Source organism: Pleurodeles waltl, chromosome 4_2 (genome assembly GCF_031143425.1).
Source record: "Pleurodeles waltl isolate 20211129_DDA chromosome 4_2, aPleWal1.hap1.20221129, whole genome shotgun sequence".
In the NCBI taxonomy this organism is placed as follows: domain Eukaryota; kingdom Metazoa; phylum Chordata; class Amphibia; order Caudata; family Salamandridae; genus Pleurodeles; species Pleurodeles waltl.
Genome location: NC_090443.1, coordinates 405,471,074 through 405,543,162, shown reverse-complemented (window position 1 = coordinate 405,543,162; position 72,089 = coordinate 405,471,074).

Below are 72,089 nucleotides of genomic sequence, written 5' to 3'. Positions count from 1 at the left end.
ATGTGCTGCAAGGATGGTGTCCAAAGGGCTTCAGCATGCCCATAATAGTATGTGTCAGCAGTGCTATGCATGTCCTACAGTGTTAGGTGTGTGTAATTTTTACATGTTCTGCTTACACTTGTCAAGTGCCTTTGTCAATGTGCATTCTCTCCTCTCTACCTAGATATCCTGCCATGAGAAGATTGAGACAACCACCAGTGTACCATTCACTAGTTGACCTTGCAACCCTGGAGGACAGGCATATCATCCAGACCTATTGTCTGAAGTGTCAGACCTTCAGGGATCAATGTATACAGTTCGAGCCTGATCTGTTACCAGCCATCCCCAATCCCTATAGCATCCCTCCCACAGTACAAGTCCTGTCAGTGCTACACGTTCTTGCCACAGGCTTCTTTCAGTATACAGTGGGCTGGGCTGCAGGGATGTCACAGCCCATGTTCAGTATTGTGCTGAAGGATGTACTGTGTGTTTGTTGAAACACCTGGACAGCTGCATCAGGTTCCCCCAACATGTGGTTTTGGCCTATGTGAAGGCAGACTTGTATGATATGGGACACCCACCTCATGTGATAGTGGCCATTGATGGCACCCATATAGCCCTGGTCCCTCCCAGTGCCAATGAACAAGTGCATAGGAACAAACAGAACTACCACTCCATAAATGTTCAGGTGGTGGTTCTGGAAGACCAGTACATCGCACAGGTCACAGCAAAGTTTCCAGGATCTGTGCATGACTCCCACATTTTGAGAAACAGCAATATCCCACACATGATGGAACAACTAAACACACAGAGGGTCTGACCCCTTGGTATGTATGCAAATGAAGGTGTTTCACTGTTATGGCACCTGTCTTCACATCCTTCCCTGTTGCTGTACCTGTATGTTCACTGGTCCTACATTTTGTAACACAGGTGACTCTGGCTATCCTAAACTTCTCTGGCTGTTGACACCAGTGAGGTACCCTCCCACAGATGGGAAACTGTGTTTCACTGAGGCCCACAGGAAGACGAGGCGTGTCATTGAAAGGACATTTGGCGTCCTGAAGGCCAGATTCAGGTGCCTGGACCTGTCTGGAGGTGCCCTCCTCTATTCGCCCGAAAAGGTGTGCCAGATAATATTAGACTGCTGCATGCTCCACAATCTAGCCCTGAGGCATCAGATACTATTGCTAGCTGATGAGGGTGAGGCAGCTGGGCCAGTGGCTGGTAATGCTGACATGGCAAGTGATCAGGAGGCAGAGGAGGAAGTTGCAGCTGACTGTAGGACTGAGCTCATCAATCTGTATTTCCAGTAACATACAGGTATGGTGAGTGTGGGTTTTCAGGTCATGTATATCCACATGAATTGCTGTGAATACTCCTCCTGAGTTGACTCATCCTTGGGGGTGTAATCTGATCCTACCCTTATATGCGTGTGTGTTGGGGGAGCTGACTGATTGTATGTAAGTTGCACAGTAAAAGTGTTTCAACTCTTACAAGTGAACTTACTGCAGTTTCCTACATTCACATTTCCACTGTACAAACCACTATTGATTCATGTTTGCTGCAACCTCCTGTTCTCATTTTATTCCACCCACTGACTGTGGTATTGAAATATGTGCCTCTGCTACTTATGGCTTGAGGCATTCATAGTCATTAGCCATTGCTACATTAATTCAGGATTGAGGGGTGTTTATGACAGATGGCACCTAAAGTGATGCACTGCTTATGAGGTATTCTACACTGGGCACGACATCTTTGAGCTTCATATGTGCTTTTTGTGGCTGAATGCCTTCCATCCTGATGGTACTATCTGTCATTGTCTTTTTGCAGGTTGGAATACTGACTTTGCTCTTGTGTGGCCCTGGATTTTTGACTCTCTGACACCTGTACTGAAACATTTCTGTTGTACTGTGTCTCCTGCTGAGGGTGCCTCCCTCTGCTGTTCTTTACACTGCCTGTTGGATGTAGGGGAATGACCACATCACAATTTGTAACCATTACATTTGTTGAACAGTTGTAAGGGACCTATGTCGTCAGCGTATGTTGTCATGGTGGTAGGCGGTCGCAGCCGGCGTGCAACTTCTCATTGGATAACGTTGGTGCCTATGGAGGACTGGGGCCAATAGCGATGACCATTGATAATGATGATCTTGTACGTGGCGGCCGTGACCGCCATTTTTTTCAGTCTTGGTCACTTGACTCCTGACACTGTTGCTAGGAAGACCTCCATGACCTGAGCTGCTGTGTACTGTCTCTGGGAGTCATCATGCCACGCCCTGCAGGTGATAGGGCCCCAGCCTTCACCCTAGAAGAGCTGGAGAAGCTTGTGGAAGGGGTCCTACCCCTGTATGAACAGCTGTATGGGGCACCAGAGGAGCAGGTGAGCCCAATGCCATAGTCTTGTGTGAAAGGGGTGCGTATGACGGTGAATGTGGTAAGTGTACCGGTGAGGGAGTACATGCAGGCAGAGTGCATAAAGTGAAGACTTGTGAGCCGAGAGGATGGGTCTGTGAGGACACTTGGTGAGTCAAATGGGTACAGGTCACTCCTGTTGGTATGGTGCCAGTGTACATGACTTTCTCCTTTTGTCTGTGTCATCCATGCAGGTAAACGCCCATCAGAAGAAAGGGATCTGGCATGCCATCACCAAGCAAGTGTGGATCTTGGGGGTCCACAGCCGGCAGAGCACCCATTGTCCCAAGCGGTAGGAGGACCTGAGACAATGGGCCCGGAAGACCACAGAGACCCAGCTGGGGATGTCCTCCCAACGACGGATGGGTACATGTCGGACCCTGACTGCCCTAATGGCCCGCATTTTGGGGGTGGCCTACTCTGAGGTGGATGGGCATTCGAGGAGGCACAGCACCCACAAGCGGGTGGGTACTGACTGTATCCTGGGACTTGGCTTTGGTTGAATGGGAGGAGCTGCCTCACTGTAGCTTATGTGACTATGTAGTCAATGCAACATGTATGTAGACTAGTGGGAATGGGTAGTAACTACCCAGGCTGAGTATAAGTTGTAGATGTATTTTTGATGGTTTACTGCTGTGTGGTGTGTGAGGGGCGTAGTCAACACTGTCATGGATACTTACCAGAGGACATGGACTGGTCAGCTGATGTCACTGTAGAGGCCTGATGTGTCTTGTTCAGTCAGCTGTACTTCCAATGTGTGATAGGGGTATGGAGAGATATGATGTGAAATCAGGGAGTCATCTGTACTTTATCCAGGGCATGATGTGCATGCAAACATGGCTTTGGTGGTGATCATGTGGATGACTGCAGTTGTGCTGACCTACTTGGATATAGATGTAGGTGTGAGGGTTGGCATACCGGGGTGGGTAATATGACATGTTGTGACATGATGTAAGAAATGTGTATTGCCACCTGAGATAGCCTAGCCAGGATGTGTAGTCTCACATATGTGCATGTTTACATGAGTTTATGTGAGGTATATGTTAACCCTTTCTCTCCCTACCTCTCTCTCTCCCTCCCTCTCTCTCTCTATTTGTGGGCATCAGCATCGGCAGGTGAAGGAGAAGGGGCACAGGCGAGTGGGGTGCTGCAGACCACGGGACCCAGGGTGCTGCTACCAGTGACAGCGAGGGACCAAGTGGCATGGAGGGCGAGGCGAGTGCCATGGGGGAGACTGGATCTTCCACGTCATCTTCAGAATCCTTCTCCAGTGGACACTCCCTGGCAGTGGCGGACCCATCTGGGACCACCCCTGAACCATCTTTGTCTGCCAGACCCCTTACTACCACTGCCTTCCCTGTAGCTCCCTGCCCAGTTGTCCGTACCCGCTCCCCCAAGAGGGTGAGAGTCTCCTTCACCATAGGCACCTCTGCCTCTGCCCCAGTCAGCCCTGCTGCCCACAGTGAGGAGGCTATTGACCTCCTGAGGTCCACCTCTGTGGTTCAGTCAATCACTGTGAATGCCATCCAGCGACTTGCAGCTCAGGTCCAGCAGAGCAATGCTTTCCTGGAGGCCATTCCCACTGTACTGGCTGGCCTACAGAGATCCTTTCAGGCTCTGGCCTCCTCATTGACAGAAGTCAGTCACCCTTTGACTATGTCCCCCCTCCACCTACCTCTTCCGAATCCCAAACCTCTTTTCCCAAACCCAGCCAAAGCACACAGACATACAAGCATATATCCACCAATACATCCAAGGGTAGCACAGACAAACAAAAGCATCACAAGACCCAGCACTGGCATGCACACAGACAACACCCACCTGCAGACACACCAACACTCACTAGCTGCTCAGACTCCCCATCTTCACAGACACTGCACCAGACACACTTGCAGCCACCACACCATCATTCACTGATCCAGCCACAGCTCCTATTTTACCCATAGTCATCACAATATCAGACCTGCAGACATTCACCCCAGTCACCACATCCACAGACACCACAACCACCTGCACACCCACATGCAGCACATCTTCCATAGCTGCAGACACCACCCCAACAGACAGCCACCCATCCAGCATGGCATCTCCCAGCACCTCCTCCCTCCTCCTCCCAAGACACATAAATGCCCACACTCACCCACCCAACAAACACCCAGCACCCACAAGCATTCCTCGCAGGCACATGCAGCCAAGACATCCACCAAGACACCTCATACAACCACTCCCTCTACCTCTACTCCCAAACCTTTTTTTCAGGACCGCCCCTGTGAGTCTAAGAATGTATTCCTCTCAGTTTTCCCTGTTCCCTACTCCTCTCCTACCCAGTGATGCCGCCAAACGATCTATCTCCCTCCGCAAGTCTAGCTCTTCCACTTCCATGTCCTCCCCTGCTATTATCCGTGCCTCCCTGTGAAGAAATCCACCCCTCCCAAGCCCAAGCCCAAAGAGACCCCTCCCAAACCCAAACCTAGAGACCGCCTCCTAAACCCAAGTCCAAACACCTCCCTCCACTCCCCTCTAAGCCCTGGGGTGCCTGCCTGCCTACCCTGTGGAGGTCATCTAGCAGTTGGAGTCATGTAAGGGCACACCGAAGTGCCATGTGTGTCTTGTGCACTTTGGACTGCCAATAGCCTTATATTTGTACATAGTTGATTATTTATTATCATATATTTATATTTATATTTATTATATCTGGGCCAACCAGTAGTTGGTTCAATGGTAGCATACTTGTCCTGCCTTTCTTTCCACATAGCTTTTTTGGTCTTGCCTGCTTTGGTTTGTGTGTGAGTGACGTGTGTGTTGGTTGTGCTAGTTGTTGTGTCTGGGCTGCATGTGTGGGTGTTGCCCTACCATGTGTCCCGCTATGGTGGCTGTGTGTTGTGTGTAGGATATGTTTGCGTTTGGAAAATGCATGTAAGTTGATAAATTGTGTATTGTTTGTGTTACCATGTGTTAACATGTGTAATGGTGCTGTTGTGTGCCCTTGTGTGGTTGTTATGTGTGCATGCGTGTATGTGGTGATGGGTATGTCTGAAGTGTTGTGTGTTGTGTTAGCGGGTATCACGTATGAATCATTATAGGGCTGTGTGATTGTGTATAATGGTTGTCTGGTGTTGTAACGTGTTGTTGTATGAGTGTACTTGCCATAGCATTTGTGTTGTTGCGGTTGTGATGTAGTTGTGTGAATCAGTGGTGTTGCGTATTTTTGTGTTGGCTGTGCCAGTGCTGTGTGTGTGCGGGTTGGTGTGTGTATTGTATTGTATGTGTGAGGTATGGGTGAGCGTGTGTGCGTATGGGTGTGTGGTTACGTGTGTGTGTCGCTGTCGTCTGCTGTCCCGGATGTGTATGTTGTGTGTGTGTACTTTGGGATTTCCCTGCAGTGTCAGGTAGGTGTGTGTTCTCACGGTTATTGTCGTTGTCACCGTCGCTGGTTCCACAGTCGTTGCGCACGCAGGAGTAGTGGGAGGACGTGCAGGTCAGGTTCCATGGCAGCTCCAGACGAGTATGGCTTCCTGAAGGTGAGTGTCTCCTTTTATAGAGTTGATTTCTACCTGGGTTTTTGTTGTGCTATGACGACAGCGGAAACCTTGGCGGTGTGCAGCCTTGTAATATGTCCTGCAGAAAGATGCTCTACGCCGGCCTGAAGGTGGCTACCACCGTCGATGGCGGCATGACCGCACTGGTGGTACAGGCAGTGATTTGGCTGTCTTCTGTTGGGAAGACCGCCATAGTCATAATTTGCCAGTCTTCTCCCCCGAGCCATCAGCGGAGTGGCCTGCTAAACTCGTAATGACCCCCTGAGTCTTGGGAGCAGTACAACAGTCCCAAGACATGATGGGCCAGGTCGTTACTGAGCTCCTGGAGATCAAGGAGGTGCAGAGGGAGCTCATGTTGAAAATACATAATCCCAATGATAAAGTGAGCTCCCTGACTGGGGTGATTTTTTATATCTACCTTTGTATGTGTAGGGCTTTTCCCATACGATCTGCCCCGTCTGTAGTCCTTCTACACTGAACCAAGTACACCACTGCCAGTTACAGACAGGGAGCCCCTGCTACAGGAAGAATATGCTCCTCCTACCTCAGTCCCTGCACTTGTGCCTCCCTCCCCATGATGGAACAGTCATCCGGACCACCAGGAGAGGATGGCAAGACCCCACACTACCACCTCCAAGAGACACAGATCCTAAAATCCTCCAGTATATGGACTATTTCAGGGACACATTCACCTTTTGTGAGGACAGTTGCATTTTTCACATTGGACTTCAAACTGCTTTTGATTCTACTACTATACTTTCATCCACCATTATAGACTTTTATTTTTTGTAAATTTTTCTCATTATTTGAAACACCTTTCTGTTCCTTTGTATCATGCAAATAAATGATTTGGACACAAATTACAAGACTGTTTTTGCATTTATTGTGGCATTTCATTTTTCATGTCTTCCTTCCACAATCATTTTGTCAAATCTTTTGAACAATTATTTGCAAAGGAAAATTAAAAATGACAAAGAGGTAAAGTGTTATCCAGTGTTACAAGGCAAACTCCAAATGTATTGGTAACACACATGTGAGGTAACAAATTTGAGATGAAATCAAAGCTAAGCTTCACAAACCATGCAGAGCCCCAATAGTCTGTGCCATTCAGGGGTGGACGCTCCACAAACTTCACACCATGGAAGAAAGGGAATATTGATTGGGATCAAATTTAATGAGCAAACTATCGTTAATGCATGATTTGAGTTGGAGCCATGCATCCTGCCCTCACAATAGGAATCCGTCTGCAGTATGTCAGTAACACAATTTGAGGCCACATGAGCATTACAAGACACTGTGGCCGTATCTGGTGCAATGACACAACCACCATTCAGTGGTACGCTAAAAAACGTTCTATCAACATCTACTTCTACTGAAGACAAATTGAAGATTTAGCCAATGTAAAAGAAGAACATTATGCTATGGCTTGACATACAAAAGTGGTTCGAGCAAGTTAAGTGGCAGATATTGCCTTCATGGCACCATCACACAGAAAACAGGTGTACAATCTCAAAAAACTTCCATTTAATCCCGGTGCAAATTATCTCTGTACAAGATCTGCCCATCGCAAGTGGGTGTCTGTCCCGGGATCAACACATGTTTACTTTGCTGTTAGACCTGACAGCTTTAGGGTGGTCTCCCTCAACTTTTTGCCTGCCTCCCTCCACTTTTGACACTGTTTTTGCTGGTTTTAGGACTCTGTCCACTTTACAGCTGCTAACCAGTGCTAAAGTGCATATTCTCTCTCCCTTAAAACATGGTGACATTGGCTTATACCCAAATGGCTTATTTAATTTACTTTTAAGTCCTTAGTAGATTAAATACCACTAGTGGGCCTGCAGCACTGATTATGCAACCCACATAAGTAGCCCCTTAACCATTCAGGCCTGCCATTGCAAGGCCTGTATGTGCAGTTTCACTGCCAATTCGACTTGCCATTTAAAAATACTTACCAAGCCTTAAACTCCCCTTTTTCTACATATAAGTCACCCATAAGGTAGGCCCTAGGTAACCCATAGGGCAGGGTGCTATGTAGAGAAAAGGCAGGACATGTACCTGTGTAGTTTATATGTCCTGGTAGTGTAAAACTCCTAAATTCGTTTTACACTTCAGTGAGGCCAGCTCCTTTCATAGGCTAGCATTAGGGTTACCCTCATATACTGTTTGAGTGGTAGATTCTGATCTGAAAGGAGTAACAAGGTTATATTTAGTATGGCCAGAATGGTAATACAAAATCCTGCTGACTGCTGAAGTTGGATTTAATATTACTATTTTAGAAATGCCACTTTTAGAAAGTGAGTATTTCTCTGCACTTAAATCTTCTGTGCCTTACAATCCATGTCTGGCTAGGTTAGTTGACAGCTCCCTTGTGCATTTCACTCGGACAACCCCAAACACAGGATGCTCAGTCACACCTGCATACATCTGCTTACTGGATGGGTCTTCCTGAGCTGGGAGGGTAGAGGGCCTGACACTTACATGTCAAAGGACAGTGGCCTGCCCTCACACAATGGACTGCCAAACCCCCTACTGGGACCCTGGCAGACAGGATGGAACTGAAAGGGGACCTTGTGCACTTCTAAGCCACTATTGGAAGTGTCCCCCTCTTCAAAGGCACATTTAGGTATTTAAACCGGGTCTCTGACCCTACCAACTCAGACACTTCTTGACAAGATACTTCCTGGGAAAGAAACTCTGAACCAGAACCTGCAACCTGCTAAGAGAAGCTTCCTGGCTGCCCAAAGGACTCACCTGACTGCTTGGATGTAAAGGATTACTGCCTTGCTATTGCCCTGCTGCCTTGCTGCCCTCAGGCTGTGCTGGGAAGTACTCTCCAAGGGCTTGGATTGAGCTTGCCTCTTGTTTCCTGAAGTCTCAGGGCCAAAAAGACTTCATCTCTGCAAAGAACTCCTTGTGCAGTGAAAATCAACGCACAGCCTGCTGGAATAGACGCACAGCCTGCCCTGCGATGAGAAAATCACTGCATCGCTGAACCGAAACGGTGTGGCCTGGCTTCCCGAGTAGAGATTGATTCAGGGCCAGTGTTGCGACCGGAACTTCAACCCATGGCCCACAAGATCGACGCATTGCTGAGCAAGAACGATGCAATCCGACTTCCTGCAAGAGGGATCGATGCAACGCCTGTTGTGCGACAGAAATTTCCACCCACCGCATCAACGCAGCTCCCCGGGGCACCCAAATACCCCGCAACCTGAAGAGGATCCAAGCCTGCACACTGGAAATTGATGCACAGCCCTTCCTGCGTGGAAAACCATTGATGCATCGTCTGTGTGCGCCCAGAGAAATGGACGCACACCTCCCCCTTTTCTACACATCTCCTCCTCTGTGGTCCTGTGCTTATAATTTAGTCGCAAACCAGGTACTTTGTGCTTGCAAGAGACACATTCCTTTTTTTTAAGAACTAAAGACTCTATTTATCATTACAAAAGTGATATCTCAACTTGTATTTATAAAATCTTCATCATTTTGACATTGATCTATTTAGATAAATATTCTATATTTTTCTAAACCTGTGTGGTGTATTTTTGTGGTGTTTGCGCTGTGTTATTGCATGAGTTATTGCACAAATACTTTTCACATTGCCTTCTAAGTTAAGCCTGACTGTTTAGTGCCAGGCTACCAGAGGGTAGGTACAGGATAATCTGGATTGCGTGTGACTTACCCTGATTAGAGAGAGGGTCCTTGCTTGGACAGGGGGTAACCTGACTACTAACCAAAGACGCCATTTCTAACATTTGCATTTTCCAAAAGCAGGATATCACTGTAGATGTCACAACTTTGAAAGGTCCAAATGAAGATGACATGGTGAAGCACCCTGAAACAGAATAAAAAGAGGTGATTACCAATTTCACATATTAAATTTGACTCAAATGACAAGCTAGGAACACACACACTACTTAGCACAAGCAAAGTTGATATATGTCCATAACCACAGTAGTCAATGTAGGGAAAGTCTGATCCACCAACATCTTTGCCTTGGACTTTCCTGAACTGACAATTCCTACCGAATTCCCACTGCAGACTGATATGTTCCCTATGTCACAAGTTGTTCTGACATTGGAGGTTATAATATGTAGAGGGAAACTTACACTCAGGTGAATTAGTCAATCACATCGCATCACTTCTTCATGTAGGTAAATTCCTTCTTTTTTACCACTGTCATCTTTAGTGGGCATTTCAATATCCTCACCTGGTGGCTTTTCGGGGTCTCCCTCCTCTGCTATTATTGGAATGGTCTGTCGCAGAGCGATGTTGTGGAGCATGCAGAAGGCAACCGTGACTTGGCACACCTTATCAGTTGAGTCTAGGAAGGCTCCACCAGTCTTATCGAGGCACCTAAACCTGGCCTTGAGGAGCCTGCAAGCCCACTCTACTGGCATGTGTGTTCTTCCATGGGCCTTATTGAAGTGGACTTCCCCTGGAGATGTTGGATTCCTCAGCAGCGCTAACATTCATGGTCTGTTAGGATAAGCTGAATCTCCTACATGGAAGCAAAATATCAATTGATTAATAATATATCAAGCCATTGTACCTTTCTTAACATGGATTCAAGCAAATTATACTCAAGTCATATTGTACTTACCAACAAACCAGGCCCTCTCTGGTCCAAGTTGTAACATCTTCAGGGGTACGGTGTTGTTCTGTAGTACAAATGAATCATGTGTTGACCCAGGAAAGGGGGCACACACACACTTGAGATGTATACATCTGGTTCTTCCGATTGCAGTAGACCTGTTCACTTGTGTGTGGTGGCACCAAGGCAGTATGAGTGCCATCTATTGCTCCAACCACTTGTGGTAGTCCAACCAAAGCTCAGAATTCTCCCTTCATGGTGGCCAAATCCTTTAGTCTTGGGAACTGGATGTAGCTGTTGATGTGTCTCGTCAAGGAAGCAAGGACTTCTTGTAGAACAGCGATGAAAGTCAGTTGGGACATGTCTCCACATACTGTCACAGTGTATTAAAAAGACCCAGTGGCCACAAAATGTAGTACTGTCATGAGTTGTACTATTGGTGCTACGGCTGTTGTATTCCTATTGTGAGGCAAGAGATCAGGCTCCAGCAGCTGACACAAATCCAGGATAGTTTGACTATTTAGCCAAAATGTATTAATAATATCCTTTTCCTCCGTGGTGGCAAGGTCTGAAAAGGGCCGGAAGAACTGAGGCAGTCTTCTGCAACCGATGCCTGGGTTCAAAGATCTGCATGTAAGGAAAAGAAAATATCAGCTTAAATGGTCACAGCATACTTTGATGATCAAAACACATCTTACGTCTTGGTAAGATTAGGAATGTCATGTAATACATGTACACACACTGTTATTGATTTTTTGGAACCTCAAAACTCATTTTCTTTTTTTAATTATGTTCCAATAATACATTTGAAATGTATTATTTCCACCTAATTTTTTCAATTTGTTTTTGAAATACTGTCAACCCAGTTATTAATTCCCCCACAGCACAATCAATCTCAAACACAGACACGGTCCACTTTTTATTGTTTCATATTTCGCCAAGAACAGTGTTGTTCGTATCTGACATTTGCATTGACACTAGCCTCCATTTTGGGTGCTGGTGACATATTACCAATTTGAAAATACACAGCTTCACACCCTAAAATGGTGAATGCCTGACTTTGCCATCAGGAGATTGGTTACCCGATGTGTGTCGGTGGAAGTTGACAGTGTAGCAGGTGGAACACTCCACCATAGACTCTGCCATAGGCTTACATGTGTGACAGCTACGCACAAAAAACAGTAGTTGTGTCTGTCTCTGTCACAGGTCACGCCCGCTGTGTACTTGGGCACGGGGTATTGAAAAAAGCTCACTGCCTCCTAACACTGCAGCCAACTGGGCATCCTTGTTTTTTGCTGCTGTTACCGACCTTTAGAGCCAGGATGGTGGGCAAAGCAGGTGACAGGACCCCTGCCTTTAGCACAGCCCTTTTTGTTCATGGGTAAAGTGTTGGGATTGGAGTGTAGGGAACTGAATGATTTAGCTGGGGACTGAATGTTGTTTGCATCTGTTAGAAATGTCTGTGAATGGAAATGTAAAGTCGCTTGATAGGAGAAGCTGTAATATTAGTCCATGTAACTCACAATTCCAGTTTCATAAGACAAACCGCAGGCCTCTTACTTCCAGTGACCAGTAGAGACTGTACCAGTAGTATGAGTGACAAAATACAGCCAATATCAAAGTGATAGTGAAATTAAGTGGAAGAAAATGTTTTACAGTTATGGGGTTGTCTGATACTCTCCTGTCAAGTGGGATTACAGCTTATATTGTGGAATAAGATGTTCTGGATGGTTTTATACATGTCATGGTGCCATATAAAGGGAACATTATTCCCTGTGCTGCAAGTTCAAATGCCACAGGCTCTGAATCATCCACACAAGTATGTCCCTTTCTGATACACACTTGTTTAAAGATTCCCCAAATCCTTGCTCTTGCTGACACACAGCTGCCCTTCCATAATGCCCTTAGTCACTGTTTGTGATGCAAACCATAGGTTCTGATTCTTAGGAGTTTAGGCATGGAGCCAATGTAGCTGTGCGTGAGGTTATGTGCAAGGATTGTACAGATTGTTTAGTCTTTAGTAACTCACAATTATTGTGAGTAATCAGGGTTGGGTCTCACAATAGAAAATATTTCAGAGCCCTGGCCTAGATGATGTTTTGGGCCTGAATTGGTAACATGAGGAGATAAGAAGTGTTGCAAGTACTCAAACAATCACTGATCACTATTTCCTATGAACCTCTAAATGTTTTAGTAAATGATGAAGTAACTGTTTGGTGAATGCATGTGAATGATGCAACAACATTGTGTCACACCACTTCAAACAAACCAAATCACTCAAAACTTCTCTTCTTGTTCTTAGCTATCATCCATACAGGTCAATGCCCATCAAAATTGGGAAATATGGAAGGCTATCGCTAAGAAGGTGCAGACCCTGGAGGTCCATAAGTGGTGCAGCCTGCTTTGTCAGAAGAGGTGGGAGGACCTGCAATGCTCAACATGGAAATCAGCAGAAGGCAAGCTCAGGAAGTCCTCCCAATGTCCCAAGCAGGTGCACTGCACCCTGACCCCCTAATGGCCCGTATCTTTGCGTGGCCTACCCGGCATTTGATGGGCAGTTGAGAGCCCAACAGCCGCATCAAGGTCGTGAGTTATTGTCTGTAGCTATTTTTGTTGTTTAATTTTTTTTTTAATTTCCAGCAATGTTGTATGGCATCAACATAACAGTTGACACACATCTAAAGCACATCAGGATTTCTGGAGGTGTAAGTTAATCAGACAGTGTCTGATTCTTTGTGTGGTGTATAGCTTTGTGCTAAAGGTTGTCACTAGATTCCTCATCACAAGCCAAGTAGTGTTTTGAGCAGACACATGGATGCATGCGAACTAAGGGATACCTGCATTTTTTCTATGACTTGAGGGACAGTTGAACCAAACATGCCCCATTTTAATATTGGGTCACGTGGGACGCTCCATCACAAATTTGAATAGGTAATATTACTGGTGACATGGCAAAATGGGCACTTATGATGCCATTGATTGTTCAGACTTAATGTTTGTAAGTTGGTGCTATGACAATATGATAATGAGCATCTGCTCCAAAATGACTAGACACTTATGTACAATGGCATCATTCCTTATCTGGAACATGCTTGAAACTTGTTTCTACAGCAAATTTCTAGTCAGTTCATGTGAACAGCGGCCGATTGCCATGATGCTTAGTCCTTGACATATGTGCATGTAGGCCACTCGTGTGACACAACATGAAATTGTATGCCTAACTGTACTGATTGCAACAGACAGGAATGTGTCCACATTGGTGAGAGAGCTACATGTCCGCCAAACAACATTTTGGTGTCCTTAGCGCTGTGCAGATGAGAAATCAATGATAGTTAGAAATGTTATACTTAAAGGGACATTTGCAGATTAAAGGTTACATCACATAGATGTTGTGGAATCCCATCTTGAGAAGTCAATTTCCAGCCAAACACATGGCTCTTTTGGCTAATGTGGATATATTTGAGCTTTGTAGTGTAGTGGGTTACAAAGGTTTCAAGGCCTATGTGTTTACTCATGCTGCTGAAGCCCTTTGTCAAGGAGGGGACTACAATTGTGTTAGAGACAAAGGCATACATGATATAGGAGCTAGTTGGGAATTTCTAGACTTTAAGCAAATGTTGTGTGATCAAAGTTCATGGCAAATTGTATTTGAGATACCCTCAAACTGTTGTCCTGTTGTATCTGTCTTTTCAGCATTGTCTGGGCAAGGCGAAGGTGACAGCTGCCACCTCGGCAGGGAGGAAGCTGGCCACTGTGGATCAGGTTTAGACACCACGGACACTGAGGGAGCCAGTGGCATGAAGGGTGAGGGTACTGGCACGGAGGCCACAAGGGACTCTACACCTTCTTGGGAGGCCTCCAATGAAGACCAGTGCATAGTGGTGATGGACCCTGGAGCTTCGGTGTACGCCACCCACATTCCAATCTCCACCCTTCCTCTTGCCCCCCCCGACTGTAGCTGCCCCACAAAAAGGATGGCATCACCTCTGCTGCAGGCACCCCTCACCCCACCCTGATGTCCCAGACTATGCTCAATCCTGAGGCTGTCAATGTTTCAAGGACTATCACTCTAGGCCAGATCACATTACTGAATACCATCCAGGGGCTGGCCGTCCAGAATACCCAAATGCTGGCTTACCTGCCTGGTATTCACTCTGCTCTGTCTGGCCTACAGCAGTCATTCCAGGGTCTGGCCTCCTCTTTGAGCGCAGCATCCCACCCTCCCGAACCTCGTGCCCAGACTCCCACCCCTTCCCAATTCGAAATCCCTCCATCCAGCCCTATCCCAGGTACACTCAAACATTTGCACGCACCCACCACAATGACCACAAGCAGCATATCCTCACACCGACATAGCAAGACACACAAACACACACATGCAGATACCACACACCCCACCACACCACATCTTCCATGACACAAACACACACAACTACCAGCACACCCACAGACTCCACACCCACCACTACATCAACAACCACACACACCACTAGCACACCCACAGTCAGCACTCTCACCACTACACCAACACCCACAGAAACCACCAGCACACCCGCAGACACCACAACAACACACACTACCTCCACAATACACATCCCCACACACTGAACACAAACATCCACATTCACCCACCCAACATACACCCAGTACAAAACACAAATCAAAACAAACAGCACATATGGCAGACCCTCAGGCACCCACACCTTCAACAAACACATGCATTAGACACTTCCACTCCCTCTACCTCCCAACCCGAACTCCCTGCCAATCACCCTATCCATTTTCCCAAGGAAGACCTTCTTTTTTCCCTGGCCCTGACCCCTTCCACATCGCAAACCACCCTCCCAAACGTCTTGTCCCCACTTACACATCTGAAACCACCTCTTCCATATCTCAAACGCACGCATCCCAAACCTACAGCTCTCAAACCCCAACCCACCCCCCAAACCCAAGGACCCCCTCCATTGTGACATCATTGAGGTGACTTCTCTCTGCCCCATTCATGCTCCTTACAGAGGAGGTTGATTTTGGCAGTGACATTGGGAGACAAGTTGTGGGCATTCAACCCATGCTGTAGACTGATTGTTTGGTTCTTTGCTGTATTCAAGATTTTCCTTCTGAGAGAGTGAGTGTAGGAGGCTGGACTGGCTTGTAGTGAGTACCAAGGGGTACTTGCACCTTGCACCAGGCCCAGTTATCCCTTATTAGTGTATAGGGTGTCTAGCAGCTTAGGCTGATAGATAATGGTAGCTTAGCAAAGCAGCTCAGGCTGAACTAGGAGACGTGTGAAGCTACTACAGTACCACTTAGTGTCATATGCACAATATCATAAGAAAACACAATACACAGTTATACTAAAAATAAAGGTACTTTATTTTTATGACAATATGCCAAAGTATCTTAGAGTGTACCCTCAGTGAGAGGATAGGAAATATACACAAGATATATATACACAATAGCAAAAATATGCAGTATAGTCTTAGAAAACAGTGCAAACAATGTATAATTACAATAGGATGCAATGGGGAAACATAGGGATAGGGGCAACACAAACCATATACTCCAGAAGTGGAATGCGAACCACGAATGGACCCCAAACCTATGTGACCTTGTAGAGGGTCGCTGGGACTATTAGAAAATAGTGAGAGTTAGCAAAATAACCCACCCCAAGACCCTGAAAAGTGAGTGCAAAGTGCACCAAAGTTCCCCTAAGGACAAAATAGTCGTGTTAGAGGGAGAATGCAAGGAAAACACAAATCAGCAATGCAACAACGATGGATTCCTGTCTGAGGGTACCTGTGGAACAAGGGGACCAAGTCCAAAAGTCACAAGCAGCTCGGAGATGGGCAGATGCCCAAGAAATGCCAGCGGTTGGTGCAAAGAAGCTCTTACTAGGCTGAAGAACTGTGAATACTGCAGGAACGACAAGGGCTAGAGACTTCCCCTTTGGAGGATGGATCCCCCACGCCTTGGAGAGTCGTGCAGAAGTGTTTTCCCGCCGGATGGACGCCAACAAGCCTTGCTACACGCAAATCGTGCGTTTGGCGTTTTTGGACGCTGCTGGGGCCCAGGAGGGACCAGGAGGTCGCAAATTGGACCTGCAGAGAGAGGGGACGTCGAGCAAGACAAAGAGCCCTCACTGAAGCAGGTAGCACCCGGAGAAGTGCCAGAAACAGGCACTACGAGGATGCGTGAAACGGTGCTCGCCGAAGTTGCACAAAGGAGTCCCACGTCGCCGGAGACCAACTTAGAAAGTCGTGCAATGCAGGTTAGAGTGCCGTGGACCCAGGCTTGGCTGTGCACACGGGATTTCCGCCGGAAGTGCACAGGGGCCGGAGAAGCTTGCAAAGTCGCGGTTCCCAGCAATGCAGCCCAGCGAGGTGAGGCAAGGACTTACCTCCACCAAACTTGGGCTGAAGAGTCACTGGACTGTGGGGGTCACTTGGACGGTGTCGCTGGATTCGAGGGACCTCGCTCGTCGTGCTGAGAGGAGACCCAAGGGACCGGTAATGCAGCTTTTTGGTGCCTGCGGTTGCAGGGGGAAGATTCCGTCGACCCACGGGAGATTTCTTCGGAGCTTCTGGTGCAGAGAGGAGGCAGACTACCCCCACAGCATGCACAAGCAGGAAAACAGTCGAGAAGGCGGCAGGATCAGCGTTACAGAGTTGCAGTAGTCGTCTTTACTACTATGTTGCAGGTTTGCAGGCTTCCAGCGCGGTCAGCGGTCGATTCCTTATCAGAAGGTGAAGAGGGAGATGCAGAGGAACTCGGCTGAGCTCATGCATTCGTTATCTGAAGTTTCCCCAGAGACAGAGACCCTAAATAGCCAGAAAAGAGGGTTTGGCTACCTAGGAGAGAGGAAAGGCTACTAACACCTGAAGGAGCCTATCACAAGGAATCTCTGACGTCACCTGGTGGCACTGGCCACTCAGAGCAGTCCAGTGTGCCAGCAGCACCTCTGTTTCCAAGATGGCAGAGGTCTGGAGCACACTGGAGGAGCTCTGGACACCTCCCAGGGGAGGTGCAGGTCAGGGGAGTGGTCACTCCCCTTTCCTTTGTCCAGTTTCGCGCCAGAGCAGGGGCTAAGGGGTCCCTGAACCGGTGTAGACTGGCTTATGCAGAATTGGGCACATCTGTGCCCAACAAAGCATTTCCAGAGGCTGGGGGAGGCTACTCCTCCCCTGCCTTCACACCATTTTCCAAAGGGAGAGGGTGTCACACCCTCTCTCAGAGGAAGTTCTTTGTTCTGCCATCCTGGGCCAGGCCTGGCTGGACCCCAGGAGGGCAGCTGCCTGTCTGAGGGGTTGGCAGCAGCAGCAGCTGCAGAGAAACCCCAGGAAGGGCAGTCTGGCAGTACCAGGGTCTGTGCTACAGACCACTGGGATCATGGAATTGTACCAACAATGCCAGGATGGCATAGAGGGGGCAATTCCATGATCATAGACATGTTACATGGCCATATTCGGAGTTACCATGGTGAAGCTACATATAGGTAGTGACCTATATGTAGTGCACGCGTGTAATGGTGTCCCCGCACTCACAAAGTTCAGTGAATTGGCTCTGAACAATGTGGGGGCACCTTGGCTAGTGCCAGGGTGCCCTCACACTAAGTAACTTTGCACCTAACCTTTACCAGGTAAAGGTTAGACATATAGGTGACTTATAAGTTACTTAAGTGCAGTGTAAAATGGCTGTGAAATAACGTGGACGTTATTTCACTCAGGCTGCAGTGGCAGGCCTGTGTAAGAATTGTCAGAGCTCCCTATGGGTGGCAAAAGAAATGCTGCAGCCCATAGGGATCTCCTGGAACCCCAATACCCTGGGTACCTCAGTACCATATACTAGGGAATTATAAGGGTGTTCCAGTAAGTCAATGTAAATTGGTAAAAATGGTCACTAGCCTGTCAGTGACAATTTGGAAAGAAATGAGAGAGCATAACCACTGAGGTTCTGATTAGCAGAGCCTCAGTGAGACAGTTAGTCACTACACAGGTAACACATTCAGGCACACTTATGAGCACTGGGGCCCTGGGTTACCAGGGTCCCAGTGACACATACAACTAAAACAACATATATACAGTGAAAAATGGGGGTAACATGCCAGGCAAGATGGTACTTTCCTACACAACCCCCCCCCCAAACGAAGGACAATAAGACTAGCCATTACCTGATGAGTCTTCATTGTCTAAGTGGAAATATCTGGAGAGTCCATCTGCATTGGAGTGGCTACTCCCAGGTCTATGTTCCACTGTATAGTCCATTCCCTGTAGGGATATGGACCACCTCAACAATTTAGGATTTTCACCTTTCATTTGTTTTAGCCAAAGTAGAGGTTTGTGGTCTGTCTGAACAATGAAGTGAGTGCCAAACAGGTATGGCCTCAACTTCTTCAGAGCCCAGACCACAGCAAAGGCCTCCCTCTCAATGGCAGACCAACGCTTTTCTCTAGGGGTCAACCTTCTACTAATAAAAGCAACAGGTTGATCCTGGCCCTCAGAATTAAGTTGTGATAGGACTGCCCCTACTCCTAATTCAGATGCATCAGTCTGGACATAGAATTTTTTAGAGTAACAAGGGCTTTTCAGGACAGGTGCAGAGCACATGGCCTGCTTCAGCTCCTCAAAAGCTTTCTGACAGTTTGCTGTCCATAATACCTTTTTAGGCATTTTCTTGGATGTGAGGTCATTAAGAGGGGCTGCAATGGAGCCATAGTTCTTAATGAACCTCCTGTAATACCCAGTGAGGCCTAGGAAGGCTCTCACCTGAGTCTGAGTGGTAGGGGGAACCCAATCAATAATAGTTTGGATTTTCCCCTGAAGTGGTGCAATCTGTTCCCCACCAACAAGGTGTCCCATATAAACCACCTTACCCTGCCCTATCTGGCACTTTGAAGCCTTGATAGTGAGGCCTGCCTTTTGCAGGGCCTCCAAAACTTTCCATAGGTGGACCAGGTGATCATCCCAGCTGGAGCTAAAGACAGCTATATCATCCAAATATGCTGCACTGAAAGCTTCCAGCCCTTGCAGGACAGTGTTCACCAACCTCTGAAAAGTGGCAGGTGCATTTTTCAAACCAAAAGGCATTACAATAAACTGGTAATGTCCTCCAATGGTAGAAAATGCAGTCTTAGGTTTAGCATCTTCTGACATTTTGATCTGCCAATACCCTGCAGTCAAATCAAAAGTGCTTAGATACTTGGCAGATGCCAGTGTATCTATTAGCTCATCTGCCCTGGGTATAGGGTGAGCATCAGTTTTGGTTACCAAGTTGAGACCTCTATAGTCTACACAAAACCTCATTTCCTTCTTTCCATCTTTAGAATTGGGTTTTGGTACCAGTACCACAGGAGAAGCCCATGGACTGTCAGAGTGCTCAACCACTCCTAGTTCCAACATCTTCTGAACTTCTTGCTTTATGCAGTCCCTGACATGGTCAGGCTGCCTATAGATCTTACTTTTGACAGGTAAACTGTCTCCAGTATCTATAGTGTGCTCACACCAAGAAGTGGTGCCTGGCACAATGGAGAAGAGTTCTGAAAATTGTCCTAGGAGATTTATGCAATTATCTTTCTGCTCAGCAGTAAGACAATCAGCCAAAACTACACCTTCCACAAGAGCATCTTGTTCTGTGGAAGAGAAGAGATCAGGTAGAGGATCACTGTCTTCTTCCTGTCCCTCATCTGTTGCCATGAGCAGGGTGAGATCAGCCCTGTCATAGTAGGGTTTCAGGCGGTTGACATGGAGCACCCTAAGGGGACTCCTGGCAGTGCCTAAGTCAACCAAGTAGGTGACTTCACCCTTCTTTTCAACAATTGTGTGGGGTCCACTCCATTTATCTTGGAGTGCTCTTGGGGCCACAGGCTCCAAGACCCACACTTTCTGCCCTGGTTGGTACTGAACCAAAACAGCCTTCTGATCATGCCATTGCTTCTGGAGCTCTTGGCTGGCCTGAAGGTTTTTACTGGCCTTTTTCATGTACTCAGCCATCCTTGATCTGAGGCCAAGTACATAATCCACAATATCCTGCTTAGGAGCTTTTAAAGGTTGTTCCCAACCCTCCTTTACAAGTGTGAGTGGACCCCTAACAGGGTGTCCAAAAAGAAGTTCAAAGGGGCTGAAGCCCACTCCTTTCTGGGGTACCTCCCTGTAGGCAAAAAGGAGGCATGGTAGAAGGATATCCCATCTCCTGCGGAGTTTTTCAGGGAGTCCCATAATCATGCCTTTGAGAGTTTTATTAAATCTCTCCACCAGTCCATTTGTTTGTGGATGATAGGGTGTTGTGAACTTGTAAGTTACACCACACTCCTTCCACATGGCCTTTAAGTATGCAGACATGAAATTGCTTCCTCTGTCTGATACTACTTCCTTTGGGAAGCCCACCCTGGAAAATATTCCCAGGAGGGCCTTTGCCACTGCAGGAGCTGTAGTGGTCCTTAAAGGAATAGCTTCAGGATATCTTGTGGCATGGTCCACTACCACCAAGATAAACCTATTGCCTGAAGCCGTAGGAGGGTCAAGGGGGCCAACTATGTCAACCCCTACCCTTTCAAAGGGAACCCCAACCACAGGCAGTGGGATAAGGGGTGCCTTTGGAGTGCCACCTGTCTTGCCACTGGCTTGACAGGTTTCACAGGACTTACAAAATTCTTTTGTGTCCTCAGACATCCTAGGCCAATGAAACAGTGGTACCAATCTGTCCCAAGTTTTCATTTGACCCAGGTGCCCAGCTAAGGGAATGTCATGTGCCAGTGTTAGGAGGAACTTTCTGTACTCCTGAGGAATCACTAATCTCCTGGCAGCTCCAGGTTTAGGATCCCTATGCTCAGTGTACAAGAGGTTGTCCTCCCAGTAAACTCTGTGTGAGTCACTGACATCCCCATTAGCCTGTTTGACAGCTTGCTGTCTGAGACCCTCTAATGTGGGACAGGTTTGCTGTGCCACACTCAGCTCCTCTCTGGCAGGCCCCCCTTCACCCAAAAGCTCAGCAGTGTCTGCTTCTAGCTCCTCTGGTGTAGGTTCTGCACAGGGAGGGAATTCTTCTTCCTCAGAAGTAGAATCCACTGTAGAGGGAGGGATAGTAGGAAGTGGTTTGCTTCTACTAGCCCTAGCTTTAGGGAGCACTTGGTCCATTGTTCCAGGATCCAAGCTTCCCTGTCCTTTTTGCTTTTTGGCCTGAGCCCTTGTCAAAGCAAAAATATGCCCTGGGATGCCCAGCATTGCTGCATGGGCCTCCAACTCCACATCTGACCAAGCTGATGTCTCCAAATCGTTCCCTAATAGACAGTCTACAGGTAAATCTGAAGCTACCACAACTTTCTTTGGACCAGATACCCCCCCCCAGTTGAGATTTACAACAGCCATGGGGTGGCTTTGTGTTATGTTGTGAGCATCGGTTACTTGGTACTGGTGTCCAAGTATGTGTTGTTCAGGGTGCACCAGTTTCTCAATCACCATTGTGACACTGGCACCTGTGTCCCTGTAGGCCTGGACCTCAACACCATTTATTAGGGTTAGTTGCTTGTACTTCTCCAAGTTATGGGGGCAAGCAACCAAAGTGGCTAAGTCAATAGCCCCTTCAGAGACTAAAGTAGCCTCTGTGGTCTCCCTAATCAGACCAACCCCAACTAAATTACCAAAAGTGAGCCCAGCTACTCCCTTGGATTGGCTATTAGTAGGTTTGCTCCCACCACCACTGCTATTAGTAGGGACACTAGGTGTAGCAGTAGGGGTTGTAGTGGTAGGAGCTGTGGTGCCTTTCTTTGGACAACTGGGATCTGTTGTCCAATGGCCTTTTATCTTACATAAATAGCACCATGGTTTCTTTTCCTTGTTCTGATTAAAGGAGGATTTGGGCCCACCACCCCCACCAGAGTGTTTTTGTGGGCCTGATGAAGACTCATTTTTAGATTTGTCCCCACCCTTGTCAGAAGACTTACCATCCTTCTTTTTGTTGCCATCTTTGTCACCCCCTGTATGAACTTTTCTGTTCACTCTTGTTCTGACCCATTTGTCTGCCTTCTTTCCCAATTCTTGGGGAGAGGTCAGATCAGAGTCCACCAAGTACTGGTGCAACAAATCAGACACACAATTATTAAGAATATGCTCTCTCAGGATCAAGTTATACAGGCTGTCATAATCAGTAACTTTACTGCCATGTAACCACCCCTCCAAGGCCTTCACTGCCTGGTCAATGAAATCAACCCAGTCTTGTGAAGACTCCTTTTTGGTATCTCTGAACTTTATCCTGTAATGTTCAGTGGTTAAGCCATAACCATCCAGGAGTGCATTCTTAAGAACTTGGAAATTGTTAGCATCATTTTCTTTTACAGTAAGGAGCCTATCCCTACCTTTTCCAGTAAATGATAGCCATAGGATAGCAGCCCACTGCTTTTGAGGGACATCCTGTACAACACAGGCCCTCTCAAGTGCAGCAAACCACTTGTTAATGTCATCCCCCTCCTTGTAAGGGGGAACTATCTTATGCAGATTCCTGGAATCATGCTCTTTTGCAGGATGACTATGGGGAATACTGCTGCTGCCACCATGGGTATCTAAACCCATTTTCTGTCTTTCCCTCTCTATTTCTAAAGACTGTCTATCCAAATCCAGCTGTTGCTTCTTGAGCTTCAGTCTGGTTTGTTCCACTCTCAATCTATTGAGCTCCCTTTCTAACAATCTGTCATCAGGGTGGGTGGGAGGGACATTTCTAGATACAGAGGTATGATGGGAATGAACAGAAGGAGACCTGTCCCTTACCAAGGGCACCCTAACAGCTTGGCTACCAGCATAATGTGAGAGCACATCATCAGTATGATGTGATTCAACCTCTGTACCAACTATGCTAGACTGTCTAGTAATGGGCAGGCTGAGAAGTTTCTTTCCTGAACCTTTTCCTGGGGGAGTCCCTGGATCAGATTGAGAACCATTAGCTACTTTTTCTACAGATTGGGCACTTATGGCCTTATCCTGTACTCTAAGCATATTAATTAACAGTTCTAAGGAAGGGTTCTTCCCTACTCTCAAACCTCTCTCTATGCAGAGACTCCTTGCTCCTTTCCAGCTAAGGTGATCATATGCAAGTTTGGACAGTTCAACTTTTTGGCCTGTGCCAGACATTTTTAGAGAGAGTTAAAGTGATAGACAAAGAGAAAAAAGTTTTCAGAACTTTTTGGAAAGACAGAAAAAAAACTTTTTAAACTTTTAAGAACTTTTTGAAAGTTTAGAAGTACTTTTCAGCACTTAGAAAAGAGTGAAAAGAGGAAATGCAAAACTTTTTGGCTATGTGTATATACACTGACCTTGTTTTGTATATTTTTCTCTTATGAAAAGTACAATGACAAGAGTGGTAAGTAGTCTCAAAGCACTTATCCCACCGCTGCACAACCAATGTAGGAGGCTGGACTGGCTTGTAGTGAGTACCAAGGGGTACTTGCACCTTGCACCAGGCCCAGTTATCCCTTATTAGTGTATAGGGTGTCTAGCAGCTTAGGCTGATAGATAATGGTAGCTTAGCAAAGCAGCTCAGGCTGAACTAGGAGACGTGTGAAGCTACTACAGTACCACTTAGTGTCATATGCACAATATCATAAGAAAACACAATACACAGTTATACTAAAAATAAAGGTACTTTATTTTTATGACAATATGCCAAAGTATCTTAGAGTGTACCCTCAGTGAGAGGATAGGAAATATACACAAGATATATATACACAATAGCAAAAATATGCAGTATAGTCTTAGAAAACAGTGCAAACAATGTATAATTACAATAGGATGCAATGGGGAAACATAGGGATAGGGGCAACACAAACCATATACTCCAGAAGTGGAATGCGAACCACGAATGGACCCCAAACCTATGTGACCTTGTAGAGGGTCGCTGGGACTATTAGAAAATAGTGAGAGTTAGCAAAATAACCCACCCCAAGACCCTGAAAAGTGAGTGCAAAGTGCACCAAAGTTCCCCTAAGGACAAAATAGTCGTGTTAGAGGGAGAATGCAAGGAAAACACAAATCAGCAATGCAACAACGATGGATTCCTGTCTGAGGGTACCTGTGGAACAAGGGGACCAAGTCCAAAAGTCACAAGCAGCTCGGAGATGGGCAGATGCCCAAGAAATGCCAGCGGTTGGTGCAAAGAAGCTCTTACTAGGCTGAAGAACTGTGAATACTGCAGGAACGACAAGGGCTAGAGACTTCCCCTTTGGAGGATGGATCCCCCACGCCTTGGAGAGTCGTGCAGAAGTGTTTTCCCGCCGGATGGATGCCAACAAGCCTTGCTACACGCAAATCGTGCGTTTGGCGTTTTTGGACGCTGCTGGGGCCCAGGAGGGACCAGGAGGTCGCAAATTGGACCTGCAGAGAGAGGGGACGTCGAGCAAGACAAAGAGCCCTCACTGAAGCAGGTAGCACCCGGAGAAGTGCCAGAAACAGGCACTACGAGGATGCGTGAAACGGTGCTCGCCGAAGTTGCACAAAGGAGTCCCACGTCGCCGGAGACCAACTTAGAAAGTCGTGCAATGCAGGTTAGAGTGCCGTGGACCCAGGCTTGGCTGTGCACACGGGATTTCTGCCGGAAGTGCACAGGGGCCGGAGAAGCTTGCAAAGTCGCGGTTCCCAGCAATGCAGCCCAGCGAGGTGAGGCAAGGACTTACCTCCACCAAACTTGGGCTGAAGAGTCACTGGACTGTGGGGGTCACTTGGACGGTGTCGCTGGATTCGAGGGACCTCGCTCGTCGTGCTGAGAGGAGACCCAAGGGACCGGTAATGCAGCTTTTTGGTGCCTGCGGTTGCAGGGGGAAGATTCCGTCGACCCACAGGAGATTTCTTCGGAGCTTCTGGTGCAGAGAGGAGGCAGACTACCCCCACAGCATGCACAAGCAGGAAAACAGTCGAGAAGGCAGCAGGATCAGCGTTACAGAGTTGCAGTAGTCGTCTTTGCTACTATGTTGCAGGTTTGCAGGCTTCCAGCGCGGTCAGCGGTCGATTCCTTATCAGAAGGTGAAGAGGGAGATGCAGAGGAACTCGGCTGAGCTCATGCATTCGTTATCTGAAGTTTCCCCAGAGACAGAGACCCTAAATAGCCAGAAAAGAGGGTTTGGCTACCTAGGAGAGAGGAAAGGCTACTAACACCTGAAGGAGCCTATCACAAGGAGTCTCTGACGTCACCTGGTGGCACTGGCCACTCAGAGCAGTCCAGTGTGCCAGCAGCACCTCTGTTTCCAAGATGGCAGAGGTCTGGAGCACACTGGAGGAGCTCTGGACACCTCCCAGGGGAGGTGCAGGTCAGGGGAGTGGTCACTCCCCTTTCCTTTGTCCAGTTTCGCGCCAGAGCAGGGGCTAAGGGGTCCCTGAACCGGTGTAGACTGGCTTATGCAGAATTGGGCACATCTGTGCCCAACAAAGCATTTCCAGAGGCTGGGGGAGGCTACTCCTCCCCTGCCTTCACACCATTTTCCAAAGGGAGAGGGTGTCACACCCTCTCTCAGAGGAAGTTCTTTGTTCTGCCATCCTGGGCCAGGCCTGGCTGGACCCCAGGAGGGCAGCTGCCTGTCTGAGGGGTTGGCAGCAGCAGCAGCTGCAGAGAAACCCCAGGAAGGGCAGTCTGGCAGTACCAGGGTCTGTGCTACAGACCACTGGGATCATGGAATTGTACCAACAATGCCAGGATGGCATAGAGGGGGCAATTCCATGATCATAGACATGTTACATGGCCATATTCGGAGTTACCATGGTGAAGCTACATATAGGTAGTGACCTATATGTAGTGCACGCGTGTAATGGTGTCCCCGCACTCACAAAGTTCAGTGAATTGGCTCTGAACAATGTGGGGGCACCTTGGCTAGTGCCAGGGTGCCCTCACACTAAGTAACTTTGCACCTAACCTTTACCAGGTAAAGGTTAGACATATAGGTGACTTATAAGCTACTTAAGTGCAGTGTAAAATGGCTGTGAAATAACGTGGACGTTATTTCACTCAGGCTGCAGTGGCAGGCCTGTGTAAGAATTGTCAGAGCTCCCTATGGGTGGCAAAAGAAATGCTGCAGCCCATAGGGATCTCCTGGAACCCCAATACCCTGGGTACCTCAGTACCATATACTAGGGAATTATAAGGGTGTTCCAGTAAGTCAATGTAAATTGGTAAAAATGGTCACTAGCCTGTCAGTGACAATTTGGAAAGAAATGAGAGAGCATAACCACTGAGGTTCTGATTAGCAGAGCCTCAGTGAGACAGTTAGTCACTACACAGGTAACACATTCAGGCACACTTATGAGCACTGGGGCCCTGGGTTACCAGGGTCCCAGTGACACATACAACTAAAACAACATATATACAGTGAAAAATGGGGGTAACATGCCAGGCAAGATGGTACTTTCCTACAGTGAGCTCATTACATAAGTAATTTTTATTTTAAGAATACCTTGGCCTAGCTTAATTTGATGATTGTTACTAAGGGGCATATTTATATACCCCTAGCGCCACCTTGCGCCACATTAGCATAATTATTTCTGACCTTAATGTGGCCCAATGAGGCCGAAATCCCTGCGCCGCATTTACAGAGTGGTGCAGTGCATGCATTGCACCACTCTGTAACCCTTTGCGCTACATTATGCCTGCGCCGGGTATAATGTATACAAAGGGGGCATTCCCCCATTGTGGGGGCAAATAAATGGCGCAAGGAAATCTATGAGATTTCCTTGCGCCATTTTTTATGCAAAGCAGGCATTAAAAGGGGGCTTCCATTATTTAGAATGGGCCCCTATGTACTCTGCAGCAGTAGAGACAATATTGTGGCGCTATTTGTGCAGAGTACATCAATAGAGTCATGAAAAAATGATGCTATTGCCCCCTACCCTGCGCCATGGTGCACCATATTTTAAATATGGCGCATACATGGTGGCGGTAGGGGGGCGCTAAGGAGCGCAGGGAAAGCGGTGCAGCACTCGGTGCAGTGCCACTTTCCATACATCTGCCCCAAAGTGTTTGCTGATAATTTTATTCCTGATAATGTGTGTGCCATGCACCTACTCTCATTTGTGACAGTGACCAGCACGGTTAGTAGATTTTTTGTTATTTTTTTAAATGCATAAATTTTTTAAATGCATACATCAATGCTGTACATTTGTAATGGGCATGTTTATTTTGGTGCAAGCATTTATCTTGTTACTGGAGACTTACACCAAAATGTGCTTCTGTTATTATGAGTGGAGAATGTATGTGTGCTTATTTTGACATGATGTGTAAATTATATGCACATATACATTACACAGGGAACCTGGCACTTTACAGTCAAGTGACATCTAATGTTTGTAATATATTGCACACACCAAGGGGACCTATGACCTTCATATTGTCACATAGGCTCTCATTATCCTAATTAGACTACTGGATTTTGGTGGCAGAATCACTTGTTTTCCGGGGGGCTGAGTCTGATCCCACACCAGGTGACATCAGTCGGCCTAATCCTGGTTTTGTTCTGGCTAAGTAGCAGTGCCTCATCTCTACCCGAGAGCAGGGATGATTGAGCAACCGAGCGCATGACACAAATGACCCCTCAGGAAAATTGTGGTCACTCAGACATTGTCCGGTTCTCTCAGTTACATTAATCTCACATATGCAAGGACAATCAGAGGCAGAGTATAGTTCAATAAGGTTTTACCGAAGCAACTGCATCTTAGATAATAAAGCATGTATTGCAATAACTAGGACGATGAAGCATGACAGGATTAAAATTGAGAGTAAAACATAAACATAACAATACCATGTTGTCACTATGGTTATTAAGAATAGTTCCTACCTAGAATATGTTAGAGCACAGCATGTTAAGCTCTAATTCTGCCCCTCAGGTTCCCCTGGGAAGTCATCACCCCTCATACCCGAGCAAGAGGCCTGGAGTCTACATAAGCAGCTGCAGCAACAGCAACGGCAGGTCTGGTATGACAGGGTTCATGACAGCAGGAAATAGGAAAAGTGTAAAATAGGTGAGTGTCGTCCTTTTATCCTTTGCAATCCACCAACTCAGGTGTGGAGGTTTAGCCACCACAGTTGAATCGTGGCACTATATAATGCCATTGACGCGGGTAGAGATTCTTGGTGATGTCGGCAGACCATTGGTGATCTTTCGCCTACGCTCCTGCTGACATCTAAATAGGGGCGGGTGGACCGTCATGGAGGTGGATGGGTTTTCAGGTGGAAAACCAATGGCGGGACCATTACGGCCAAAATTATAATCAGGCCCTACGACGTGAGAACTAATTTCATAACTCTTAATGATCCTGGCCAAGCAACTATTAACATATTGTGCTGGATGTTTGGCACTAGTTACACTAAAGCAAGCCCACTTGTTCATTGTACATACTGCTTTATTATTTACTGATTTTTAAAAGGATTTTCATGAACTGATAAGGCTTAATGGCGGCTAACCAATTAATTAAAAGGATGACAATTAATGACTCGAATGAAGATATGACAGGGAACTCATTCAGCCACTGGACCGTGCAGAGGGCACGGAACCACCATTAAACGTACCATAAAGCTTAACACTGTCCTGATAAATGATTTTTATCATAAAAAGTGAGGTCATCAGTAAGATTGTTTATTAGGGTGAGTGCCTGCTGCAGTCCTCTTTCGGAACCCAGCTAGGTTGCCTCAGTATTTCTTCTTTCTTTAGATATAAATAACACAAAACTGTGTAATATGATCGCCTATAAAAGCGATACTTCAGTGTGTGGTATACAGTTAGCAAACGTGTATATGGGAATAAAGTAAACATGTTTAGTCACGATGAATGTTCTGTGAATATGTTAGTATCCCAGGATCTAATTCAAAAACCCTGCGGCTATGAGGACGTGTGTTAAAAAATGTAATTATGCTTTTTAAACGGAGTGGTTACTCAAGAAGACTCACCTTTCCCTAATTAGCAAAGCATTGGCTGTAAATTGGTGAACAGGGGTTCTTAGATTTAATGAAATGCTCCTGCCCTCTGACCCTTCCTCTAACAGGCCTGTGCAGGCCTCTTGGCTGTCAAACTCACAGCAGCAGCTGCCTGCACACCGAATATTTACATTTTTATATTTCTATAAGAGAAGGGATGATGTATTGCCTGCCAAGATTATATTTTACTCCAGGGCTGAGCAACATCAAACCAAAGCAAACAACAAGAAACAATTCATTGTGGCATTAAACTAAAGTTAAAACTCACAGAGATGTCAGAGAGTGACACTGGAGCAAACGAAATACAGAGATAGCTTACTGCCACAGTAAAAGAAAGCAAGAAATGTACACCCATCTTACAGTGGCCTGGAAGCAACAGGAAATACAGACATAATTTTGTTAAATCTATAAATATATTGTAAGATTTAAAAAATGGTGATAGAGATCTGTCATTGTGGCATTGGAATATGTAAAGGGTATAGAACATATAGAGGCATTTCATTGTGACACGGGACGAGATGGAAACTATAGAGGTAGCTGTTTGTGATATCAAACCAATGAGTCGAGTCACTGCACTTTCATCTAGCATATTTTTCACAATATGTACCTACGAACGTTTAGTGCAATCTCACAAAACAGGAAAATATCTCACTGTGACATAAGGCCACTTTGAAATTACGTAGACATCTTGTTGTAACATCAATGTTGCAGCCAACCAGGTGACTGGGGTGTTTAGAGAGGTCCCAGGGCCCAGGGTCTCAATCAAATCAACATAAATTCCTCTGATGTAGGGGCCATCGACCCTTCCTTAATAACTATGTTATCTATTAAGCCTACCATGGTTTTGTCTAACCCATGGATTTGCTTCATGTTTCCTGAAACGTTCTTACAGGGTGACAGTTCTTGGCCTGGAACATCTCACGCTGGGTGTTAATTGGTGGCTTTTATTCCCGTTGCTGGGCTTCAGAGGACGGTCGCTTCTGGTCGAGGTTTATGGGTTACCTGGGGTGAACAGTGGTTTGCAGCCTTGTCGGGACTGAGTGATCTGTGCATGGCTGGGTAAGGAAAGGATGTTTGTGCTTCCCTTCCTGGGCCCAGTGCAATCATGTGCCTTCCCTGGCTGCGTGGACAGTCCCCACATTACCATGAAGGTGTTCCTCCTCGTCAGGTGTGCATGAAGATAGGGCACCATGGAGGGTGGTTGGAGAGGTTAGGGGGCATCACAATGGTTTTGGCGTGGGAATCGGGAGCTGGAAGGACACTGGGCAGTATTTTGGGATATGTGGTGAGACCACACACAAAGGAGTTATGGTTAGATCAAGGGTGCGTGACATGCCTATGGAAATGTGTCGACCCTGGGGTGTGGGGCTGACTCTTCTTTTTGTTCTGGACTTGAACTTGGTATTTTCAAGTGGGTGCCCCATGGGCTGTTGTGCCTCACTAACCTAATAGGTGTGCTATTGTTGGTCGGTAGAAGCGCATTTTGTCAGGATCAGAGGTCATGTGGATTTGGAGAGCAAGCTGCCGTGCTACCTGCAGAAGGCCCATGAGTGGAATGGTACCAAGCTACTCCATGACTGTTATATTCACACCAGGAGCACGCATCGCCTTACCTTGTTCTATTGTGAACATCTAACAAATGTGCTGGTAGTCACATACCATCCTGCATCCTAAGTGCACAAGGAAAACAGATGAATTCCCACCCCCAGAATGGGAACCCATCATTGAACGTTGCCTGCAAGTCCTAAAATGATGCACATCGCTTGCTGACAATGTTTCCTGTTTGTTCAGAAACCCGTTTAAAAGATGCTATCATGAATGACCCGATACTTTGCTTCTCTAAAATTACAGGTAGAAAAAGAAGAATGCGGCGAGCAGTTGGGGTGTTCCTGTCAGTTTCAACAGATCTTACTTTTACCAAAAATCTGTTCTATTTTAGTCTCCCTTCAAGTATGTGGCTGTAAGGGGGCACTTACCCTGAACAGCTCGTTCTTTGTAGCAATCATGTAAGGACCACCAGTATACCACCCCAAATTTCTTAATGAAATTCTGGGAGTGGTGTTGATCCTGCAAACAGCTGTAAACAATACAACTGTAAAAGTCAACCTCAAATTGTGCGTATGTAAACCACAAAACAAATGAGCAGATGATCTGATCAAAAAACATGGACACATTGAAGTTTGTACAAATATCAATGGTCCAACACATAGCCTCTGGTTTTCCTATATTATTCCCCACAAAGTGATAATACTCATTGCTGCACAGAATTACTTGCACACCTGGTGTGGGTAATTATGAGGACGTGGGAAATAAAGGGTATTGTAACTGGTCACTCACAATGAGGGTGTTTGAGTGGACAATGCTTTCTCCACTGCCGAGGACCTCTTTCACCACTCTCAAACTAATGAAAACAGAAGAAAACACAAAACTAGCCTCAAAAAATGGCATTTAGATTTACCAGAAGAATCAAGCTCTGCTGTCTGCTTGTAACAGTTATTGTCAAGAAATACAGCTGACATCATTAACCTGACTAACCCAACTCTCCCAAAACGGTTAGTTCCGAATTTAGGGCCATATGTACGAAAGCTTTTTCCCATAGACACAGAATGGGTAAAATCCTTTGGTACATCTGGCCCTTAATGTGTGCAGTTAGCATTGCTTTAACTTTATACAATTACTACATTTTGTGCTTTCTAAAACAACTACACTTGATAAACAAAATCTTTATTCACAAACACTTGTTCAATATTGTAACATTTAAGCGATTTCTAATTATTAACTGGCTTGTATATTGTAGGAAGTTGGCTCTGTATGTACTATTTCAAAGTAAGAAATAGCATGCAGAGTCCAAGGTTTCCCCTTAGAGGTAAGATAGTGGCAAAAAGAGATAATTCTAATGCTCTATTTTGTGGTAGTGTGGTCGAGCAGTAGGCTTATCAGAGGGTAGTGTTAAGCATTTGTTGTACACACACAGGCAATAAATGAGGAACACACACTCAAAGACAATTCCAGGCCAATAGGTTTTTATATAGAAAAATATATTTTCTTAGTTTATTTTAAGAACCACAGGTTCAAGATTTACAAACAATACTTTAAATGAAATGTATTTCACTCAGGTATCTTAGGAACTTTGAATCATCACAATAGCATGTACAGTTTTGGTAAAAATGGCAATAAGCTATTTTAAAATTGGACACAGTGCAAAATTCAACAGTTCCTGGGGGAGGTAAGCATTTGTTAGTTTCACAGGTAAGTAAAGCACTTACAGGGTTCAAAGTTGGGTCCAAGGTAACCCACCTTTGGGGGTTCAGGGCAGCCCCAAAGTTACCACACCAGCAGGTCAGGGCCGGTCAGGTGCAGAGGTCAAAGTGGTGCCCAAAACGCATATGCTTCAATGGAAATAGGGGTGCCCCGGTTCCAGTCTGCCAGCAGGTAAGTACCCGCGACTTCAGAGGCCAGACCAGGGGGGTTTTGTAGGGCACCGGGGGGGACACAAGTCAGCACAAAAAGTACACCCTCAGTGGCACAGGGGCGGCCGGGTGCAGAGTGCAAACAGGCGTCGGGTTTGCAATAGGTTTCAATGGGAGACCCAGGGGTCTCTTCAGCGATGCAAGCAGGCAAGGGGGGGGCTCCTCAGGGTAGCCACCACCTGGGCTAGGGAGAGAGCCTCCTGGGGGTCACTCCTGCACTGGAGTTCGGTTCCTTCAGGTCCTGGGGGCTGCGGGTGCAGTGTCTTTACCAGGCGTCGGGTTCCTTGAAGCAGGCATTCGCGGTCAGGGGGAGCCTCTGGATTCCCTCTGCAGGCGTCGCTGTGGGGGATCAGGGGGGTCAACTCTGGCTACTCACGGGGTCGCAGTCTCCGGGGAGTCATCCCTGTAGTGTTGATTTTCCGCAGGCCGAGCCGGGGGCATCAGGTGCAGAGTGGAAAGTCTCACGCTTCCGGCGGGAAACGTGTGGTCTTTAAAAGTTGCTTCTTTGTTGCAAAGTTGCAGTTTCTTTGGAACAGGGCCGTTGTCCTCGGGAGTTCTTGGTCCTTTTAGATGCAGGGTAGTCCTCTGAGGCTTCAGAGGTCGCTGGACCCTGGGGGACGCGTCGCTGTTGCAGTTTTTCTCGAAGTGGGGAGACAGTCCGGTAGGGCTGGGGCCAAAGCAGTTGGTGTCTCCGTCTTCTCTGCAGGGCTTCAGGTCAGCAGTCCTTCTTCGTCTTCAGGTTGCAGGAATCTCTCTTCCTAGGTTCTGAGGGCCCCTAAATACTTGATTTAGGGGTGTGTTTAGGTCTGGGGGGCTTAGTAGCCAATAGCTACTAGCCCTGAGGGTGGCTACACCCTCTTTGTGCCTCCTCCCTGACGGGAGGGGGGCACATCCCTAATCCTATTGGGGGAATCCTCCATCTGCAATATGGAGGATTTCTAAAAGTCAGAGTCACCTCAGCTCAGGACACCTTAGGGGTTGTCCAGACTGGCCAGTGACTCCTCCTTGTTTTTCTCATTATCTCCTCCGGCCTTGCCGCCAAAAGTGGGTCTGTGGCCAGAGGGGGCGGGCATCTCCACTAGCTGGGATGCCCTGTGGCGCTGTAACAAAGGGGGTGAGCCTTTGAGGCTCACCGCCAGGTGTTATAGTTCCTGCAGAGGGAGGTGAGAAGCAGCTCCACCCAGTACAGGCTTTGTTACTAGCCACAGAGTGACAAAGGCACTCTCCTCATGTGGCCAGCAACATGTCTGGTGTGTGGCAGGCTGGCAAAACTAGTCAGCCCACACTGGAAGTCGGGTATGTTTTCAGGGGGCATCTCTAAGATGCCCTCTGGGTGTATTTCACAATAAAATGTACACTGGCATCAGTGTGCATTTGTTGTGCTGAGAAGTTTGACACCCAACTTCCCAGTTTTCAGTGTAGCCATTATGGTGCTGTGGAGTTCGTGTATGACAGACTCCAAGGCCATATACTCTGCTGGCTACCCTGCACTTACAATGTCTAAGGTTTTGCTTAAACACTGTAGGGGCATAGTGCTCATGCACCTATGCCCTCACCTGTGGTATAGTGCACCCTGTCTTAGGGCTGTAAGGCCTGCTAGAGGGGTGACTTATCTATGCCATAGGCAGTGTGAGGTTGGCATGGCACTCTGAGGGGAGTGCCATGTCGACTTAGTCATTTTCTCCCCACCAGCACACACAAGCTGGCAAGCAGTGTGTCTGTGCTGAGTGAGGGGTCCCCAGGGTGGCATAAGACATGCTGCAGCCCTTAGAGACCTTCCCTGGCATCAGGGCCCTTGGTACCAAGGGTACCAGTTACAAGGGACTTACCTGGATGCCAGGTTGTGCCAATTGTGGAGACAAAGGTTCAGTTTTAGGGAAAGAACACTGGTGCTGGGGCCTGGTTAGCAGGCCTCAGCACAGTTTCAAATCATGACTTGGCATCAGCAAAGGCAAAAAGTCAGGGGGTAACCATGCCAAGGAGGCATTTCCTTACATATATGTTTTCACTCATTTATTAGGTTGAGCCTACTAGGTAGTGCATGCGCTGTCTGTTGCGAGTCATGTTGTGGTTTAGCAAGAACATAGAAAGGTTGGAAACCGCCTATTGCTTACCATTGGTTGGCTTTCATTGTCACTCTCATTTGCCTGCCTCTTGTTCCTATGTCAGATTGTCAATCTTGTGGTTGTCTCTCCCACAGATCCCTCTATCTTTACCGTTGCTTTGAATGGCTGGCATCTCTGCTTCCACTGCTAGCTTTTCAAGTGGTACTTTTTAGGTTGAGCTTGCAGGTAGTGCATGGCTCAAAGACTTTTGCAAAGTTAATAGCTCTCAAACAGGAGAGACCTATTGGCTTTACCAATACTTGCTTCTTTTGTTAGACGCTCTGTGAGAGTGCATGTTTAGAGTCGCTTCCCATGTGTACTTCTCTGTATCTGCCCTTCGTTTTCCTATCTGTTGCGCAAGGGTTTCTCTCCACCACAGTCCTTATTTAAGTTGCATGTGTGCTTTTCCCTCTTGTCTCCCTGCACTCTATGTGTCACATTCCACCCCACCCAATGTGTTGCTTTGGCAAACCTCCGGCTCCTCCAGTTGTTGATTTGCATGTACCCCCTCCCAGTGTTGCTGCCCGTCCGCTTTATAAAAAAAAACCTTGCACGTTTATTTTTATTTTTCTTTATCGTTACAGACTTGTGTCATTTTGTAGGAGTGCGCATGCATGGTGCATGGTGCTTGCTGCTACAAAATGAGGTGGCACTTATGCAGCTTAAGGAATGATTTAAGAAAAGTGACGCTGCATCCAATGCAGCGCCACTTTTCTTGCACCTCTTAGTGCCCCCAAACGCCACCATGTGTGCGCTGTTTTTAAGATAGGGTGCACCATGGCAGTAGTTAGGGAATTAGCATAAAAAAAAATTATGCTAGTTTGGCGCTTCTCAGGATTAGCGTAAAAAATGTTGACGCTAACCCTGCAAATCACATTGAGGCCCATTATTATAAATAATGGTGTGCCTCCTTTTAATGCGTGCTCTGTGCAGACCCTCAAACTGCCACAAAAAATGGTGTAAAGAAATCTTTTAGTTTTCTTTGCGCCATTTGTTTGGCCCCCCTAATGAGGGAACGCACCCCTTGCACACATTATGCCTGCCGCAGGCATAATGTGGCTTAAGGGGTTAAAAAATGATGCAATACATGCATTTTGCCACTTTGTAAATCTGGCACAGTGATTTTGGCCTCGTTGGGCCACATTAGCAACAACAAAAAATACGCTAATGTGGTGCACTAAGGCACCAGGCCCTCTTAAATCTGGGCAATACTTTTTTATTAAAAAAAAATAAACTTTAGCCATGATGCACAGCATTGAGGATATTGCACACTGTCACTAAAAGCCATTGGCAAAGCCAACGGGTCACAAAGGCGAGAAGTATTGGCTTTGCCAATGCGTGTTGCAATTAGTAAGAAACTTAAGAATGGCGCCATAGAAAGTCAAATACATTTAAAGCTGTCCAGACAAGCAATTGGTTTAGCAAGCTGCTGTCCTTCTATTTTTCCAGTAAGTTCTCTCACACAATATCACAAATATATTAAAACAAAATGGAAATTATATATACAGTGTAGAATTACTCTCTACCATTATTCCATCATGGTCTTTCTATGATAAAGGTCTGTGAGTCCCTTGAATCTTTCGATTCTTAAGACACCTGTTTTGCATGTTTCTTCTGTGATACTTGTGTGATACAGAGCCAGCAATTGAGAGGCACCCCCTTGTTTCCTTTTTATTGCATATCCACATTCCTTCACTTGTGTTTGAGAACTATTATCAAATAATATTTTTTGATTCAAGGAAAGAAATAGACTTCTAAAAAGGCGGTCGAATTGTGAACTCTAGCTTCAGTCACCTATTTCACAAAAAATGTACTGGGAGGTTCGATACTTCCATATAAATGAGAGGCGCAATTTGGGGTCAATCCATAATCGAAACTGAGAAATATTGAGAAAATACAGACAGAAAACAAATGATAATTGCAAATATCTAAGCATGCTACATTCAAATATTATTGAAATAAGTACGTTCGTATTGCCATATGTTATAAATGGAGTCTCCAGTTGGCAGTCGGTTTGCACCCTGCCCAAGTAGGGACCCTGACTGTAGTCAGGATAAGGGAGATACTCGCTCAGATAACCCCTGATCACCCTCTTGGTAGCTTGGCACAAGCAGTCAGGCTTATCTCAGAAGTAATGTGTAAAGCATTTGCACATAATACACAGTAATACAGTGAAAACACTACAAAAGGACACCACACCAGTTTTAGAAAAATAGCCAATATTTATCTGTGTAAAACAAGAACAAAGTGATAAAAATCCAACACACAGTATTTAAGATATGAATTTTGTAAGATTTATCTTAAAAATACAGTTCCTTGAAGTCGATAGCTCCACCTGGGGCTATCACGGCGTTGTGATAAAAAAAAACAACAGTTCAGGCCGGCCGCGGCGTTGCGGGCCACCTACGGTGTCAGGAAGACCCGCAAACAGTACCTTGGATTTGTAGGGCGTTGTGATCCTCGTGGTGAGCTCCGGAGAGTGGTGTTGCTGATGTTGCGGTGTCGGTTCCAGAGTTGGTGCTGGAGTCATTGGGCCCTTGAAGTCACACACCTTGCGGATCGAACTCCGGGCTGATGAAGTCAGGTGTGCCGGCGTTGATGGTGTCTGGGCTGCGGTGCGAAGCGGGACAATGCGACGTGCAGTGCCCACAGGTCACGGTGCAGGCAGCGTCTCGGTGACGGCATCCAGCAGCGTCGGTGAGACCAGGGCTGCGGTGTGAAGCGGGGCGGTGCAATGTGTGGTATTTACAGGTCACGGTGCAGGGAGCCTCATGGTCGTTGCCGAAGCGCTGTCATTGGTAGGCCCAAGCCAGTGGTGCAGGATGGTATGGTGCTACGTGACCCTCACGAGCGGTGTCCACAGGCCACGGTCGATGGTACTAGCGTTGGTGGACTGGGGCTGCGGTGCGGGACAGGATGGTGCTTCGTTCTCCTCACAAGTGGTGTCCACAGGCCACGGTGCAGGCAGCGGCGCCGGCGTCAGCAGGAGTGTCAATCATCGGGGAAGCCCAGGCTGAGGTGTGAGCAGGCGATGCCGGAGTGCAGGGCCCACAGGTGGCGGTGCGAGCAGCGGCTCAGTAAAGTCATCCGATGACGGCGTCGGTGAGACCAGTGTCGTAGTGCGAAACAGGGCAATGCAACTCCGTGCGGCGTCGGCAGGTCATGGTGCAAGCCAGCAGTGTCGTTGGCGGTGTTGCAGTGGTTTCTCCTCTTGAATAGCACAAAACACACAGTTCCCAGTGCTGCCGGTGGAGGAAACTGAAGTCTTTGGTGTCCCTGAGATTTCCAACAGGAGGAAAGCTCTACTCCAAGCCCTTGGAGAACTTTCTCAAGCAGGACACACAGCAAAGTTCACCCTTTGCACTCTCTTCAGGCAGAAGCAGCAACTGCAGGCCAGTCCAGCAAAGCAACACAGCAAAGGGACAGTACTCCTCCTCCAGCTCCTCAGCTCTTCTCCTTGGCAGCAGTTCCTCTTGATTCCAGAAAGATTCTAAAAGTCTGGGGTTTTGGGTCTTCTTCTTATACCCTGTTCTAACTTTGAAGTTGGCAAACTCCCAAAGCAAAGTCTCAAGTGCTTGCAAGATCCTTCCTTGTCCAGGCCAGTCCCCAGATGCACACCAGGGGTTCGGAGACTGGATTGTATAAGGGCAGGCACAGTCCTTTCAGGTGTGAATGACCACTCCTCCCTCCCCTCTAGCTCAGATCACTCATTAGGAAATGCAGGCTACACCCCGCCCTCTTTTGTGCCACTGTCTAGAGAGCTGCAAAACAGCCCAACTGTCAAACTGACCCAGACAGACAATACACAAACAGGCAGTCACAGAATGGTTTAAGCAAGAAAATGACTACTTTCTAAAAGTGGCATTTTCAAACAGACAATTTAAAAACCAACTTCACTAAAAGATGTATTTTTAAATTGTGAGTTCAGAGACCCTGACCTCCACATGTTTATCTGCTCTCAAAGGGAATCTGCGCTTTAAGGATTTGGCAGTATTTCACTGTTAGGACATATAAAGCACACTAGTATATGTCCTACCTTAAACATACACTGCACCCTGCCCCTGGGGCTAATTATGGCCTACCCGAGGGGGGTCCAACATGTAGTAAAAGGGAAGGTGGGCACACTTGCCAAGTCGAATTGGCAGCTTAAAACTGCACACACAGACACTGCAGTGGCAGGTCTGAGCCATGTTTACAGGGCTACTAGTGTGGGTGGCACAACCAGTGCTGCAGGCCGACTAGTAGCATTTGATTTACAGGCCCTGGGCATCTCCAGAGCACTTTACTAGGGACTTACCAATAAATCGTATATGCCAATCATGGATAAACCAATCCACAGTACAATTTACCTAGGGAGTACTTGCACTTTAGCACTGATAGGCAATGGTAAAGTCTGCAGAGACAATAAACCAGCAAAAACATACCTGAAGAACTAGGAGGAAGAAGGCAAAAAGTTTGGGGATAACCCTGCAAAAAGTGCCATTTCCAAAACCATAAGTTACAAAGTTTTTGACAGATTAATGACTTTGGAATTGTATTATTTGTTTACGTCCAGAAGTTGTATTAAGGTAAAAAATGGAACAGGAATCACTCTTGCTTTCAATTATTCCCACTTGCTAAAATACAGCAAATACAAATCTACATTGTTACTTCAAGTTATTGGAAGGTACGAAATAAACAATTTACTTTCTAATTATAAACAATAAAAATTATAAGTTACATTTAGCATTTCATATTTTTATTTTGTTGGGGATAGAGACGAATGGTTGCATACAGTCAAACCACGATAGTGGTGCACATAACTCAGCCGACATTGTGCAATTAGAATTCTCTTCTCTCTGCCATGGGTCTCTATGGGAAGAATGTTTTTTGGGTGACTACCCCTTGTAGCCGGACATTGGGCAATATGTACAAAACTATTTTGCGGTTGTGATTGGTTTGCCAACACAAAAAAGCATTTTGGTATGTATAAATCCCAAATTGCGATTCGGTAATACATTACAGAATCACAATTGGAAATTGCAAATACATAATGATTGAAAGGGGTGTGTTTAGGCTTCTTCCTCCATTTGGCACCAAATTTGGGTCGCAAAACACCTCGAAGTGGGCGGTAACCAATTCGCAAATGGGATGAGGTCTCTATGGGAGCTGAGAATGTTAAAAGAAATATTTTTTAAGAACAAGCAGTGGTCCAATGGACCACTGTCTGTGCTTTAAAAATGAAGCAAGGTTTGATTTCCTTTTTTGAGATGCACCCCGTTTTCCTTTAATAAAAACAGGCTGCATTTACAAAAAAAGACTGCTTTAATGAAAAGCTGAATCCAGCAGGCTACCATGCCTGTGCTGGTCATTATTCCCAAGGGTCACAAACTATGATCTACTACATTAGTATTCGTGAGGTAGGTAAATTTGCAACCCACTAGGAATTGCTATTCCTACTTTTTGTACACTGGCCCTATTTAATTTAAATGGTGGATTGGTAGCTCCCAGTGTAAGAGTGTCCTCACTCATCCCTGCATCGCCTGCCTTCTACATTCTCTGTTTAGTATAAATATATAGTTAACATCTATAAAAGGTTTAGGAGAAGTTCACAAAGGGGACCTGCTCCAGAGGGAAGGTATTCCAAATAAGAAATTCTTAATCATCTTCGGCTCAAAATGAACACTGAGTCCAAATTAAGCCTGTAAAAATGACCACTGAAGGGATTGATGGTCACCCAAACAAGCCATCTAAGCCAGCCCTCTGATTGCCAGTTTTTCATGACCAGCTCCCCAGAACAAAGATTAGAGCCAATCTCTAGAAAGTTGAAGAGCTGCACCAACCAGCATTAGTTGAACCTGCATGTTTACTAAACATTGAGCTGGAATTTTTCCCAAAGCTGGAATTAAGCATGTAGTCAACTTTAGAGGGGCCTGGTTCTTCTGATTGTTTCTATGAGGACCTGTGTGGGAGAAGTCCCTGCTCAGGAGATAGCAAAAAACAGGAATCAACCCAGACTGAGCAGAAACCCTCCAAAAATAGTTTCAGTGAAGATGGAGAGCTGACCAACAGCCACCTGCAGGTAAGCAGACTTCAGGAGTCCAGCTGAGTGTACACAACTACACTGATATATAACTTTTTCTTAAACAGAGGACCCCTGCATTTCCACAAGCAGCACCCCATTGCTTCCAGCTTTTATGGCCTCAGTCACTGACTTTTTAACCAAACTGGACCAATGTGCTGGAAGAGGTGTTCTAGAACCAAACTTAAGTTCTTCTTTACACTATTGAACTGTGCTGAGGTCTGGCATCTGGCTGGTCCTTGATACACTGAAGAGCGAGCATGTAGGTAGGTCTGCAGGGCCAGATTGTAACTTTGGACCTATCAGGGACTGGATTACGATTTTTGTCTTTTAGTTAGACACACTCTTCTCACCTCCAAAATAGACTCCATAGGATCCCAGAATATTTGTATTCATGTGCTTATGGCACCAAATATACATTATTTGGTTTGTTGAGTCCCAGAAAAATACTTTTTGTAGCCCTTATGGTTCTGGTGATATAATTGTTGAATTAATGATTGATCCCTTGTCCTAAACCAAATGGTGATCCAACAGGGCATGCAGATGCTCCTGATCCAATATATGCCTCCTCCAGTTGGAAAGCTTGACAGTAATTGACCAGCATCAAAGAACTGTTTGGACCTCAACTGGTCTGCCTTCAGTTTTGCCCCTTTATGGATATTGACTATCAAACCTAAATTGCTCCACTAGCTTGACACAGTGATGAGGCACATTTTGGTAGGGGAGATTGAGTTATGTGGACTATTTTTGCTGAATACTAAGGCCCAGATTTACGGAAACGTGGTGCAGTGCTTAAGTTCATCTTGCTGTGCTGCACTGCGTCACTTGCGAAGGGCAGAAATGCACCACATTTAAGGTGTATGGTGCATTCCTGTCCTTTCCCCCTGTGGTGGCTCACAATCGGCTGCCTAGCTCCAGTGCAGGCACATTTGTATCATTATGCAAGGTTGCAAGCATTGCATGCAGGGACACCTTCCTGCACAAAAACAATCCTGGAGGCTTTTTCATTTTTAGGTCGAGCGTAAGCATACAACTTCCTGTATACTTTAAGTATACTTCTTCTATGGGCTTAAAGCCATTTCATTTGTTTCTTTCAATGTCATTTAAAAATCTTTGCTTGCTGGTGGTCAGTCATGCCTCTTTGTCCCTCATTTTTCTCTTTCGAAGCAGGGACCAACTACTGTATAATTATGCTTTGTCGTGTTTATCTGTTGTTTGGGGGACTTTTTTTTTCTTGGTTTCCGTCTCATGTTCGGTGAAACTTCCCTTTTCATTTGCAGAGCATTCCTGCTCTCAGCTTAGCTTCGCTGCAACACTGTTTCTGTAAGCAGGGCTATAAATCAGCCTGTTGCAGCATTCGTCCCGCCCACCTCCTCCTTTTTGAAAACTCCAAAAAGATCTTTGTTCTCTTTCATGTGCCACCTGAACTCAATAGCTCAAGCCCTTCATCCTGGACTGGCAGCTCCCTCCCCTGCCATTCTCGCACAGATCTGCTGATGCCCCTCATTCCAGACCGGCAGCGCCCTCTGCTGTTCAAGTCCTGTTAGCGGCAGCGAGGGGTTGCAGCATTACCGATCGCAAGGCTGTGAACGTTGGAAGAGGCTGGGTTGTCCATAACTACATTGTCGGGTTTTGAGAGAGCACACAAAAGTTTAGGTATAAATGATAGTACATTGCAAAACCCAGCATTATAGGAAAGAAGTGTTCATCTTTATTAAAGTTGCTGAATACTGTTTGATTGTTGGGAGCAGGTGGGTTTTGGTGATCCATCCTCTTCTGACCAACAAAGGGAAGGGTGAAGTGATTGCCAATCTACTATTTACACAGACTTAATCTTTCGGCTGTGCATGGTTTAATCAACTTCCGGCCTCAGTAATCCCCCAAGCTGCTTTAGCTTTGGGGGAAGGAGCTGCCCTTGTTGCCCCCAAATCCCAATCCTGTTCCCAACAGGCTGGGACTAATGGCATAGAAATTTTACTCTTGCTACAGAGATATTAAACTGGCAAATTCCACACCCTTTCGATCCCTGACCTCTCTGCTGCGACTCCCAGGAAGCCCACCCATTCTAGGGGTGATACTTTCATCTGTCACATGGAGATGGGCCGCTCTGGAAGGAAAGAGGGAGCTTTGTCAAAAGGCTGGTGACCTGAAGACTGAAGGGCCTAGGGCTGACATTACTACAGGCAGCTGAAAGACTAGTAGCGTTAGAACTGAGGCCCAGGCATTAAAACATTTCAGGTTCTAGGAAAGCTGTTTTTCTTTGTGTATCTATTGTTTCCTCCCATACACTGAAGCTGTTTACTCTTTTTCCTCTCTCCCCTGCCCTTGTATCTGCTGTTCCTATCATATCTCAAATGCCTGTCCCGTTAATGCTCTTCAGGCTTCTCTACATGTGTGCTTGTTTTGTATTTCCTTCTGTCCTCGCAGATGCTGTTGTTGGAGTGTAGTTTTATAATCAGAAATTAACATGAAATGTTTGCAAATTAATGTATAATGATGCCGCATAGAAAATGTATTGCTGTGCTTTTACTAAACGCGTGTTTGAAATGTGCCCACGGGGAGTGGCCACCAATGTATACGATGATAAATGAAATTGACTAATAATGAATTATTGATGTACTAATGTGTGGTTCTGTACTAGTATTAAGAATTACATGTTAAGATTTTGCTAAAATTAATTACTAGGCCATAGTTAGCATGAGTCGGGGCCTAGCTGCCGGTCTCATATTAAATGTGTTTTTAACGTGCAATGTGCTGACTTACTGAAGGACATGTAGCCGTACTTTTCCAGAAGCTATAAGATGTGTGTAACCGTAGTAAATTCTTTCTCATGAGACCCGACTTGCTCAAGGAGACATTCTTGTCGAAGGCAACAGTGTAAACTTGCAACAGGTACAAGGTCGCCTGAACTGGTAAAGACAATAGGACTACTGACTGAGCCTGCGAGAATAAAAGTTTGTACCTGACATTCTACCGGTTGGAGACCTCAATTACAGGAGCCAATGAACTATGTGAGAACTGTTCTAAAGTGAAAATCCTAATGAGGTGAGAAGCCAATTATTGATTGGAGATAATGATGCAACAAAATTTGCCCAATTGGAAATTAGTGGACTGTACCACAAGATTAATATAACCCCGTGTCACAAGGAAAAAACAGCCATTACGCGCCATTCTTTGCTAGTACCTAGCCACTTTGTCACTCTGTCTTTAAAGACTCTGCTGTTTGACTCATCAAACCATCCTTACCCTTGCCTTGCCCGTTTCATACTTTTCCTCCTTATGAGGGAAGTGTTCCTTATTACTTGTCCTGCTGAACTTTGCTGAGTTTCCTGGCTGATGGTGAATCAACTGATGTCCTGAGGACGAAGACTGACTCTGTGTGCTGACCCATAACGGAGGGTAACTATATAATAATGAAATTGTAATTGTCTGTTTACCTTTTCTTTCTAGGTACCAACTGCTTTTCTTTTGATAGATACCATAGTTAGTAATTTTCTAAATTTATGTTGCTAAATTGTTTTGCATGAAGCCCAACATGCCAATGCTAATTCGAGTTAGTTAAGGGGTTCACTAAACGGTCGCAAATAGACAAATGACTGAATCTATGCTTTGTTGAATAATGCGCTAATGATACCCTGCTAAAGTTAATCCATGTTGACGTCATGCTTTGTTCTAATGCTCATGATTTTTGCTTTGATGAAATCTTATTCGAGTTGCCATATTGTGACATTGTTGATGTGTTTTCTGGTATTGAGACTAATAAACTTGCTAGTAGTGTGTAATCAATAGGGAATAAATATCATAAATCTTACTAAAACTCTGTGTGGTTATTCATGGCTGAAAGATCATGGTGTGTTCTGATTCTTATTAATGTCATTGATTAATGTGATTGATTTGCTATTGTGAATATTGATGAGGATATTGATCTATTGATTGATATGTTGATCAGCTATCTCGTCCTAAGGTGTCTCCAATCAGGGTCAAAAGATTAATCAGCCTAAAACGAGTCCCAGATTAAGTAAATTATCTAGAGTGGGACGCGTTAGCAGTTCTGGTAGCAGAGGACAGGTTAGGCCCTTTGGGGCCCTCGGACGAGGGACCATTGTTTTAGAATTGTTTTGAAATAATGCAAATTGGAGAGATGATGTGCCCCTAAGTCCCAAATGACTTTCCCGGAATCTCTGAGCTTGCTGAAGTGAGTTGAGTATGTTCTTGGCGTTCTAGTGATGGTATGAGTGCAGTAGGGTTTGTGCTTGCACAGCTTATACATATCGCAGGTGAATTGTGAAGGTTTGTGAGAATTTAGGCCAGGTAATGTGTTAGAAGGAGTGGGCGTACTCCGTAGTTTGAGAGTAGGGAAGTCGGCGAACTTCATGTGAATGTGACGCTTTGTGCTCAAAAATTGTCCACGTGGTTGTTGGTGATGTACGGACCCGGCGTGGTCTAAGACTCCGGAGTATATTGATAAGTGTAGGAGACACTTGGTTTATGTTGTAATTTGCACGGTTTAATAGGTCAATCGGGCGTGGTTGACGAGTCAAGTTTGAGTCAAAGTGTATGAGTGAAACCTTCGATGGAGATTTGGTAAGTTCTAAAGTGCACTAGGACGAGCCATTGACAAGTCGAGAGTAGAATTTGCGGGTCGAATTCTGCTTGCGAGTGCGGGATCTGAGAAAGAGAGAGTAGCGGCTGAGGCTTCAAGTGAAATCTCTGTAAAGTTCCGAAGCGATTGTGTTACCCTTCCTGTAGAAAACCGGCAAATTTGAGTTTGTTGTTAAGGTGCTCGCAATATATTGCATTAGTTTTGTGTGGATCTAGAGTGAGAAGACAAGCCGCAAGACTTTGTCAGCCGCAGTGTGTGTGAGTGTGACGTCATTGGAGCCGTGCTGGGATAGGTCTGCTAGTAAGAAGGGTCGCGCACGGATTGGATGCTGTCCGTGAGAGGCAATTGGTTGAGAAGGTAGGCGAAGAGTGTTCTGGGAACTAAAGTCACTTCCTGATTAGATACTACACAAAATAAAAGACGCAAAAATTAGTTTTTTCAAGGCTTTAAAGAGTGCTTTGAGGGGAGATTTGTACATTACAGCGAGTGTGGGGAAGCCTACACCACCAGAGGATACTCCGGCTTATGCCGTAATGGAGGAGAAGGGAGTTGCGTCATGTCTTTGGCTAAAGCAATGGTGCAAATTAACAGAAAAGGATGGGTGTTTGGCATTTCCAGAGAATGGAACCTTTAACATAGGTGTTCTAGAGAATCTGCGGAAAGCGTTAAATGAGCAAAAGCCACCTCAGAGACCAGCTCAGTCTGAGGCGTTAGCGATTTGGGAATTAATGGCCATACAACAGAGGCAACAGAAATTTGAGAGGAGAATGAGGAAAGCTGAGAAGACTCTAGCGGAGGCTAGATGGAATAGCGAGACCAGGATGTGCAGAAGGGAAATAATAGACGGAGTTAGGATGTTTCTGGCAATAACTCAAGAGGCCGAAACACAGGGGAGAAAGGCCATTTGTAAAACAGACAAAGGCTCTAGTAAGCAACAGGAGACTCAGAAGTCTTGGGTTGCTGCAGATGATTCCAATGATGATGAGTTTCTCAATCAGTTGTTACATGATCGACCACCACCATATGCCATAAATGACAATAGATTGAGTACTAGTGCAGGTACTGTAAGTTCGGCGCAGAATCAGGAGATCACGAATACAGCACAGGCAAATAATGTTACCACGTCAGCTCCGATACAGAATGGTGTTAGTGTATCCACTGTACCCGAGATGCAAATACAGTTGCAGCCACCACAAGTTCAGAGGCTCTATCCTGATGTCCCAGTATTAGAGACGACTCCGAATTTGATGGTGCCACCTGATCCAGCATACACAAGATCAAAGTTAGTACAGATTGAGCCAACTCCACATTTGCTGCCCCAGCCGCAGCAACAGGTGGTTCCGAATTATACTTCGGTCACAGGGCCGCAGTCAGTTACAGCACCTATAATGAATCAAGCTATGGGAGTCAATGCCCCACCGGGATTGGGAAATGAACAGACACCAGCTGCTATATCTTTGCCAATCACTGTTGGTCCGCCGGTACCGCTGTATGCGCAGGCGAAGCCTAGTGTGTGTGACCAGGGAGTAATGACTCAAGAGGTGATAAGAGGAGGGTTCACAGGAAGCTCCCAAGGGATGACACCGGGAGAACAGGCAGCGGAGAGGTCTAGATCCTTGTTGGACTTCAGTCCAATTGGGGTTCCATTAGAAACCATGAGACAACCAGGCTTGGGTCTACTGACTCCACAGGTATTGAGACGTCACAGACTCCAATGGTGCCAGCTATCTTGTTGCAAGGCTTGACAGCGCAACAATTGAATGAACTGTTAGACAAGCTTAACACTCCACAGACCACTCCTGCGACAACAGAGTGGTCAGAAAGAGAGGAATACCTGAATTTTGTGAGGTTGGGGGTGGAAGCAGCTGAGCTAGTTGAAGGGAGCATGGGAGTGAACAGATTGGAATCATACACTGAAGCAGAATTAAGATATCTGTGCCCGAAAATAACCAAAGAAGTGAGTAAGGTGCACCAGAGGTTAGCGAACTTGGCAGACAAATACGGCATAGACTTAGACAATACTAAGCACCTGAAGAGGAGTTATAGGTTAGACTTAGATTTTGATCACATGAGGTCTAGTGGAATGAAGGCACACCTTAAAGAAATATTACAGAGTGCTCAAGTTTGGGGGAGCATTAGAGAAGTGGGAAGGCAGATGGGTGAAGAAGAGATAAGAGGAAAAGTGATTGCCTGGAACAGCAGCAGGCGAAAGCTGTGCCAGATACAGGAACAATAAAGATGTTACTGATAAGGGAAACAGCTGGAGGGGTTCTAGTTCATGGTCTAGAGGTGACATTTTGTCATTCACAAATGATTATACCAGGTTGAGGGAAAAGCCAATAGAGTGGTATCAGCAAACGGATAGGTTTGTGAAGCTTGCAAAATGTCTTTGGGAAGACTTGGATACACTGTTTGAGATTATAGTTCCAGCAGATTTGTGGCTTGAGTGCAAGATGAGTGTGGATTGCCCGACAGCGGAACCGCCAAGGGACAGGGCTACAGGAGCACGGTCTCCTGAGGTGATGAAGTACTACTATAAGGTGATTGAGTTCTTGAAGCAGAAAGCGTCGCCGAAAGTCACTGATTGGCAGAAAATTGATCGAACGGCACAAGAAGGCAAAGAGTCGATACATGCTTACTATGAGAGGTTGTTAAAGGCGTTCAAACACTACAGTGGCACAGAAGTCATAGAACCGAAAGATGTGAATCACCTTGTGTTCAGGTTTGTTGAAGGATTAAGAGCAGAGATTAGTCAGATGATTAATAATCATTTAATCTGTTGGCAAGCGAAGCCGATTGATGAGGTGTTGCAGTATGCAAAATACTGTAGTGATGAGATTGAGTTGAAGCAGAGCAAGCTGAAGGAGAAGGTGATGGTGATGCAAATCAAGGCAGCTCAAGCAGGGATGCAGGGGAATGGAGTACAGCAGATGGTGCAGCAACCGCAAGGAAACGGAATGTTTCAGCCGCAACCGAGAGGCAGAGGTCGGGGAGGTTTTGTGAACCGTGGTCCAGACTTAAATACTGTTGTGGTTCAAAATGACGTGCAAGGGATGAAAAAGATGTCCCCATGCCATGCGTGAGGGGGCGTGGGACACTGGAAGCGGGAATGTCCGATGATGGTGCAGGACGGTGTTGTTCAACAAAGCAATGATGTTGGTGCATTTCAAAATGGGAGGGGTCCAAGTATGAAGGGTCCAAATCCGAACTTTCAGAATAACCTGGTTCAGATGCAGGGTCTCCAGCCCATGCAACAAATGCAAATGCTGCGTGTTCAACCAGGGCAGGTGCAGCAAGTACAACAGCAGATTCCCATGGTACCTAGACAGCAAATGCAGTTGCCTTTAGCTCCAATGGGACAGCAACAGGTGATGCTTCCTCAACATGTCACAGGTCAAACACTGAGTCAAAATAATGCAGTACAACAGTTCCCATTGCGTGGTGAGAATGGAATAAACGATGAATGGTCAGATGACTGTTCGAATAGTGAGGAGTGCAGGCTTGCAGCGTCCCTAGAAGTAGATCAGAGGGGTCCTTATGTGCTGGGGAAGGTGATGGGTCACAAGGTTTCATTTCTGGTTGATACCGGAGCTACACGCTCTCCAGTCAGAAGTGCAGAGGTTCCGAAGTTGCCTCTTTCAGGGCGCACAATAAAGGTGGTAGGAGTAGCTAATCAGCTCCTGACTAATCCAATTACAGATCCGGTCCAGGTTGAGATTGGTACCTTTCAGGGATTGCACAGGTTTGTGGTCTGTGATTCAAGTCTGTGTCCCCACTGGGGAGAGACTTGCTGTGTAAGACGAGGTGTTCGATCACCTGTTCCAATGAGGGAATTGAGGTGCAGACAAACAGTGATGATGAAGGGGATGATGGTCAGATCTCAGAACCAGAGACGGAAACCACAGATGAGGAGTACCCTTTGATAAGCTTTTTCCCGATGTTCACAGTGACCGATTTGCCAACCGAATTACAGGGAACAGTGACAGAGAAGGTGTGGGACTTGACAGGAAAGGAAGTGGGACTGATAAAAGGAGAAGAAACCAGTCAAAGTAGATGTGAAGCCGAATGCTGTATTTCCACAGGTACCACAGTACCACATGGCACAAGATGTCCTTATACAGGTGACACAGATAATTGCGGACTTTGTGAAGCAAGGGGTCCTGAAAGAAGTGATGAGCAGCCTATGTAATTCACCAATAATGGAATTGAGAAATCCTTGTGGGAAAGTTCGAATTGTCCAAGATCTGAGGAAAATTAATGAGATAGTGGTAAAATGCTGCCCCATAGTGCCAAATCCAGCCGTGATCATGTTCCAGGTTCCATGTGATGCAGAGTGGTTCACAGTCATGGACTTGTCAAGCGTTCTTTTCTGTGCCTCTTCATGAGGATAGCCAATTTCTTTTCAGTTTTAAATTCTTGAACAAGGTTTACAGTTGGTGACGAATTCCTCAAGGGTTTTCAGAATCACCCTCCATCTTCAATCAGATATTGAAGAAGGATTTGGAATCATTAGAATTGCCTTTTAATTCGACTCTAGTACAGTACATTGATGATTTGTTGATTGCATCCAAGATGAAAGATGACTGCAGGTATGATACTATTGCCTTACTGAATCATTTGGGAAAGAACGGACATAAAGGTTGTCATTACAACCCTGGCGGTAAAAGCCGCTTACCGCCATGCAGAAGACCGCCAATACCCCGCCGCGGCTGCGGAATTCCGCCACAGCTATTATGACCCACATCTCTGAATCCGCCGAAATTCAGACACCCACACAACTCCGCTACACCAAAGGTCAGTGTTAAACTGGCAAAAAAAATACCTCCACTGTCACGCCAACAGAAATACGCCCACACTATCACGACACACGAATCCACGCGGCGGTCTTTCAACCGCGGTATTCCATTGGCGGTACACACCGCCGCGCTCAAAATACACACACATATACAAAACACCGCCACATTGGACATTTCGAAATACACACACCTGATACACATACAAACACCACTCCCACACACCCAACACAATATAAAACACACACCCACATCACCCACAAACCCCTACGACCAAAAATACAGAAAGAAGGCCAGATAGACAGAGAGCACAGCAACTGAGAACCCCACCACACAGAGGCACACAACACCTTTACTCATACAACATTACACGCACAAAACACCACACACCACTACACATCAACACACACATCAACACTTACACCACCCCACACATCACCCACACCACCCCATGTCACGCCAAAGACATCCCCGGTTTACCGAGGAGGAGCTCAGGGTCATGGTGGAGGAAATCCTACGGGTAGAGCCACAGCTATTTGGCTCACAGGTGCAGCACACATCCATAGCCAGGAAGATGGAGCTATGGCAAAGAATCGTGGACAGGGTCAACGCTGTGGGACAGCATCCAAGAAATCGGAAGGACATCAGGAAGAGATGGAATGACCTACGGGGGAAGGTGCGTTCAGTGTTCTCCAGGCACAACATCGCGGTACAGCGGACTGGCGGCGGACCCCCATCTCCTCCCCCACAACTAACAACATGGGAGGAGCAAGTCTTGACCATCATGCATCCAGAGGGCCTTGGAGGAGTCAGTGGAGGAATGGACACTGGTAAGTCAAATCTCAACTATCATATCCCCCACCCTACATGCATGCCATCACACCCCCCCTACCCTCACACCCTCCCCTAACACTCACACTCCTCACTAATGTCCTAATAACACAATCCACTCATCCCAACACCAAGCCCTGCATGACACAACTAAGCATGGTCACCCCTCACCAAAGCATGGTCACTGCACATACCCAGAACAATCCCCTAACCATCATCACACAAACCCACACACAGGAATTCTTGCACTGGGGTACACAAACACCCACCCATTGCACACCATTACACACACACATGCAATAATCATGCTCTTATATGCCTGCAGGACCACTAAGGAACGTCACCACACCGGAGGGTCCAGACAACTCCACTCCACCCACAGAAGAGGCCCACAGTGATGACAGCAGCTCTGCCCTACTGGATCCTGATGACCAGCCCGGACCAACGTGGGCCTCGGGACAGACGGTTCCTCTTGCACAGGCACAGCCCAACACTGACTTTCCACCCTCTGGTAACACCAGCACAGCACCCACCCAGCGGGCCCATTCCTCCGTCCCCAGGACACGTTAATCAGCGGTGTGTCCACCACTACAGTGAACCCAGGATAACCCACCACCCCAACAACAACAGGGACCTGGGGGCAGTGGTAGTGGGCACACGGTCCAGGGGACAGAGGCACAGGAACACAGGGGAACTGGGAGGGCTGCTGTGCGACAGGGGGCGGACAGGCCAAGGGAACCCACTCTCCACGAGGCCCTCTCCTCCATCATGGGAGCATACCACCACTCCCAGGAGACGATGGCGACGGTCCTGGACAAGTTTCAGGAGACCCAGCGCCTGCAGGAGGAGCAGTATTTGGGGTTCAGAGAGGAGCTCAGAACCATCAGCTCCGCCCTGGGCACCATCATAGGGGTGCTGAAGGACATACAAAAGACCATGAGGGACACCGTGGCACTCCAAGGGGCCCCTGACACTAGCCAGGGCGATGAACTGCCCACCACCTCCGCCGGCGCTAGTGGACAGGACGCCCCGCCACAGGACCACCACACCAGCACCCCACCCCCTGCAGACGGAGAACCACCCCGCAAGCGGTCCCTGAGATCCAGGAACAGGATAGAGCAAGATGGCAAGACCCCCGCCAGGAAATGAGACCACCCTGATTGTCCTCCCACTGTCCCACTTTGTTACCCTGTACATACTGAAACTGTCCCAGCTCCAATTCCTATGCCCATATGGGCAGTACACCTATGAGACTAATAGACTGGACTCTGCCATGGACATTCCTTCACCGTCCCCCATCACCATATTACTACCCCCCTCCATATTTGGGCACTTAAATAAACACCCTTGAACCACAAAACAATCTGGAGTCAGTCTGTGATTTGGTAAATATGTATAATCAATGACAGTGTCAAAATGCGTTCCCAATTGTAAAGCCAACATACCTATGTCACACATCACAAGTCCTTGAAGGATGCAGGCAGATGACACACGTTGGTAACCACACCTGTGAAACCGTAATGGAAAGGTAAAACTCAGTGACCAAATACTGCTATGAAATGACAGAGAGGATAGTGGTAGAAGTGTGAAAGTGAATGTAATGGTAAAAAGAAAACTGTTCTCACATGTGTGTCACTGGAAATATTGCTGTATGACTGACTCCCTGTTGTCTATGTCTTCTTTCTCAGTGTCCTCCTCATCACTGTCCACAGGCTCCACAGGCTCCACAGGCTCCACAGCTGCCACAACCCCGTCATCTGGACCATCCTCCTGCAGAAAAGGCACCCGGCGTCGCAAAGCAAGATTGTGAAGCATCGAGCAGGCGATAATGATCTGGTACACCTTCTTCGGTGAGTAGAATAGGGAACCACCTGTCATATGGAGGCACCTGAACCTGGCATTCAGGAGGCCGAAGGTGTGTTCGATCACCCTCCTAGTCCGCCCATGGGCCTCATTGTAGCATTCCTCTGCCCTGGTCCTAGGATTCCTCACTGGGGTCAATAGCCAGGACAGGTTGGGGTAACCAGAGTCCCCTAATAGCCACACACGGTGCCTCTGGAGTTGACCCATCATATAAGGGATGCTGCTATTCCGCAGGATGTAGGCGTCATGCACTGAGCCAGGGAACATAGCATTTACCTGCAAGATGTACTGGTCTGCCAAACATACCATCTGTACATTCATCGAATGATAACTCTTCCTGTTCCTGTACACCTGTTCACTCCTGTGGGGGGGACCAAAGCTACATGGGTCCCATCAATAGCACCTATGATGTTGGGGATATGTCCAAGGGCATAGAAGTCACCTTTAACAGTAGCCAAATCCTCCACGTGAGGGAAAACGATGTAGCTCCTTACGTGTTTCAGCAGGGCAGACAAAACTCTGGACAACACATTGGAAAACATAGGCTGGGACATCCCTGATACCATGGCCACTGTTGCCTGAAAAGACCCACTTGCAAGGAAATGGAGCACTGACAGCACCTGCACGTCAGGGGGGATTCCTGTGGGATGGCGGATTGGTGACATCAGGTCTGGCTCCAACTGGGTACATAGTTCCTGGATAGTGGCACGGTCAAACCTGTAGGTGATGATCAAATGTCGCTCCTCCATTGTCAACAGGTCCACCAGCGGTCGGTACACCGGAGGATTCCGCCATCTTCTCAAATGTCCCAGCTGACGGTGCCTAGGAAGGACAACAGCGACCACAGACTCAACAAAATCCCAGGTATGTACCCACCGATACACAGAACACGACACCAAAGACAAAAATCTTCCTGTATGTGTGTCGAGTGTAGCCCTAGGTATGTGTGACGCAGTAGTAAATGAAGGCATGTGGGCCCCTGAAATGGCGGGTGCCTGACCTCTAAACTGGGACAATGGGGTGTGAGGTAACTGCACTGGCGTTGTACACCGTCGCGGTAGGCGGTCGTAGACCGCGGCGCAATGCTGCATTGGTTAACATTGGACCCTATGGGTCCCAGGAGCCAATGATGAATTGCGCCGGCGGTGATGATACGCACCGCCGTGGACGTGACCGCCGCGGACGTTACCGCCATTTTCTATCTGTTCAGTCACTCGATACCTGATCTTCGACAGGAGAGGACCTTCACTGCAAGTGCTGCTGTGACCTCAGTCTGGAAGAGACAATAGCTGCTGCGTCTGGGGAAAGGGCCCCTGCCTTCACTGCTCAGGAGTTGGAGAAGCTCGTAGACGGGGTCCTCCCCCAGTACACGCTACTCTACGGTCCTCCAGACCAACAGGTAAGTACACAGGGAGTACGTTGTATGGGCTATGCCTGTGTGGAGAGGGCTGGTTGTCAGAGGGAAGGGGGCAGAGTTCAGGGAACATGAATGAGTGTGAATGCATGTGCCACATGGCAAGGGCAGGGATGTGGGCCACTCACTTTGACGGCGCAGTCGGTAATGACTTCTCTTCTTCCCCTGTGCATGTCATGTAGGTCAGCGCCCACCAGAAGAAGGACATTTGGCGTGCCATCGCCAAGGACGTGCGGACCCAGGGGGTCCACCAGAGACGGGGCACCCACTGCCGTAAAAGATGGGAGGACATTCGCCGCTGGAGCAAGAAGACGGCGGAGGCTCAGCTGGGGATGGCCTCCCAACGTGGGAGGAGTGCCCGTCGCACCATAACCCCCCTGATGTTCCGGATCCTGGCGGTGGCCTACCCGGAGTTGGATGGGCGCTTGAGGGCATCACAGCAGAAACAAGGGGGTGAGTACACCCTCATTCTGGGGACTTTGCACGCAGTTGAGGGGTCTGGGTGGGGGAGGAGGGCTGTGGGTTTCCCTAGGCCAGGGCGACTTCCGTTGGCAAGGTCCCTCCGTAAGGCAGGCCATGTGCCACTCCACCCCACCTCAGTAGAGTGCCAAGTACAGGTATACATGCACCTGTGGCATCCATGTGTGCAGATGTCCACCGTAGTGATGTAGGGCAGATCCCAGGAATTGCAGCTGTAGAGGCCTATAGCGCGGCGTAGTGCAGGGGGCTGCTGTGTCTGTATTGTCCGCCAACGGTAGCGGTAAGCCATGCACTCAACCTCTTTTTCTTCTGTCCCCCTCCCCCTTTCTGTGCTCTCCCTGTTCTTTTGTGCATCAGCATCATCAGGCGGAGGTACAGTGGCACCGGAGCACGAGGGAGCTGCATCCCACATGGCCATGGAGGGCCACACCACGGACTCAGAATGCACCAGTGGGACGGAGGGCGAGGGGAGCTTAACGTCGGTCACCGGATCACCGAACAGCGACATGGACTCGTCCGCCGATGGGAGCTCCCTTGTGGTGGCGGCACCATCTGTGCCCACCACTTCTACAGGTACAGCCGCCACCTCCCCTACCAGCACCACCCTCCCAGCAGCCCCTCAGCGTTCACCCCGTGCCCGCTCACCCAGGAGGGTGGGCATCACCTTCGCCCCAGGCACCTCAGCCCCTCCCCCTGTCACCCCTGCTGCCCTCAGTGAGGAGGCCATTGACCTCCTCAGGTCACTCACTGTTGGGCAGTCTACCATTGTGAATGCCATCCAGGGTGTAGAAAGGGAGTTGCAACACGGCAATGCATTCCTGGAGGGCATTCATTCTGGTCAGGCTGCACTTCATCGAACCCTGCAATCTCTGGCCTCAGCACTGATGGCAGCCATTGTCCCTGTGTCTAGCCTCCCCCCTCCAACTTCCTCCACCCAGACCCGATCCCCTGTACCCCAGCCTATCCCAAGCACACCATCAGACAAGCATGCATACACCTCAACACACAAAAGTAGCTCAGGCAAACATAGGCACCACAAATCCCACAGGCACTCACACAAGCATCACCCACAAACAGACACAGCAACATCCACTGCCTCCACTGTGTCCCCCTCCTCGTCGTCTCACTCCTCCCTCCCAGTCTCGTCTACACTCTCACCTGCATGCAGTACATCTACAGGCACTAGGACTCGCACCAGAACACCCAGCACCACACCCCGCTCACCTGCACTCACCACCCCCACTACCATTTACACATCCCCTGTGTCTTCTCCCAGTGTGTCTGTGACGCCCCCTCCCAAAGTACACAAACGCGGGCACCCACACACCCAACATCCATCCGCCTCACGACAGCCTCCAGTACCTGCACCTGCACCTAAAACACCTAAAGTGACACCTCCTACAACCACCTCCTCTTCCTCCACTCCCAGACCCCCTCCAGCTACCCATCCCAGTGTTCGTCAGAAACTTTCCCTCAGCAACGTTGACCTCTTTGCCCCCACCCCCACCCCCACCCCTCCAATTCATAAGCCACGTAGTAGCGCCTCAGCCAAAAAGACTCCTGTACCAGTGGTGCGTGTTCAAGGTGTGGGGAGTGCACCGGCCACCAGGGCAGGCAGTGTGACACGGAGCCAAAGCACTGCCAGTCCACCCCCTGTAAAGCATCTCAAGTTGGAAAGTGGCCGACGGGACAGGGTGAAGACTCCTGGCAGAAAAACTGCTCACAAGGGTCCCAGGGGGATTGCAGAGTCAGCTGTGACTCCTCCAAAGGTTGTGAAGTGCCAGAAGAAGTCTACGCAGTCTGGTAAGAGCAGCACGGCGGAGGAGGGCGCCATCCTCCACGGCGGACGGAACGCCACCACCAGCACCGTCGTCACTGGTCAGGAGACCACCGCCGGAGTCATTGCCCAGGAGGGCAGGAGAATCGTCACTGGTCAGGAGACCACCGCCGGAGTCAGTGCCCAGGTGGGCAGGAGTATCGTCATTGGTCAGGAGACCACCGCCGGAGTCATTGCCCAGGAGGGCAGGAGTATCGTCACTGGTCAGGAGACCACCACCGGAGTCAGTGCCCAGGAGGGCCCCGGCAGCCACAGCCCCGCTGGGCAATGAGGGACCGTCATGCCACACACCAATGTACAGGTCAGAGACCGCCATGGCAAAGCACCGCTGAACAGGGCAGAGAACCGCAGAACAGGTCAGAGACCGCCATGGCTAAGCACCGCTGAACAAGGAACTCACCGCCATGGTGAAGACCGCTGAACATGGCAAAGCACCGCTGAACAGGGCAGAGAACCACTGAACAGGTCAGAGACCGCCATGGCTAAGCACCGCTGAACAAGGAACTCACCGCCATGGTGAAGACCGCTGAACATGGCAAAGCACCGCTGAACAGGGCAGAGAACCGCTGAACAGGTCAGAGACCGCCATGGCTAAGCACCGCTGAACAAGGAACTCACCGCCATGGTGAAGACCACTGAACATGGCAAAGCACCGCTGAACAGGGCAGAGAACCACTGAACAAGTCAGAGACCGCCATGGCTAAGCACCGCTGAACAAGGAGCTCACCACCATGGTGAAGACCGCTGAACAGGGCAGAGCACCGCTGAAGAATGAAAACACCGCCACATCAAGCATCGTGATCCCAGGTACAGCTGAGACAGTGACGGAAGAGGAAGTGTCACGGGGAGCATGATGCAGTGTGGGCACCATTCCCCCTCCAGAACCAGTGGAGACATGCATCCACTCTGTCTGTCCTTAACAGGATGAAGCACTCTGGGCACCAGTCCACCTCCAGAACCAGTGGAGACTGTCATCCACTTGAGAGACTGTGGCTTTGCACTCCCCAGGATGGAACAGTGGGCAAACCACCCACTGTAGAGACTTGAGAGACTGTGGCTTTGCACTCCCCAGGATGGAACAGTGGGCAAACCACCCACTGTTGAGACTTGAGAGACTGTGGCTTTGCACTCCCCAGGTTGGAACAGTGGGCAACCCACCCACCGTAGAGACTCGAGAGACTGAGGCTTTGCACTCCCCAGGATGGAACAGTGGGCAAACCACCCACTGTAGAGACTTGAGAGACTGTGGCTTTGCACTCCCCAGGATGGAACAGTGGGCAACCCACCCACTGTTGAGACTTGAGAGACTGTGGCTTTGCACTCCCCAGGATGGAACAGTGGGCAACCCACCCACTGTAGAGACTTGTGAGACTGTGGCTTTGCAGAGACTTGAAAGACTGTGGCTTTGAACTCCCCAGGATGGAACAGTGGGCAAACCACCCACTGTAGAGACTTGAGAGACTGTGACTTTGCACTCCATGGAACAGTGGGCATGGAGCCCTGTCGTGGATCTGGCGTGGTACTGTCATCCGGCTGAGGTGCCCGCCCCCCTTCCCTTCCCCCTGAGGTGCCTGTTGTATTTCTATCTGATGCCCCAGCAGTGTTCTTTCCGTTTGTGGACAGGTATCTAATGTGGGCCTCGCCCATGCATTTTTGGCCCAGTGGTGCACGGACATTGATATGTGCATACCTGCATTACTTCTCAGAATGTATAAGAGCTGGAATGTGTATATATATCTGTATATATTTGGTAACTGTATTTTGATACATTACAAATTTTGAACTGATTTCCTTTGGTCTTTGCATTCTTCCGGGGGGGTTGTGGGTTGTCCCTGTGATTTAGGAAATGCATTGGTGTGTGTGTTGTAATGTGCGAGGGTGGGGGTGGGGGTGTTGCGTGTGTGTCCGTGACTTTTGCCTCCCCCCTCCCCTATGTCGTAGGTGCAGTACTCACCGTTGTCTTCAGCGCCGGCGTTGCTGGTGTTCGTAAATGAGCAGGAAGGGCAGGTAGGATTTGTAATTCCGGCTCCATGGTGTCCTCCTTCCTCGTGGGATGTGTAGAAGGTGAGCATTTTCCCATTGAAATGGCTGTTTCCGCCGTGTTTTTATCCACGGTGAATCCGCCCCGGAAAAGGTGGCGGATTGGCAGGTTGTGATACTGTGGGCGGTACATTGTCTTCTGCCTGTCTGTTGGCGGTGACCGCTGCGCTGCTTGTCTGTACCGCCGTGGCGGTCGGAGTATTAAAGTGGCTGTCTATGTTGGCGGTTTCCGCCACGGTCATGATTCCCTTTTTTGGTCCGCCGGCCTGTTTGCGGTATTACCGCACCTTTAACACCGTCCGCCAGGGTTGTAATGACCCTCAAAGTGTCCCCAAAGAAGCTACAGTTCTGTCAGAAAGAGGTGAAGTACTTAGGCCACCTGATTGAGAAGGGGTCAAGGAGAATATTCAAAGAAAGAGTGTCAGCCATATTACAGATGAGTCCCCCGACATCCAAGACAGATGTTAGGATGTTTTTGGGAATGGTGGGCTACTGCCGCCAGTGGATTCCCAACTTCTCAATTATCTCTAAGCCTTTGGTGAGGTTGACTGTCAAGGAGGTTAAGGATGGGCCGGATACCCTAACTATGTCTGAGAAAGAGATGAGGGCATTCATTGAACTGAGAGAATGTATGTGCAGGGCTACAGCTTTAGGTATGCCTGACTACACAAAGCCTTTTGTCCTGTTTTGTCATGAACGTGATGCTTGTTCTTTGTCTGTCCTGACACAGGTCAATGGAGGTGCAAACCGCCCAGTAGCATATTTTTCAGCTACTTTGGACGCAGTTGCAGCAGCCTTACCAGGTTGTCTGCATACAGTCACAGTAGTTGGTCAAAGCCTCACTCAATGTGAAGGTATAGTGATGGGACATCCCTTTACAGTAATGGTCCCACACTCAGTCAAATACTACTCACCCGAACCAAGATGCAGCACATGACAAAGGCCCGTCTGACCAAATATGAAACGATTATACTGGGGTCACCTAATGTGTCACTAAAACGCTGTACTGTGTTAAACCCGGCAACTTTGCTTCCTAATGAAAATACAGATGTTGATGATGCTGAGGAAGTAGAACATGATTGTCTTGACGTAACAGAACTGTGCACCAAACCGAGACCTGACATTAAAGATACCCAATTGGAAGAGAATGATTACATTATCTTTGTTGATGGTTTATGCCTGAGAAACTCAGTAGGAGTACTGAGAGCCGGATACGCTGTGTGTACAATCACAGGTATCCTGGAAGCATCTTGGCTCGAAAGAGTGTACTCTGCTCAAGTGGCTGAATTGGTTGCTCTTACTAGGGCATGCCATGCCGCTGACAAATTGAAAGTCACTATCTATACCGACAATAGATACGGATTTGGAATCGTCCATGATTTTGCCCAGCTATGGTCACAGAGGGTTTTCATGACCTCTTCTGGTTCTCCTGTGAAAAATGGTGAAAGAATCAAGGAGTTGTTGCACGCAATTCAGTTACCTCTTGAAATTGCCGTGGTGATGCAGCGCTCATGTGAAATCACAGGACCTTGTGTCAATGGGAAACGGATATGCAGATCAAGTCGCAAGGTTTTGTGCATTGAACTGCATATCGTTCAAAGATCAGTGGGAATTGTTACCTGAAACTGAAAATGAGACATGCACAGGTTATGCACTGAGGGTGGTTGACACGATGGAAGAGCTAAAATTGTTGCAGGGACGTGCCAGCAGAGAAGAGAAACGTTCTTGGCTTAAAATGCAATGTGTACAAAGACCTGATGATTTGTGGGTTTCAGATGGGGGGAAAATGGTTTTGCCTAACAATCTCTTGTCATAGTTTGCAAAGTTCTACCATGGTCAAGCACATATTGGGAGAGACGCCATGATCAGGTTGTTCAAAATCGATTGGTTCAATCCAAAATTCAGGCAAGCTGCAGAAATAATCTGTCACAGGTGCATCATCTGTCAGCAGATGAATGCAGGGAAAGGGACTGTGGTGAATTTGAGCCACATTGGGAGAGCTAGAGGTTGATTTAGCAGGATGCAATTGGATTTTATCGAGATGCCTGTGTGTGGAGGTCTGAGATACGTGTTGGTGATTGTGTGCATCTTCAGTCACTGGATTGAAGCATACCCTACACGTAGGAATGACAGTCTCACAGTAGCGAAGTTGCTGCTTAGGGAATTGATACCACGTTTTGGGTTCCTGATCTCTTTAGAATCAGATAGAGGAAGTCACTTCAACAATGAGGTGGTTAAGCTCTTGTGTGCAGCATTGAACAGAAGCTGCATTGTAGCTACCGTCCTGAAGCCTCAGGACTAGTGGAGCAGATGAATGGTACCTTGAAGTCGAGAATGGCGAAAATGTGCGCAGCTACCAATTTGAAATGGCCAGATGTATTGTAATTAGTGCTGATGTCAATGAGAAATACACCTAACAAGAAAACAGGACTGTCTCCTCATGAAATTCTCATGGGCCGAGCTATGAGATTGCCCGCAGTGCCTGCAAATGCTCTTGTGAATATCACGGATGATATGGTGTTGGACTACTGCAAGGGTCTGGCTGACGTGGTCTGCTCTTTCTCTCACCAGGTGGAAGCAACCACACTGCCACCGATAAATGATCCAGGTCACAATCTGAAAGCCGGTGACTGGTTTGTTGTCAAGAAACACGCGAGGAAGTCGTGTTTGGAACCACGTTGGAAGGGGCCGTATCAAGTGATACTGACAACCACTACTGCTGTGAAATGTGCGGAAATTCCCAACTGGATCCATGCCAGCCACACAAAGAAGGTGACGTGTCCAACTGATGAGGAACTTGAGTTGTCGAAAATAGCAGCTACAGAAAAGGAAGTCTCAGGGCCGGAGAGTAATCAAAGGGGAACTGAGACTGAAGGAGAACCCGTTGAGGACGGCTTGGTCACTCAAACAGCAAACGAGATCCAGAAGGGTGATGGTGAGCCTATGTCAACTGAGGCACCAGGAGGACCGACCCAAAGAGAGGTTCTCCCAGAAGCAGACGGATACGGGTTTGAAGTTGAACACCTGACAGACCCAGATGGCAAAGGAGGTGAAATAGAGGGAAGTCAGAGTGTTCAAACTCCTCCTGAGCCACTTGCAGATCCAGCAAGAGAAAACACCATAGCACAAGAGGAGGGCATTGATCAGCATCCTGAAAAGCTGAGCTGTAAAAGGACACTTAAGGGAGATAAGTGGCCAGAGTCACAAGCTGCAAAGGAGAAAGTGGTCATCAATGAAACAATAGAGGAAGAGGTTGATACCACAAGGAAAGAAGATCTGAGTGAAGGAGAGTTGCAGGGTGACCGCAAGCTGAAAAGAAAGAGAATTGCAAACAGAAGATACGCAGGCCCTGAATGGGTTTATGCAACTTCAGCCGAGTGGCAACAAGAGTTCTTGGCATTCTGTTTTGATCGAGAAGTCCCAGGTCAATATTATGGTACTTGAAGTTGGCTATAGAAAAAGAGACTGTGCTGAGTTAAAATCAAATTAAGGGAAAACCCGAGAAAGAGACCGATAAATTACCGGATGTGACACTGTTAACCTGAATTGACTTTTGAAAATCGATTGTGACAAGCTGCTAACTGAATTGACAAAAAGACCCTGGGAGTGAATGAGAGAGCTGTAAATACCTGCTGGAAAAATACTTTTCTTAAACTTTGCAGAAAAAAAGAGAGAGAGAGTTATTAACCATTTTCAATATTAGTTGTCTACACCTATAGTACTTTACTTTCTGATTCTTTACAGATCATGCCTAGGTCAGGAGATGACGTTGAGGGGAATAAGAATGGTAAATATTTGGGGGTTGCTTTGGGTGTTAAGCGTGATATTCATTATAGCTTTGTTTGTGGAGATGCGCTTGGTGGATGAGAGTGAAGCTAACAATGCTACAGTTTCTGAGACTGCTACACTAACACCTTGGGATAAGTTTAAGCAAGATACAAAGTATTTGCATGATTAAACTAATACAAAAGGGGAACTGTCTACTAATGTTTTCTATCGCTTGCTAGTGAGTATGTTGACACTATGGATGCGAAGGCTTGTTATCTGTGTACACAAATTCCTCTTTCAGTCCAGGAGGGAGTTACATATCACAGCTTGCCATTAACATATGGGATTAGTTGTAGTTTGCTACTAACACGTTTCTATAATCAAAAAGAAGTACAATATTTTTATTCCAACTATGATTTAGTGTTTTCTTATGTGCCTATCATAGAAGATTTGAATAGTGTAGCTAAGTATTATGCTATAAAGCTGATTAAGGGATTCTTCGAGCCTAGAATGACCATTAGTACTTCATATGCGCACTGCAATAATTTGACATGTTTGCTTACATCTGTAGAAAAGAGCTTTCTAGATCACACTGAAGATAGAAGGAGGGTTTTAAAGGGGAAATTAGAAAAGGGCTTGCAGCAGTGATCATTTCTTAGTAATAGCAACAATGGGATTAGGGAACAAGGGAAGATAGCTTTAGATGCGAAACATGTAGGTAGCTTTACATTATGCGACCAAAGTCATATTATGGCAATGTGTTTGTGGGAACGAGTGAGTGTAAGCATGTGTTTTTGTTTCAGAATAAGTGGACTTTCATGCTAAATGGAATGGATCAAGCGATCCCAGGGGTTTATTATATTTGTGGACTTAGTGCTTATTACCGTCTTCCAAAGGGATGGTATGGGACATGTTATTTGGGAATAGTTTTCCCAAAGATCTATCAACTGGATGATTTAAAGAAATTTCCGAAAATGACAGAATTACTTCGTGCTAGGCAAAAGAGAGAAACTGCTGCTGGTGTAGTAGGAGATATATTTGGAGCAATAATTCCTTCAGTGGGAGTTGTTTTGAACTCCATAAAGATTTGAAAGTTGTCTACTATTGTGGATAACATGCTGACAAACTTCACAGGGGCTATACTCCTGATGGATACTGAACTTGCTGCGGAGAGGGCTATGACTCTTCAAAATAGGCTTGCTTTAGACATTCTTTTAGCGAAAAGTGGCGGAGTCTGAATGAGTGGCACTGTTGTGCCTATATACCTGACAATAGTAATGAGATTAGAAGTATGCTTACTAACCTAACGAGAGATAGTGCAGATTTGAAGGAACTGAAAGAACCAGGAGTCTGGGAAAAGGTTGGAGAGGGTTTTGTGCGTGTGGGAAGTTGGTTTAATGGTCTTTGGCATGGGTTCTTGGGAAAATTAATACAGGGAATAGTAATTGTTTTGGCTTGTTTATTTGGATTGTGGTTATTGAGAAAAAGTTGCGAAAGGGGTAAGGTAAAATTGGCAAAACATAAAGCGAGGAGGGAAGAAAAGAAAACGGAGAAAATGTTCAGAGCAAAATATGAAAAGGCAAAACAAAAACAAGAAATTGAGATGAAGGAGATGAAAAAGTGAAAGGGTTGTTAAAGACTGGATTTGTGTGATGACAAGTGTCATCAGAGGAGGGATTGTTGGAGTGTAGTTTTATAATCAGAAATTAACATGAAATGTTTGCAAATTAATGTATAATGATGCCGCATTGAAAATGTATTGCTGTGCTTTTACTAAACGCATGTTTGAAATGTGCCCACGGGGAGTGGCCACCAATGTATACGATGATAAATGAAATTGACTAATAATGAATTATTGATGTACTAATGTGTGGTTCTGTACTAGTATTAAGAATTACATGTTAAGATTTTGCTAAAATTAATTACTAGGCCTAGCTGCCGGTCTCATATTAAATGTGTTTTTAACGTGCAATGTGCTGACTTACTGAAGGACATGTAGCCGTACTTTTCCAGAAGCTAGAAGATATGTGTAACCGTAGTAAATTCTTTCTCATGAGACCCGACTTGCTCAAGAAGACATTCTTGCCGAAGGCAACAGTGTAGACTTGCAACAGGTACAAGGTCGCCTGAACTAGTAAAGACAATGGGACTACTGACTGAGCCTGCGAGAATAAAAGTTTGTACCTGACATTCTACCCGTTGGAGACGTCAATTACAGGAGCCAATGAACTACGTGAGAACTGTCCTAAAGTGAAAATCCTAATGAGGTGACAAGCCAATTATTGGTTGGAGATAATGTTGCACCAAAGTTTGCCCAATTGGAAATTAGTGGACTGTACCACAAGATTAATATAACTCTGTGTCACAAGGAAAAATCAGCCATTACGCGCCATTCTTTGCTAGTACCTAGCCACTTTGTCACTCTGTCTTAAAAGACTCTGCTGTTTGACTCTTCAAACCATCCTTACCCTTGCCTTGCCCGTTTCATACTTTTCCTCCTTATGAGGGAAGTGTTCCTTATTACCTGTCCTGCTGAACTTTGCTGAGTTTCCTGGCTGATGGTGAATCAACTGACTCTGTAAGCTGACCCATAACGGAGGGTAACTATATAATAAAGAAATTGTAATTGTCTGTTTGCCTTTTCTTTCTAGGTACCAACTGCTTTTCTTTTGATAGAGACCATAGTTAGTCATTTTCTAAATTTATGTTGCTAAATTGTTTTGCATGAAGCCCAACATGCCAATGCTAATTCGAGTTAGTTAAGGTGTTCACTAAACGGACGCAAATAGACAAATGACTGAATCTATGCTTTGTTGAATAATGCGCTAATGATACCCTGCTAAAGTTAATCCATGTTGACATTGTGCTTTGTTCTAATGTTCATGATTTTTGCTTTGATGAAATCTTATTCGAGTTGCCATATTGTGACATTGTTGATGTGTTTTCTGGTATTGAGACCAGTAGGGAATAGGGAATAAATACCATAAATCTTACTAAAACTCTGTGTGGTTATTCATGGCTGAAAGATCATGGTGTGTTCTGATTCTTATTAATGTCATTGACTAATGTGATTGATTTGCTATTGTGAATATTGATGAGGATATTGATAGTTTGATTGATATGTTGATTAGCTATCTCGTCCTAAGGTGTCCCCAATCAGGGTCAAAAGATTCATCGGCCTAAAACGAGTCCCAGATTAAGTAAATTATCTAGAGCGGGACGCGTTAGCACTGTCTTTTGTATTCGCGCTCTCCTCCAGTCCTGTGTTCTCGCTGTCCTCCCATTCTCTTCTAGCTTGCATACCTCCTTCCCTTTTTGGTAACTGTCCTGCCTTCCATTGCCTGTTCCCTTCTCTTCCGTTGCCTCACCCCTTCATTACCTGCTGCCCTGTCATTGCACAATAGCTTTGTACAATTTTTTTCAGGTATTTGTTCTCCCCTCGCCACCTTTTTGCCTGAAATACACCATCTTCTTGGCTCTGCTTTGATCCACTCATGCATTAGCGACATTGAGCTTTTGTCTCGCCCTTTTTTTCTCAACCCTTCAATCCGCTACACCCTGTTGTGTGTCCTAAGCACCATTCCCTCCCTCCTTCCCTTCTCTTCGCCCTGACCAGGCATGTGTACTCTGGTTGGTGCATGATGGCTGAGCACAATGTTGTTTCTCTGGATCTGTCACTCCGGGATAGGCCAGTGCTATATGACACGTTCCCACAGAGCAGGAGGATGGTGTTCGTGGACCAGGCGTGCCTCCCTCAGACTGTCCACAGTCTGGTAAGCTCTGCCCTCCGGTCCTGAGGCTTCGTTAAGTGGGCTCCCATGTGATCAGCATGGCTGAGGGGACTTCAGTCCCCCACGTCATCATCTGTGGCAAGTGGAATGTGCCCTAAACAGCAGCTTTCAACATTTCACCTGGTGCCAGTAGGGCAAAAAAGCGGTTACACATTGTAGTGTTAGCCATTGTGTTTTCTCAGGATTTATTAGTCTGATTAAATTCACTGCCAGTGTATTTTTTTCATTTCCTTGGTTTGTAGTACTGAGGAGGTTGGGTTAACCAGATTAAATAAACCAATGCTAATTAGTCGCTGAGTCACTCTTGCCTACTGCGCAGTGAGATACACTTATCCGGTTGCCAGTCTTTACTTGCGCTCAGCACAATACACTGCGTACAGGATCCGGCTTTTATGTAACTTCAACTGTACAGCTGCTCGAGTAGGTAAATGGTTTCTGTTTCTAGTGAGTACTTTAAAAAACTTCACCCGTATCTACTGCCCTTTACCTTCAGTTAATTCTTTAATTTCAAAATATCTACCTACGTGGTAGGGTTCATTGACGAGTAATGCACATATGCAAGCATCTAGTCTATTTATAGGCCAGATTTTACCCATATATTACTCGTATGCTGGAGTTCTGTGGAGTTATCACAGTACCCAGCATAATGGAATGGGGGTATTGCAGTGTAAATCACTGAGTTTAATGGGCTTTGTCTGAATTTTGCTGCACATAGAAGAAGAAGGTAAATGGAAGGGCTTTATTTATATTCAGGGCCACTGGAATTATATGGCTTGAAAGGAACAAATTAAGAGGCGGGATTGATCAATTTGTGTGGCAAGAAAAGTCCAAATAAGGTAGGATATTGGGGCATCCTCAGGTTAACCAGGGTTGGTAAATCTGGGGATACGTCAAAATCCAGGAGTGCTGTGTGGGAACACCCACTGCAATACCTAAGGAACGCCTCCCTTGTGCAGAGTAAGTCAATGCAGCGATTTGCGTTGCCTTGCCTTTCTCTATATCAATGAGGCCATTCAAAGCCACGCATAGACATGGTTGCAAGGATTGCGCTTCAGTTGCACCACCAAAGGTGATGCAACGGCGATGCAAGGAGCTCATAAATATACCCCTAAGTGACTTGTACGTACACGTACTGTATTGCCCTGCCAAAGGGCTCCAAAATCGCAGACATGTCATTGCCAACCGAATACACTATACTGAAAACAATTTCCCCCATGGCTGGCTCTAGTTAACACTGGCCACAGTAAACATGAGAGTTCAGTTCAGGAGAACTGCCAAGGACACTCAATCCTTCCCCATAGATTAGCATTGGCTCTTTGTCTTTTTTGTGTTGTTTCATGTAGCAAACTTGACCCAAGGGCAGTAGAGCTTCACATGGCACCACATTACATTATGCAAGATCAGAATCATTCTTTTACTATTTTTAAGGCAAGGGGGGATTAAGTGATTTTCCCAGAATCACAGGATGTTGAGACAACGCTCCAAACTGAATCTCTAGTTCCAGAGTCGCCACTGCTAATCTTTGGCCCGCATCTGTACCCTGCTGCATAGCATCTTATCGCCTCACCATTTTAGTAGAACCTTCTCATTTAGTTTATTATTGTTAAACCTAAAATAGAAGAGACAATAGCGTTGAAAGTAGAAACAGTGCGTATTGCACAGTAAAATAGAAAAAAGAACAGGTACAAATTAACGTTTCTACAAACTATAAATAAATTACATGCAAACATACACAAGAGGTAAAATACTTCCCTTGCTACCCTACTATACTCTCAGGGAGCCAGAGTAAACCTGAGAGCATTCACACAGGTATACTGTGGAGTCTAGTCTGCTGAAAGGATTTTCGTAAACTTCACAATTGCTGGAGTGTATTTTTCAAAAGCAATATTAACATGAAAAGCTTGCAATTATTGTGTGCTAAAGCTGCGTAGAAAATGTGTTAACAAAGAAATAATGCACGCGTTTGAAATGTGCCCACGGGGAGTGGCTACCAATGTATACGAAAACTAATGAAAGCTTGTTAATTCTTAATTTTATACAATAATGTTTTGAATTGTATTAGCATATTATAATTAGAGTTATGTAATAAGAAGTTGCTTATTAATTGATAGGCCTTAGCTTAGAGAGGGTCTGGTCCTAGTTGCCTGGTCTCGTATTAAACTGCATTAAAATGTGCTGTTTTCCTGAAGGACACAAAGCTGTACTTTTCCAGAAGTTAGGCGTGTGTATGTAACCGTAGTGAATTCTTTCTCATGAGAACTGACTTGCTCAAGGAGACATTCTTGCTGAATGCAACAGTGTAATTTGTAACAGGTGCAAGGCTGACTAGAGTAGGAGAAAACAATGGAGACCCTGACTGGAGCGCAAAGTGTAACTTTTCTTACCTGACATTCCAACCGATAAAGACGTCAATAACATGGACCAATCAGCAACATTAGAACTGTGGTTTGTGGAAAATTCTGGCAAAGTGCGTGGAGAATAATTGGACAGAGAGAATGATGCACCAATTATTATCCAATGAGGAGTTAAGGGCAAATTAGGCAGTTTTGATTTAACTGCACGATCCAAGGAGAAAGGAGGCCTTTTTCTTTTGAGACTCTGCCGTTTATTCTTCCTGTTACCTTAAACCATCCTCTACCCGTTTCTTACTTATACTTACTTCTCCTCCATATGAGGGAAGAGTCCTATTCCTTAGCTATGCTATATCGAGACTTTGCCCCGTCCTATCTCTGCTGAGGATGAATCGACTGATGCCTGAGGACGAAGACTGAAGCTGTTTGCTGATCTGTTGGATTGGTAACTATCTGATGCAAAATTGTAATTGTCTGTTTGCCTTTTCTTTCTAGGTACCAACTGCTATTTTGATAGAGTCCATAGTTTAGATGTTTTCTAAATTCGTGTTTGCTAAAATGTTTTGCATGAAGCCCAACATGCTAATGCTAATTTGAGGTTAGTTAAGGCGTTCACAATTATCCGGTGCAAATAGACAAATGACTGAGTTCATGCTTTATTGAATCATGTATTACTGAGACTTTGCTAAGTTGCTTCATATTAATGATGTGTCTAAATGTTGAATAATATTCTCTATGGATTGATTAATTGCGTTCTAAATTGCTAATTAGATGAGTTCTTAATGAGATTGCTTGCTAATGAGATTCACATGAATGAGATTCGATTGTAACCAATAGGGAAATAAATAAACTAAATTGGTGTGGTTATTCATGACTTAAAGGTCATGGTGTGTTCAACTTATTGATTCGTATTGAATGTTATTGATTAACAGGTTGATTAGTCATTAAGAATGTCTATTGGGTTATTGATCCATTAGTTTGTGATGCCAAAAAGATACCTCGTACTGGGAAGTCCCCGAACATGGTCCAAAGGTTCATCGACCTAGGCGTGTCCCCTTATAAGTTTACTTATCAAGGCTCTGACGCGCTACCACAAGTACACATATGGCAGGTATACGGCATCCCATGCAGAAGTGCATCATGAGGTAACACACAGACACACACACACTGCAGTGTAGGAGAAGTGTATTGTTTTCTAACATTCATATGATGCTTACCATCCCATGTGGGGCCCCGAATCATGTATCCACCCAAATATCAAGCTAAATTGTGTCTGGTCTCTGTTGATTTTGTTTTGAGCCTATATCGGAGGTGTTTTCATATTGTGCAACATGACCACTGAGGTGTGGTTATTGTGTTATGGGGTGCACAACCTTATAGTATGATGTGTGAGGGTATGTGATAGATGAGTGCATTTTTATTACAATAAGGACTAGCCAGCTTAGCTACACAAGCAATGGAATCCTGGGTACCCGTAACCAAAAAGGAGGGAAATCAAAGAAAGCCAAGGACTCCATACAGCAACATGTCCCAAGCAAAGAGGCTGTTTACCAAATGGTCAAGAATGGGAATTGGTGACATAGGCAGCATTTGAAGTAGTGCTGCTAAGTGATGAGTGACATAGACAATAATTAGTCCCACTATATTTAATATAAGATGTGTGGTCCGTGAAATATCGGGACTACGACTAGAGTTTACTTCAGTTCGGATGTGCTAAAACAGGGAATAAAAGTAGCAGTTGGCAGAGCCCTAACTCAACTTAGGAGACAGTTATTACATGTATTGCTCATGCGGAGGCAGAAAATGGATTGTTATTTAGGGTAGGTGACTACCCAGCTTAAGGAATAATCACAACTCTTGCCACAGTGAACCATCAAAGTCACTAAATTAATCTGAGCTCAATCCTCTGGTAGCTATGGCTCAGAGCAGACCAATGTTCCCTCTAATTATGTTCCTTTGTATGCAGCAATAAAGGGTCTGTGTGCACGTGCACTTCAGCCTAGGCTCTGTGCACCAAAGACATGTGACATAACACAATGCAAGTAAGTGCAGCACATGAGGTACTAACATCAGTGATGTTTTTCACTTAAAAGATTTGTTTGTAAATCAAAGCAAAATGGTACATTTTAACTTAGATTAGTTGCATGTAATAGTCAAATGTGAGGCACTTGTAATTGCATCATATATTAAAAAGGTCACCCCAGTACCCTAATAACAACATGCATAGTATAATATACTCCAGTAGCGTTTACTGCTCCTAGATATGTTATTGCCAGGACTCAGAAGTTTCTACCTTTATGGAAGTTTACATTATAAAGTGTGATGTTCATCGTGGCACCCTGAAAAAGCTGTAGTGCGTAAAATGTGCATATCCATGCTTTTAGACTTTTCATCCTTGGCGTGGTCTCCCTTAACTTTTTGCCTCTGTTTCCCAGGTTGTGATGTGTGCTGGACTTTGATTTTGCTGTTTTTGTTACGCTGGGCACTTTACCACTGCTTACCAGTGCTAAGGTGCAAGTGCTCCTTTACAAAATGTGTATGTAATTGGCTTATCCATGATTGGCATATCTGATTTATTAGTAAGTCCCTAGTACAGTGCACTAGGGATGCCCAGGGCCTGTAAATCAAATGCTACTAGTGGGCCTGCAGCACTGGTTGTGCCACCTATATAAGTAGCTCTGTAATCATGTCTCAGACCTGCCACTGCAGTGTCTGCGTGTGCTGTTTTAACTGTAAATTTGACTTGGCAAGTGAACCCACTTGCCAGGCCTAAACCTTCCCTTTTCTTACATGTCAGACACCCCTAAGGTAGGCCCTACATAGCCCCAAGGGCAGGGTACAGTATATGGTTAAGGTCGGACATTTAGAAATTTGTTTTATATGTCCTGACAGTGAAATATTGCTAAATTCGTTTTTCACTGTTGCAAGGTCTGTCCCTCTCATAGGTTAACATGGGGGCTACCTTTAAATATGATTAAAGTGTAAATTCCCTTTGGGAGCGGGTGGACATGTGGCGTTTGGGGTCTCTGAGCTCACAATTTAAAAATACATCTTTTAGTAAAGTTTATTTTGAGATTGTGTGTTTGAAAATGCCACTTTTAGAAAGTGAGCATTTTCTTGCCTATACCATTTCCATGACTCTGCCTATTTGTGGATTCCTTGTTTGGGTCAGTTTAACAATTGGGATGGTTGCACCTCACACTAGACAGTGACACAAAGGGAGCT